The sequence below is a fragment of the Schistocerca serialis genome, chromosome 9 (genome assembly GCF_023864345.2).
Source record: "Schistocerca serialis cubense isolate TAMUIC-IGC-003099 chromosome 9, iqSchSeri2.2, whole genome shotgun sequence".
Taxonomy (NCBI): Eukaryota; Metazoa; Arthropoda; class Insecta; order Orthoptera; family Acrididae; genus Schistocerca; species Schistocerca serialis.
In genome coordinates, this window is record NC_064646.1 from 315,484,580 (window position 1) to 315,556,668 (window position 72,089).

Genomic DNA, 72,089 nt, shown 5'->3' on the forward strand with positions numbered 1-72,089 from the left:
TGCATCCCATCACGCTTGATGTCTTCCCAGACAGCGATCGAATCTCCCAGAAGAACAACTGCCCAAGCGAAAAGGCCATAATCGTACTACAGTAGTTTGAAGAGCATATTGTGAATTCAGTTTGATGTCTCGGTTACCAAATTCGTTCGATGTGAATCCGATGAAGACATACAGTCGGGCGCGAGCTCCGATCCCACAGAGCACTGTCCCGCGGTTTACGAAAAATACGTGACCCATACATAGACATCTGGTGCCACGTATCTCCTGAAGCCAACCAAAAACTTACCATAAATGTCTGAAATTACATGGGATTTTATTGAAACGAAAGACGTGTGCCGGCAGATGACGCTGGACAGCTGAGTGCTGCTTTTCAAACTGTCACCGTGAGGGTGAGAGGTACACCGATATAATACACAACCTCATCATCCATAGCCTGACTGATAAACACCTGCTGGGAGGTATGAGTTTTAAACATGATGGCGCTCCACCATATATTGCTACACGTGCGAAAGATCTCTTGCGCACATCATTAGGTGAAGATCCCTTGCAGAGTCGCCACCTCCACCACGCTTGGCCTCCCAAATCTCCAGACCTCAGTCCATCTGGTTATTGGTTGTGGGGTTACCTGAAGTCCACTACGATCGTCCGATCTCAGTAGGGATGCTAAGCACAACATCCGACGCCAATTTCTCAGTCTTCCTATGGATAGACTGCCCAGTGCTGTTAGAACACCGTCCCTTAACTACAGACATTATCGATGAATAACGGCCGACATATTGAGCACCTGTTATGAAGAACCTCGCCTTTGCTAAAGATCAATTGTAACGCTGATTATTGTTTTTACATCAAATGAAATGTCATCTATCGGCTATTTTGTACGCTTGTTTGCTTTCGCTACCATATCTAGGTGAGGTATCACAGATTGTAGCCAAAGCACTGAAAGCCTGCAAGTACAGCCATTCCTGTATCTGATTTGGTGAAGACTGCCCGTCTCGCTAGCGGGATGAAAGCAGAGCTCACCATCTGCAGCATCGTCGACAGGACTGACTGCGGACCTTTAGTACAGAGCCGAGTGGAGGGTCTGAATCAGAGGCTGAGACGGTTCTGCGACCGTGTGGGCTGCAGATTCCTCGACTTGCGCCATAGGGTGGTGGGGTTTCGGGTTCCGCTGGATAGGTCAGGAGTCCACTACACGCAACAAGCGGCTACACGGGTAGCAGCGGTTGTGTGGCGTGGGCTGGGCGGTTTTTAGGTTAGATGGCCTTGGGCAAGTACAGGAAGGGCAACAGCCTCAACGGGTGCGGGGCAAAGTCAGGACATGCGGGGACCAAGCAGCAATCGGTATTGTAATTGTCAACTGTCGAAGCTGCGTTGGTAAAGTACCAGACTTCAAGCGCTGACAGAAAGCACTGAAGCTGAAATCGTTATACGAGGGCAGTTCAATAAGTAATGCAACACATTTTTTTTTCTGAAACAGGGGTTGTTTTATTCAGCATTGAAATACACCAGGTTATTCCCCAATCTTTTAGCTGCACAACACTATTTTTCAACGTAATCTCCATTCAATGCTACGGCCTTACGCCACCTTGAAATGAGGGCCTGTATGCCTGCACGGTACCATTCCACTGGTCGATGTCGGAGCCAACGTCATACTGCATCAATAACTTCTTCATCATCTGCGTAGTGCCTCCCACGGATTGCGTCCTTCATTGGGCCAAACATACGGAAATCCGACGGTGCGAGATCGGGGCTGTAGGGTGCATGGGGAAGAACAGTCCTCTGATGTTTTGTGAGCTCCTCTCGGGTGCGAAGACTTGTGTGAGGTCTTGCGTTGTCATGTAGTAGGAGAAGTTCGTTCAAATTTTTTGCCTACGAACACGCTGAAGTCGTTTCTCAATTTCTGAAGAGTAGCACAATACACTTCAGAGTTGATCGTTTGACCATGGAGAAGGACATCGAACAGAATAACCCCTTCAGCGTCCCAGAAGACTGTAACCATGACTTTACCGGCTGAGGGTATGGCTTTAAAGTTTTTCTTGGTAGGGGAGTGGGTGTGGCGCCACTCCATTGATTGCCGTTTTGTTTCAGTTCGAAGTGATGAACCCATGTTTCATCGCCTGTAACAATCTTTGACAAGAAATTGTCACCCTCAGCCACATGACGAGCAAGCAATTCCGCACAGATGGTTCTCCTTTGCTCTTTATGGTTAGACAACGAGGGACCCAGCGGGAACAAACCTTTGAATATCCCAACTGGTGAACAATTGTGACAGCACTATCAACAGAGATGTCAAGTTGAGCACTGAGTTGTTTGATGGTGATCCGTCGATCATCTCGAACGAGTATGTTCGCACGCTCCGCCATTGCAGGAGTCACAGCTGTGCACGGGCGACCCGCACGCGGGAGATCAGACAGTCTTGCTTGACCTTGTGGCGATGATGGCACACGCTTTGCCCAACGACTCACCGTGCTTTTGTCCACTGCCAGATCACCGTAGACATTCTGCAAGTGCCTATGAATATCTGAGATGCCCTGGTTTTCCGCCAAAAGAAACTCGATCACTGCCCATTGTTTGCAACGCACATCAGTTACAGACGCCATTTTAACAGCTCCGTACAGCGCTGCCTCCTGTCGGAAGTCAATGAAACTATACGAGACGAAGCGGGAATGTTTGAAAATATTCCACAAGAAATTTACGGTTTTCTCAACCAAAATTGGCCGAGAAAAAAAATGTGTTGCATTACTTATTGAACTGCCCTCGTAGGTACAGAAAGCTGGCTTAAGCCAGAGATAAATTCTGCCGAAATTTTTACAAAGGTACAGACGGTGTTTAGAAAGGATAGATTGCATGCAACCAGTGGTGGAGTGTTCGTCGCTGTTAGCAGTAGTTTATCCTGTAGTGAAGTAGAAGTGGATATTTCCTGTGAATTATTATGGGTGGAGGTTACACTCAACAGCCGAGCTAGGTTAATAATTGGCTCCTTTTACCGACCTCCCGACTCAGCAGCATTAGTGGCAGAACAACTGAGAGAAAATTTGGAATACATTTCACATAAATTTTCTCAGCATGTTATAGTCTTAGGTGGAGATTTCAATTTACCAGATATAGACTGTGACACTCAGATGTTTAGGACGGGTGGTAGGGACAGAGCATCGAGTGACATTATACTGAGTGCACTATCCGAAAATTACCTCGAGCAATTAAACAGAGACCCGACTCGTGGAGATAACATCTTGGACCTATTGATAATAAACAGACCCAAACTTTTCGACTCTTTAAGTGCAGAACAGGGAATCAGTGATCATAAGGCCGTTCCAGCATCCCTGAATATGGAAGTTAATAGGAATATAAAAAAAGGGAGGAAGGTTTATCTGTTTAGCAAGAGCAATAGAAGGCAGATTTCAGACTACCTAACAGATCAAAACGAAAATTTCTGTTCCGACACTGACAATGTTGAGTGTTTATGGAAAAAGTTCAAGGCAATCGTAAAATGCGTTTTAGACAGGTACGTGCCGAGTAAAACTGTGAGGGACGGGAAAAACCCACCGTGGTAGGAAACTACTGCGAAAGCAAAGAGAGCTTCACTCCAAGTTTAAACGCAGCCAAAACCTCTCAGACAAACAGAAGCTAAACGATGTCAAAGTTAGCGGAAGGAGGGCTATGCGTGAAGCGTTCAGTGAATTCGAAAGTAAAATTCTATGTACCGACCTGACAGAAAATCCTAGGAAGTTCTGGTCTTACGTTAAATCAGTAAGTGGCTCGAAACAGCATATCCAGATACTCCGGGATGATGATGGGATTGAAACAGAGGATGACACGCGTAAAGCTGAAATACTAAACACCTTTTTCCAAAGCTGTTTCACAGAGGAAGACCGCACTGCAGTTCCTTCTCTAAATCCTCGCACAAACGAAAAAATGGCTGACATCGAAATAAGTGTCCAAGGAATAGAAAATCAACTGGAATCACTCAATAGAGGAAAGTCCACTGGACCTGATGGGATACCAATTCGATTCTACACAGAGTACGCGAAAGAACTTGCCCCGCTTCTAACAGCCGTGTACCGCAAGTCTCTAGAGGAACGGAGGGTTCCAAATGATTGGAAAAGAGCACAGGTAGTCCCAGTCTTCAAGAAGGGTCGTCGAGCAGATGCGCAAAACTATAGACCTATATCTCTGACGTCGATCTGTTGTAGAATTTTAGAACATGTTTTTTGCTCGAGTATCATGTCGTTTTTGGAAACCCAGAATCTACTATGTAGGAATCAACATGGATTCCGGAAACAGCGATCGTGTGAGACCCAACTCGCTTTATTTGTTCATGAGACCCAGAAAATATTAGATACAGGCTCCCAGGTAGATGCTATTTTTCTTGACTTCCGGAAGGCGTTCGATACAGTTCCGCACTGTCGCCTGATAAACAAAGTAAGAGTCTACGGAATATCACACCAGCTCTGTGGCTGGATTGAAGAGTTTTTAGCAAACAGAACACAGCATGTTGTTATCAATGGAGAGACGTCTACAGACGTTAAAGTAACCTCTGGCGTGCCAGAGGGGAGTGTTATGGGACCATTGCTTTTCACAATATATATATATGACCTAGTAGATAGTGTCGGAAGTTCCATGCTGCTTTTCGGGGATGATGCTGTAGTATACAGAGAAGTTGCAGCATTAGAAAATTGTAGCGAAATGCAGGAAGATCTGCAGCGGAGAGGCACTTGGTGTAGGGAGTGGCAACTGTCCCTTAACATAGACAAATGTAATGTATTGCGAATACATAAAAGAAGGATCTTTTATTGTATGATTATATGATAGCGGAACAAACACTGGTAGCAGTTACTTCTGTAAAATATCTGGGAATATGCGTGCGGAACGATTTGAAGTGGAATGATCATATAAAATTAATTGTTGGTAAGGCGGGTACCAGGTTGAGATTCATTGGGAGAGTCCTTAGAAAATGTAGTCCATCAACAAAGGAGGTGGCTTGCAAAACACTCGTTCGACCTATACTTGAGTATTGCTCATCAGTGTTGGATCCGTACCAGATCGATTTGACGGAGGAGATAGAGAAGATCCAAAGAAGAGTGGCGCGTTTCGTCACAGGGTTATTTGGTAACCGTGATAGCGTTACGGAGATGTTTAATAAACTCAAGTGGCAGAGTCTGCAAGAGAGGCGCTCTGCATCGCGGTGTAGCTTGCTCGCCAGGTTCCGAGAGGGTGCGTTTCCGGATGAGGCATCGAATATATTGCTTCCCCCTACTTATACCTCCCGAGGAGATCACGAATGTAAAATTAGAGAGATTAGAGAGCGCACGGAGGCTTTCAGAGAGCCGTTCTCCCCGAGAACCATACGCGACTGGAACAGGAAAGGGAGGTAATGACAGTGGCACATAAAGTGCCCTCCGCCACACACCGTTGGGTGGCTTGCGGAGTATAAATGTAGATATAGATGTCCTCCTATGTTAAAAACACGACAGCCCAGTGTATTTTCAATAACACCCAGTTATTAGCCCATAGTGGGGTATACAAAATCACCTGTTCTGTGACAAATTTTACATCTGTATGTCTGGAAGAGACATAGCATCTAGGCTGGCTGAACATGAGCGCAATTGGAGATTGCAAAATTCTGACTCCGCATTTGCTGAGCATGTACTGAGTGAGGGTCACAACTACCAGCCAGTGTCTCATGTACTTCAATTAGCAAACAAAGGCCATAAACTCAACCTGCTGGAAGCCCTGGAAATTAACAAACATCTAGCTCACATTCCAGATCTAAGCCTAAATGACCAGACACAGCACAACACTTCCCCTCTCCTAAACGTCATACAGGGTGTTACAAAAACGTACGGCCAAACTTTCAGGAAACATTCCTCACACACAAATAAAGGAAAGATGTTGTGGTGTCACCGCCAGACACCACACTTGCTAGGTGGTAGCTTAAATCGGCCGCGGTCCATTTAGTACATGTCGGACCCGCGTGTCGCCACTGTGTGATCGCAGACCTAGCGCCACCACAAGGCAGGTCTCGATATATGATAGAGCACTCGCCCCAGTTGTACGACGACATTGCTAGCGACAATACGGACGAAGCCTTCCTCTCATTTGCCGAGAGACAGTTAGAATAGCCTTCTGCTAAGTCCATGGCTACGACCTAGCAAGGCGCCATTAGCCTTACCTAGTTTGAGAGTTATCGTATAAATGTCTCAAGAAGAACGCTGTATTCATTAAAGAATAAAAGTTAAGTGTAAAGCAGCTACGTACTTTTCTTGCTACCATTCAATAGTTATCCTGTTCCAGACTTGACGCCAGTCGGCGTGTGTGTACGCGTGCCTTTCTTTCAGCTCCCTTCCCAGTGTGGCGTGGCAAACTTGTTACGCCACAACAGATGTTATGTGGACATGTGTCCGCAAACGCTTGATTTCCATGTTAGAGCTCATTTTACTTTCGTCAGTATGTACTGTACTTCTTCGATTCACCGCCAGTTGGCCCAATTGAAGGAAGGTAATGTTGACTTCGGTGCTTGTGTTGACATGCGACTCATTGCTCTAGCATCAAGCGCATCAGTACGTAGCATCAACAGGTTAGTGTTCATCACGAACGTGGTTTTACAGTCAGTGGAATGTTTACAAATGCGGAGCTGGCAGTTGCCCATTTGATGTATGGATTAGCACGGGGCAATAGCCGTGGCGCGGTACTCTTGTATCGAGACAGATTTCCAGAACGAAGGTGTCCCGACAGGAAGAGGTTCGAAGCAATTGATCGGCGTCTTAGGGAGCACGGAACGTTCCAGCCTATGACTCGCGACTGGGGAAGACATAGAACGACGAGGACACCTGCAATGGACGAGGCAAATCTTAGTGCAGTTGACGATAACCTTAATGTCAGCGTCAGAGAAGTTGCTGCTGTACAAGGTAACGTTGACCACGTCACTGTATGGAGAGTGCTACGAGAGAGCCAGTTGTTTCCGTACCATGTACAGCATGTGCAGGCACTACCAGCAGCTGATTGGCCTCCATGGGTACACTTCTGCGAATGGTTCATCCAACAATGTGTCAATCCTCATTTCAGTGCAAATGTTCTCTTTACGGATGAGGCTTCATTCCAACGTGATCAAATTGTAAATTTTCACAGTCAACATGTGTGGGCTGACGAGAATCCGCACGCAATTGTGCAATCACGTCATCAACACAGATTTTCTGTGAACGTTTGGGCAGGCATTGTTGGTGATTTCTTGATTTGGCCCCATGTTCTTCCACCTACGCTCAATGGAGCACGTTATCATGATTTCATACGGGATACTCTACCTGTGCTGCTAGAACATGTGCCTTTACAAGTACGACACAACATGTGGTTCATGCACGATGGAGCTCCTGCATATTTCAGTCGAAGTGTTCGTACGCTTCTCAACAACAGATGCGGTGACCGATGGATTGGTAGAGGCGGACCAATTCCATGGCCTCGACGCTCTTCTGACCTCAGCCCTCTTGACTTTCACTTATGGGGGCATTTTAAAGCTCTTGTCTACGCAACCCCGGTACCGGACTCTTCGTGCTCGTATTGTGGACGGCTGTGATACGATACACCATTCTCCAGGGCTGCATCGGCGCATCAGGGATTCCATGCGACGGAGGGTGGATGTATGTATCCTCGCCAACGGAGGACATATTGGACATTCCCTGTAAAGTGGTTGAAGTCACGCTGGTACGTTCTGTTCCTGTGTGTTTCCACTCCATGATTAATGTGATTTGAAGAGAAGTAATAAAATGAGCTCTAACATGGAAAGTAAGCGTTTCCGGACACATGTCCACATAACATATTTTCTTTCTTTGTGTGTGAGGAATGTTTCCAGAATGTTTGGCCGTACCTTTTTGTAACACCCTGTATAATCACCTCTGTTGTTCTTTATTTCACACACTGTCTGTTCCTACATATTCCCATTTTCGTAAGTTCTTTTGTTTTATTGAAGTTGTCTATGTATTCCATATGGGCTGTAGTTTTAATATTTAACGCTTTCTGTTAACTGGTACTTGCATTACTGTCCATGTTTAACACCTCTTATAGATGTCTCATCGGATATTGTTTTTCTTGGCTCATTTATTTAATGCACATTGTTACATAGCCACAGTTTTGAATATAATGTTAATGTTAAAATGCAGCACCACCACAGTCTCAAAGATTGCATTTGCTGTATGTTCCCTCAAACTCTTCCATTTTCCTGGATTTATTTATTTCTGTTTATCTTACTGATATTGCTTAAGTTCCTTACGTATTCTGTAGTTGATAATTGTTTCTTCTTTTAATTGGTTTGTGTATCACAACCCATGTTTTATACCTCCTGATGTAGCGTTGCCAAGCAATAATTGTATTTTATTTTATTAGCTTCGTTTATTAATAGAAATGTAGGCATGTTGTACCTATTTTGTTTTAAAGATTTCATATCTACTCCATTTTTATTTATTTACTGTTCAATTTTTTACTTTTTCATTGCATTACCACCACACTGTCAAAGATGTTACTTACTGCATGTTCCTGCTTCAGTCTAGACGTGTTACTTCTCTTACAATGTTATTTGCCAACATTGTAACTTCTTTGGTGACAATACCCAGTAAATGTCTGAAGAAGGCCTTGTAAGCTGAAAACTGGTTAACACAATAAAAGTAATACTATGGAACAAAAGTAAACTGGTGCTTTTCATTTATTGTTTGGTTTCTATAAAACTCAATGTCATTTGCAGTACGTGTGTCAAGTTTTTACCCTTTACCTGCATTACTACGTGAAATAAATGTTACCGGACTTTCGCATCACCCTCTTTACGTAACATTTATCGCAATAGAACCAAAGTTCGGTACATCACATTCTGATTTGCCATCCAAGTCTAGGCAAAACTGCCGTTGCTCTCCTACAAACCGAAACACTCTTCAATAGAGCTGGACTAATTTGATAAAATGCTTCTCTAATTCGTTGTATCAACTGGTCTGTACTGTTAATCTTCACATGGTAATCATTGGCCTTGATCAAATCTGAACATGATTCACACGTTTATTCGGTGTGTATCACAATTGTTTCCAAACTGTGAATTATGGAATATATAGCTCAGTACTCGGACAGATGCGAAGGGGCCACCGTTTCTCGAGATATGGACGGTCTCATCACCGATATCACCAACATTTGATGTTTGGTGTCATTGACCAAATTCTTGATCGTCAATCTTGTGATATCCACTTTCTAAATCTCCAGCAGCTGTTGGAATGTCATCCATAGCAAACGGTGACGAACAACAGCGGTTCGTTCTGCTTCTATGAGCGTTCTGCCAGATAACTGTGCACAACATTAGTAAGTAAACAAAGTCCAAGTTACAAAAAGTCCCTTTTCAGGACTGACACAATTTGTAAAAAGCTTTCTGTACGCGAACTAACAGCTATTGACGGCTTTGTCTCCGATACGTCTTATGAACCTACAATGGCTGTGTCGGGACCCCGGCGGATTCGCCCCCAGGCCCCCGTATTGGAAGGCTGGCGCACTACCACAGAGCGTGCGGCCCGCCTTGGATACATCGCGATCCCCAGCAGGCAAAACATTCGCGATCATTCGTTGTCCAAAGCATCCGGCAACAGGGCACTCCCGCGGCCAATCGGATGCGTGGTGCCAAGTTTCCCTAGTTTAAAAATTGTGAGTTGTCGACCTACACAATATTAATAATTTTGGTTCCTACTGGCATCAGCTATCCAGAATTCAAATTTCGTGACAATTTCTCTCTCTCTGGGCTTGTGTGTGTGTGTCTGGGGGGGGGGGGGGGTGGGAGGGGTATATAGAAAAATCGGAATACCAGCTAAATACGCACATCGAGAAAGAAAGGACAGACTGACACATAGCAACTAAAGAATGCAGTAAACGTGGCACGAAGTAGTTGCAATAATAAAAATTGTAATTCAGAAAGAAAAATAAAAGTAGGACCTTATTTCTTTCTGCACTTAGGCAGTGGCTAGAAACACACAGCCGGAAAAAAAATGCAACCCCCTATGTTCAGTGGCACCGGAGTATTGAGGGATTTTAGTGTTAGCGCTCGAAAGGCCTGTCTGTGCACCCTTTGACTCGGAAGCCAGTAACTGTGCTGAGATTGAAGGTCAACAGTGACTGCAGCGTTCATTGTAGGGTTCAACCATACATCACCGACGAGTATGTACTCATACTGAAGAACTACTGCCATCTGAACGTGGTAACATTGCGGGCCTGCAAAATGTTGGCTGGATGCATCGACGTTGGCCACAGTGTACCGGTGGTGTGTCGCTGGTTTCAGCAGTAGTCTGTGGAACACTCCCACGACCGTAGACCAACCTGTGAAAGTCCACGTAGTACAAACGCACTTCAAGGTCTACATACTTTTCGAACAGCCCTGATTGAGTGAACATCAACAGGGCACATGTTGCACCTGCTGCATCAGCGAGAAACACTGGAAACTGTCTGCTTACAGCAGGACTGAAGTCACATATGCGGCTGGCTAGGCCGCCACCGATACCACGAGGCCATGAAGGAGTCCACTGGAGTGGTGAATGTAGGTTCTGTCTGTATAAGAGCGATGGACGTAAATGTATACAGTGCAGACGTGGTGAGCTGTCTATTCCGGAGTGCATTCGCCCACGATACACTGACCTCACATCTGGCCTGATAGTGTGCGGAGAAATTAGTCACATTTGGTGTTTCTACAGGGTAAAGTAAACAGACCCGCTATATTGCCGCCGGCCGGAGTGGCCGAGCGGTTCTACGCGCTACAGTCTGGAACCGCGCGACCGCTACGGTCGCAGGCAAGAATCCTGCCTCGGGCATGGATGTGTGTGATGTCCTTAGGTTGGTTAGGTTTAAGTAGTTCTAAGTTCTAGGGGACTGATGATCTCAGAAGTTAAGTCCTATAGTGCTCAGAGCCATTTGAACCATCGTTATATTGCACAGATTGTTATGCATGTGCTTCTACCATTTCGTCGAGAGGAATGTGTTGTCATTTTTCAGCAGAACGATGCACTTCCACATAGAGCTGCTGCAGCGCAACGTGCATTTCGTGGCGTACAACAAATGCCCAGGCCAGCAAGAGCAGCAGGTTTATTGCTAATTGAACGCGCGTCCAACGTGGTGAAGTGGTAATTTACTCGTCCACCACAGCCTGCAGGACCCATTGCCGAATTGAAACTAAGGGTGAATAATTCTTGGCAGAATCTATTGCAGGAATTCATTCGGCACCTATATGCTCGTTTACATGTAAAAATACAGCCTGTGTTGCCCCGCCAGAGGACTAGCGAAGGGGGGAGGGGAGGGCACACTGTGTATAGATGCGATTATTTGGGCACCTTTTACTGTGACGTGTTGTTTCATTTGGGCTGAATTTGATATCATTTTCTTCCGCAATGATGAGCTACCTGACGGATCACTTGTTAATAAATGACCTTGTCGTCGTGGGTGTTACATTTTCTTCGGCAGTGTAGATGGCAAGACCAAAACGACAAAGTGTCGATAATACCAAAACGTCTGACTTTCGAGGCACATAAATATTGTTAAGTATTAGGTAATTATTACCAAAAGAAGAATGCTCAATATGTATGTTGCTATAAACAATCCTGCTGGAAGAACATCCGCAACTGAGCATGTTACTAGAGGTTGAAAATAAGCTTCAGTTGTAAATTTATTTTATTATCACGACCGTAGTACTGACTTGTGTCACTTTCGCATTGACATAAGTTTCACAACACCTAGCTCCACCGGCGGTTTCTGCGACACCTGATGATGGGCTTATGAGAGCCCGAAACCGATCGTGATAATAAAAGAAATTTACAACTGAAGCGGATTTTCAACCTCTAGTATATTGCCATAATCTTAAAAGACACATGGAAACCAACAGGGTGACTAGCTGAAGATGTATACCAACGCGGAATAATTTGTTTCTAAGGCGTAGGATGTGCACAAAGTCTGGTCCCAGGGCTTTTGATTCCGCTGGTATCAGTGTCGCTTTATATTGGTGTGGCTGATCAGATTTTACCTGCAATAAATTATTTCATTTATGGAACCTCGTGACATTTCCGTTTCCTTAAGACACCTAAACATGACCAAAGTTCAAAAATTCAAATGGCTCTAAGCACTATGGGACTTAACAACAGAGGTCATCAGTCCCCTAGAACTTAGAACTACTTAAACCTAACTAACCTAAGGACATCACACACATCCATGCCCGAGGCAGAATTCGAACCTGTGACCGTAGCAGCCGCGTGGTTCCGGACTGAGGCGCCTAGAACCGCTCGGCTACAGGGGCCGACCTGACCAAAGTTATTTCTTCTTGTTCGCTCAACAGTTTATTGCTTTAGAATTGCTATCGTTTGTAAAGACCATCATACTGTTCAGCCAAAACATTATGACCACCTGATTTATAGCTTTTTTTTCGTCTTTGGAACGAAATACGTAACTGATTCTGCGTATCAGAGAACCGAGAGTTTGTTGTTAAGTATATGGAGGTATGTTGTGTTGGATGTCAGGCCATGTAATTCGCGAAAGTAACGGGCCCCTGATTTAAGTTCGCGGTGATGGCACCGGATAGCGACACAAATGGGTTCCATAGGATTTACAATAAGGCCAAATTGGTCGCCGAGACATCACCGTCGTGGAAGACATCAAGCATGAATGGAAGCAGGTGCTTCGCTACTTTCAGCGTGTCTTCAGTAACTACCACAGGTCCCATGCAAGCGTGGAAAAGTGTCTCCCATAGCATAATACTGCTCCCACCGGCCTGCGTCCTTAGCGCGCTCCATGTTTCGAGCCGCTGTTTACCTCGATGACGGCGTTTGTGAACACGACCGTCGAACTAGTGTAGCAAAAATCTGATTCATCCGATCTGCCGACACGTTTGCTTTGATCGATGGTCGTATCCAGATGGTCCCGTGTCCACTGCAATCGTAGCTGACGATGTCATTGGATCAACATGTGAACACGTACAGGTGGTCTGCAGCGGAGCTCCATGTTCAACAATGTACGATGAACGGTGTGCCCCGAAAAACTTGTGCGTGCACTAGCAATGTGCTGTTTCGGCAGAGATGCCACACATCACCATCTATCCTACTTTACAGAGCAGACAAGCCTCCGAGCCCCATGTCTTATGAAGAGTTGTGGACGTTCATTCATTTAACGTCTAGCGGTAGTTTCACTGTCCTGCTACCTAGTTCCGTACATGCTCACGACAGTAGCACGTGTACATTCTATCAGCTTCACCGTTTTCGACATACTCGTTAGCTGGCTCTGCGTCATAATAATCTGCTCTTTGTTTAAGTCGCTTATCTTGACAGAGATCCCCACTTGCAGCCCATATCTTCGCTAGGGTGATCCCCGGACCGTTTCTGCTCGGCTTACATACCTCTGTTACAGCATCACGTGTCCGAACGCCACAAGGCGGCAACGAACGTCGCTGTGGGCAGTTGTCATATTGTTTTGGCTTACCAGTGTGCACAAACCAACATAATAAACATTATTTGCGTCACCAGATGACGCAGTTAACAGTAGAATATTAGGGGCACTTTGTGCGCTGTTATCGCATTGGATAACAAACGTTACACAAAATGTTGAATTACATTATGATGGACCCTAGAAGAAAGCATGTAGTGCTGTATTACTTTCGTTGCAAGGGTTTCTTAACGTAATGTCTCCTTACTTATTTCCATAGACTTTTGTATGAAGTATTTACTTTCCCTACTGTCATAGTATGTGGAGGGTGTCGCATTGCGTTATCTCTCCAACAATGCCCGCCAGTACCTTTGCTGCATTACATGAATTTTGAAAAATTCGGAGAATAGGTGAATCTGGAGGAACAGCCACCAAGTGAAGTTTCTAAGAGTTAAGAATACGAGGGATACGACGTTCTGGAAATTAGAGCTGAAGCTTTGCTGAGAACAGTCTTCGCTTCGGGGCAACCGCCGTCCCGTGTACGCCGGGAGGTGTGCATAAGAGATGATAACAGCGGAGCGCAAACTTTGTTCCCCCTAACCTCTCGGCCCCGATGTTGCTCAACTTGTTAGAGAGCTGCTAAGAGCATAAGCAAGCCAACGATACCGTTTAAAAGGAATATGCCTCAGAGATGAAGTCGTCCATCTAACGAGAACAAGATGCTGCACATTATCTGAGTGTAGTTTTTATCAACATCTAAGTTAGGAAAATGCAAGAATTGGCCTACATGTAGCCCTTGATAACGGCCATTGATTTGGATGCTGGGGAAGAAATATGTATCTAAAGAGCACCTCGGAAATGGAAGCTTTGAGTAATCTTTTTCTGTTTGCGCATAGCTCATACAAAAGCGTTTCAAGACCAAATAATCACTATCCGTGCAAGTTTCTATTAAATAAAACTAAACTAAAAGTCATCCCAACAGGTCATGAAGGTCCAACGGTACCGACCGACCACTGTGTCATCCTCAGACCACACTCGTCACTGGATGCGGACGTGGAGGGGCAAGTGGTCAGCACACCGCTCTGCCGGCCGTTGTCAATTTCGTGACCGGAGCCGCTATGTCCCGATCAAGTAGCTCCTCAATAGGTCTCCCGAGAGCGCCCCACTTATGAATAGCGGTCGGCAGACCGGATGTCACCAAGCCAAGTGCTATCCCAGCCTGACAGCGTTTAACTTCGGTGAAATTTCGGCAACTCGTGTTAACATTGCGTCAAGGCCTTTGGCTTATCGCTATCAAATATGAAATCTAAATTGATACAGCTGAGTAGCTGAAGCAAATATGATGCAGTCCTTCATCTATTGCACCTCTTCTTGTATCTTGTAGTCGACATAATGCCTTAAGCGGTGTCACCGAAAGAAGGTGGGAAGTGAGAGCTCATCTTCTGATAGATAACTATGTCATTTGGAGACTAAAAGAAGGGCGCACTTGAAAACGGTAATGCAAGAAAGTCGACGTGATATTTCTAAAGGAAGTATCAGTGTCGTCATAACTGCCGTCTGCTTCACGTCTGCTGTGCAGCGAGCTACCTTAATTTAAGTATTAACTGTATTTTTCTTACCTGTCACTTATTCTTCCGTGTGTTTTTGCTTTTAGGAAGCTTTAATTGTCGAGTGCTGGTAATAGTGTTCCATAGATTTCGTGTTTGTTTTGAATACAGTCTGAGAGAGTCCCTTTAGTCAGCCATAGTGCCAGTAGTGCTAGTTTTGTTTTCAATACAGTCCAGAGACAGGTAGTGCTATTTTCATTGTTTTCTACAAGAAGTGGCTAGCAACCACAGTTTAGTCAGCTATCAGCCGCCTTTAGTGAATTAGCAGTCTAGTTAAAAGTTGATTAACTCTCTACAGTAAATTGATTTCTTAGGATGGATGTGTGACTGCTGTGTACGGACGCAGGAGGAGCTGGCCACTGTTCGCGAACAGCTGAGCGTTTTGATGGCCGCGGTCAGCCGTCTTCAGGCTGCTGCCTCGGAGTGTAGCGGCAGTGGGGAGTCTGGTGCGTCGCATGGTACACCCCAGGTGTTACATGCGTCACCCACTGTCCCTGCTGTCGAGACATCTTCGCGGGTACCGGGCGCGGTTGGGCCAACCTCTCCCCAAGAGGAGTGGTGGGTTCAGCGGTGTTCGCGGCGCAAGAGGCGGAGGGTAAATGTAGAGGCTGGCCGTGTGGCATCGCCCGCTCTGCCTGTGAGTGGACATGTGGCCGCTCCTTCAGCAAGGTCCGAGCAGGCACACGGGGGGGAGGGGTTCATTAGTTATTGGGAGCTCCAACGTTAGGCGGGTGATGGAGCCCCTTAGGGAAATAGCGGAAAGGTCGGGGAAGAACGCCAGTGTCCACCCTGTCTGCTTGCCGGGGGGCCTCATCCGAGATGTGGAGGAGGCCCTGCTGGTGGCGATAGAGAGCACTGGGTGCACCCGACTGCAAATTGTTGCTCATGTCGGTACCAATGACTCCTGCCGTCTGGGTTCAGAGAACATCCTCAGTTCGTACAGGCGGTTGGCGGAATTGGTGAAGGCAGAAAGCCTCGCTCGCGGGATGAAATCAGAACTAACTACTTGTAGTATCGTTCCTAGAACCGATCGCGGTCCTCTGGTTTGGAGCCGAGTGGAACGCTTAAACCAGAGGCTCAGACGATTCTGCGGAGATCTGGGGTGCAAATTTCTCGATTTCCGCTATCGGGTGGAGAAATGTAGGGTCCCCCTGAATAGGTCAGGCGTGCACTACACGCCGGAAGCGGCTACAAGGGTAGCGAAGTACGTGTGGAGTGCTCATGGGGGTTTTTTAGGTTAGAGAATTCCCTCCCTAGGCCCGACAAGACGCCTCCTGAGACGCGGAAAGGAAGGAGTAGGCAAAATGCAACAGGGAATAACAATATTAATCGGTTAATAGTAAACTGCAGGAGCTTCTACAGAAAGGTCCCAGAACTGCTCTCATTAATAAACGGTCACAACGCCCATATAGTACTAGGGACAGAAAGTTGGCTGAAACCAGACGTAAACAGTAATGAAATCCTAAACTCAGATTGGAATGTATACCGCAGAGACAGGCTGGACAGTGAAGGGCGAGGCGTGTTTATAGCGATAAGAAGTGCAATAGTACCGAAGGAAATTGACGGAGATCCGAAATGTGAAATAATTTGGGTGAAGGTCACGGTTAAAGCAGGCTCAGACATGGTAATTGGATGTCTCTATAGGCCCCCGGGCTCAGCAGCTATTGCGGCTGAGCACCTGAAGGATAATTTGGAAAATATTTCGAGTAGATTTCACCACCATGTTATAGTTCTGGGTGGAGATTTTAATTTGCAGGATATAGACTGGGAGACTCAAACGTTCATAACGGTTGGCAGGGACAAAGAATCCAGTGAAATATTTTTAAGTGCTTTGTCTGAAAACTACCTTGAGCAGTTAAACAGAGAACCGACTCGTGGCGATAACATATTAGACCTTCTGGTGACAAACAGACCCGAACTATTTGAAACAGTTAATGCAGAACAGGGAATCAGCGATCATAAAGCGGTTACTGCATCGATGATTTCAGCCGTAAATAGAAATATTAAAAAGGGTAGGTAGATTTTTCTGTTTAGCAAAAGTGACAAAAAGCAGATTACAGAATACCTGACGGCTCAACACAAAAGTTTTGTCTCAAGTGCAAATAGTGTTTAGGATCAGTGGACAAAGTTCAAAACCATCGTACAATATGCGTTAGATAAGTATGTGCCAAGCAAGATCGTAAGAGATGGAAAAGAGCCACCGTGGTACAACAACCGAGTTAGAAAATTGCTGCAGAAGCTAAGGGAACTTCACAGCAAACATAAACATAGCCAAAGCCTTGCAGACAAATAAAAATTACGCGAACCGAAATATAGTGTGAGGAGGGCTATGCGAGAGGCGTTCAATGAATTCGAAAGTAAAGTTCTATGTACTGACTTGGCAGAACATCCTAAGAAATTTTGGTCTTATGTCAAAGCGATAGGTGGATCAAAACAAAATGTCCAGATACTCTGTGACCAAAATGGTACTGAAACAGAGGATGACAGACTAAAGGCCGAAATACTGAATGTCTTTTTCCAAAGCTGTTTCACAGAGCAAGACTGCACTGTAGTTCCTTCTCTAGATTGTCGCACAGATGACAAAATGGTAGATATCGAAATAGACGACAGAGGGATAGAGAAACAATAAAAATCGCTCAAAAGAGGAAAGGCCGCTGGACCTGATGGGATACCAGTTCTATTTTACACAGAGTACGCGAAGGAACTTGCCCCCTTTTTGCAGCGGTGTACCGTAGGTCTCTAGAAGAGCGTAGCGTTTCAAACGATTGGAAAAGGGCACAGGTCATCCCCGTTTTCAAGAAGGGACGTCGAACAGATGTGCAGAACTATAGACCTATATCTCTAACGTCGATCAGTTGCAGAATTTTGGAACACGTATTATGTTCGAGTATAATGACTTTTCTGGAGACTAGAAATCTAATCTGTAGGAATCAGCATGGGTTTCGAAAAAGACGGTCGTGTGAAACCCAGCTCGCGCTATTCGTCCACGAGACTCAGAGGGCCATAGACACGGGTTCCCAGGTAGATGCCGTGTTTCTCGACTTCCGCAAGGCGTTGGATACAGTTCCCCACAGTCGTTTAATGAACAAAGTAAGAGCATATGGACCACCAGACCAATTGCGTGATTGGATTGAAGAGTTCCTAGATAACAGAACGCAGCATGTCATTCTCAATGGAGAGAAGTCTTCCGAAGTAAGAGTGATTTCAGGTGTGCCGCAGGGGAGTGTCATAGGACCTTTGCTATTCACAATATACATAAATGACCTTGTGGATGACATCGGAAGTTCACTGAGGCTTTTTGCAGATGATGCTGTGGTGTATCGAGAGGTTGTAACAATGGAAAATTGTACTGAAATGCAGGAGGATCTGCAGCGATTTGATGCATGGTGCAGTGAATGGCAATTCAATCTCAATGTAGACAAGTGTAAAGTGCTGCGAATATATAGAAAGATAGATCCCTCATAATTTAGCTACAAAATAGCAGGTCAGCAACTGGAAGCAGTTAATTCCATAAATTATCTGGGTGTAGGCATTAGGAGTGATTTAAAATGGAATGATGATATAAAGTTGATCGTCGATAAAGCAGATGCCAGACTGAGATTCATTGGAAGAATCCTAAGGAAATGCAATCCGAAAACAAAGGAAGTAGGTTACTGTACGCTTGTTCGCCCACTGCTTGAATACTGCTCAGCAGTGTGGGATCCGTACCAGATAGGGTTGATAGAAGAGATAGAGAAGACCCAACGGAGAGCAGCGCGCTTCGTTACAGGATCATTTAGTAATCGCGAAAGCGTTACGGAGATGATAGATAAACTCCAGTGGAAGACTCTGCAGGAGAGACGCTCAGTAGCTCGGTACGGGCTTTTGTTAAAGTTTCGAGAACCCACCTTCACCGAAGAGTCAAGCAGTATTTTGCTCCCTCCTACGTATATCTCGCGAAGAGACCATGAGGATAAAGTCAGAGAGATTAGAGCCCACACAGAAGCTTACCGACAATCATTCTTTGCACTAACAATACGAGACTGGAATAGAAGGGAGAACCGATAGAGGTACTCAGGGTACCTTCTGCCACACACCGTCAGGTGGCTTGCGGAGTATGGATGTAGGTGTAGATGTAGAAGGAAGCATACCGGTATATGCCTAAAATGTCGGAAAACAGAAACGTCGATAGGATTGACTGTACACCAAATTGATGTTTCGTGTAAATGGACTAAACATAATTAGGAAAAAGTATATAAAAATAATACAGTCGCTAATTACATTCACCGTGAAAGAACATTGTGCAGGTTGCGGTCCGATTCGGTAGTTTTACTGTGGAAGGAAATTTCATGAAAGTTTATGTTATGCGCTATGGCGAACGATGTGTTTAGAGAAACCCAGAGATGTATCCACGTTCTTCACATTAGATACCTTCATTAACAGAAGATGAAAAGCAAGTAGATGGCCACTGTACATCGAAAACTTGTAATACCGCTTGGTGCCGGCCCCACGGATAGTATTCACCTTCGGCGATATCCTAACGTAAATAAATGTATAGATATAGCTTTACTACTGACTGGTGAACATAAAAGTAGTAATCTATGTGCCTATTCTGGCCATTCAGTCCTATTGCACCGAATCTGTGGGCGCTGTTGGCGTGTGTGCATTGTCAATGAATCAGTAACGAGAGTCAGAGGAGGTCGGTAGTTATTAGGAGTAGCGTCAACTTCACTATTTGCGTGCACACGCAAATTAGCATTTCAGTCCAACCGCAACATGTGGATGGGATCAATACCTCTACATTCGGTTTATAAGGTAAGTTAACGTCACAGGTTTCTCACTCGGATGTAATATTAATACGTTGTTTGTTTGTATGAAGATAGTGCTATACACGGTCCACTCGCATTAATGTGAATGCCGCCCATGTTCGACGTCGATGTGCAATAATCAATCATAGGCGGCAGGCGGCAGCACTAGCAGTGGTTCAAATGGTTCAAATGGCTCTGAGCACTATGGGACTCAACTGCTGAGGTCATTAGTCCCCTAGAACTTAGAACTAGTTAAACCTAACTAACCTAAGGACATCACAAACATCCATGCCCGAGGCAGGATTCGAACCTGCGACCGTAGCGGTCTTGCGGTTCCAGACTGCAGCGCCTTTAACAGCACGGCCACTTCGGCCGGCACTAGCAGTGGAGGGTAAATAAAGCGCGTAGGGTGGACGAGGTGAACAGTGCAATTGTCGAAATTCGGAAACGGAGAGATTTATTTGACGTCCAAATCGGGCATGGTCATTGGGATTCAGGCCATGGCTGGAAGCATTTCCGAAACGGCTAAATTTGTGAAATATTCGTGTTCTTACATGACAGGGGTGAACGACTACTGTGGACTTGTGTAAGAGCGAACCGACGTGCAACTGTCGAGCAATTGACTGTCCAGAAGAACGACGGGGTACTGACAGTGTATCCTCTACGACCGTTGAGCGAACGCTTCTGCGTGTCGGCGGCTGGTTCATGTACCTATGCGACTGTGTTTATCGGCGACGGAGGCTGGGATTCGCGTTCCAATTACGCAAATGGGCGTCCACTGAGCGGCGACATGCGGCCTTTTCAACGCAATCACACTCTATGCTCCATCGGACAGATGGAAAACACCCAGCAACAATCGTTGGGCCGGCCGAAGTGGCCGTGCGGTTAAAGGCGCTGCAGTCTGGAACCGCAAGACCGCTACGGTCGCAGGTTCGAATCCTGCCTCGGGCATGGATGTTTGTGATGTCCTTAGGTTAGTTAGGTTTAACTAGTTCTAAGTTCTAGGGGACTAATGACCTCAGCAGTTGAGTCCCATAGTGCTTAGAGCCATTTGAACCATTTGAACAATCGTTGGAACGACCAATATTTTTATGCATTTCCTGGGTGATTTCGTCATTCTGGATGGCGCAGTTGGTCAACAGAATTACACACCAATCTTTGGGAACCATATCCACTCCTACACTCATTTCTTTCCTCGGCGCCATACCAGCAAGGGAATACAACGTGTCACACAGGTCGTAAGTTGCATGCGCGGTTCGAAGAGCACCAGGATGACTTTATCGGACTGCTCTGGCCACTAAACTTCACGGATTTAAACCCAACGGAAAATCAGTGAGACTCTCTCGATCCAGCTGTTCACGCCATGGACCCTCAACAGAGAAACCTAGTGCAGCTGACCATGTCACTGCAGTCGGCGTGGCTCCAATACCTGTTCGTATCTTCCATATCTTCATTGACTCTCTTTCTCCACGTCTCGCAGCAGTCAGAGCTCTATTAGGTCATCATATTAATGTGACCGTCCAACAAGGACATGTCGGAATTCGACAGCGAAAAGATCAACGCCTCTCGAGAATATGGTCTTGCCATTCCGTGACAATGCTGCTCGCGCTGGTTGACATCCCTCGAATTTTGTGGGAATGTAGATTCTGTTGGGATTAGGAGATACACGATAAAGGCCGTACAACCTAAAGCGATTAGCAAATAAATAAACAAGCACATTAGTAACCTGTTTGCGCAGGGTCACGCTGCCACATTATGTACAGGATGTCCATAATTATAGTCCCAGTTTCAAAACACTGAAGAAACGGAAACACTGCTCAGAGAGAAGCCAAATTTAAACAGTGTTTTATTAACCCAGTAGGAAATGTCACGGAAAAAATTAACGAAAATTTTACCAACGGATAGCGCTTTATAAGATTTAATGCAAATAAGGTCGGCTACAAATGACATACGAAACGTAGTACGATGGCTATGGCTTGAGTTGCACTTTAGACCATTCGTAATGTTTAATGCCCATGACTGCACAAGTTCGGCAGTCAACAGTTGCGTCACTGTTAGGTAAGTAAGCCCATCCACCACATCAGGGTCGTACTACATCGGATGGGAAATACCGGTTTTAAGTAGCACTGAGACCAAAACCGCATAAAAAGCAAACCACGTTGGTTTTTAATTGTCCTGTGGTCAAAAACTGCATACAAAGCAAAATGGCAACGGTTTTTAACTGTAGCGGGACTGACGCAAGACATGTTTAATATGCTGTCAACTGTTTACTGCCACAAGTTGAAATCGATAAACAGCAATTTCTGCAACACATTGAAGAGTCTTAGGAGCCACGTTCAGAATACGTTGTCCCTTCAGTTAAGCTACATTTGTATCGGAGCACTGAATACAACTTCTTTCACATAACCCCACAATCAGAAGACACAGGTGATCTGGACGAAAAGGCTGTAGAGAAAAGTTCGCTGATAATTCTGACACTTCCGAAATGCCGCTGAAGGTGCCGCTTCGTTGGCTGTGCAATGTGTGGACTATGGCCACCCTGTATGAAAATGATCCTATTTTGAAACATCCACGCTGTTGGAGAGTTTGAATGACGTTGATTCGTGTAAGACTATCATAGCATTTACCAGTGACACTACAGGTGCCAGGTTCCGCAAGACTCATCTCCTCGAAAAACTACTATCCTATGATAAACGATGCCGTCAATCTGTACCACACAGTTACCTTTAGAGAGTGTAGTTGTGACGGTTCTCCAGACCAACGGTGTGACGCAGTCTGTTGGTGCTTACAGCGCCATATATTGGTAAAATTTTCTCTAGATTTTTTTTATTCCAAGACGTATCCCTCTGCGTCGATAACATGCTGTTCAAATTTGACATCATTCTGTGCAATGGTTCTGTTTCTATCGTGTTCTGAAACTGGAACTTTAATTATCGATGTCCTGTACTTACAATCAGAGAACAGGTTTGTTTGCAGTGAAACGAGTATCCACTCGGACAATGCGCCCAGACTGGAGCACTACAGATTGGCAGTAGCGCGACCATTGCTTCGCTTGACTTGGCGGCAGAGAGAGGCAGGCAGACAATGGCGAGCTCGTCGACATCACTGGACTCAGGAGTGACACCACATCATCTTTCAAGACGAGTTCCCATTCTACGTACAGCACCGTGATTGACGTGTCTGTGTGTGAAGGCTTAACGTATAGCGAAAGTTGGCAGATTATATTCCTGAGCATCACATGTGACCAGAATCTGGTGGTTGTGTGCATAGCTCGATCACCTCTGGTTCGCATAGCTGGTAATTCGGTTGGCAAGTGTTGCATTTATGTCCTGTTAAGGATGGTGGCTGAGTCCTGCCTTCACAATATCTGTATTACTATCTTTCAACGAGATGACTGTTACAGTAAAGAGTATTAAGGGTTAGGAAATTAGAAATTTTCATTAAAACACATTAACATTGCCACGTCATGTCAGAGAGTGGTCGAAGCTGGAAGTATGTCGCAAGTGGGTCAGGCTCTGGACATGTGATGACACCATCTGTCGAGTTAGAATAAACATTCATCAGAAACTGTGGCAGATAACTAAAGGCAGCGAGACAAGCATATTTGTTAGCTTGTAAGACTTGGTGCAAGAAACCCGACCTCTTACACAAGAGCACAAAATGAGGAACTGATGTAACAGTTAACAGTCTGTCAAGTAAATATAGCAGAATAAGGAGGACATCATGAACTGAGCCTTTTGTCATAGCTTTCTTTAAGTACTCCAGCATTCCAACTTGATCATTCCAATCAAAGGTTTTCAAAATAACAGCGCTCAATTCTGTGATTACCGTACTCTAGTGAATCTAAGTCCTAGATGCTGCAGAATAATCTATGACTAGTCAATACTATAGTCAATCTATGTCCTAGACGCTCCATCATAGTCTATGAACTATCCAAACATGTACTCAAGACGAAGATCTTCACCTGATGAACTTCTTGCTGGTCACGACTATTATCGAGTGATGTGGACACTGACTGTATCCCAGCAACACCACACCACGCCACACTGAACTTCAACACAGAAGACAGCAACAGGAGGTGCCTAATCCTGTTCAACATTCAGACGCCTCTGGATGTTGGCATCCACCAAGCCGAAAGAGACAGTGCGACTATTGACACCAGGTACACAACTGACAGGTCATCAAGAATCATTATAGAATTCGAAGTGGGACTAAGGTCACTCCAGCAGGCCACTCCGCACTGTGCAATCGCTACGCCTGCTCGCTGGTAAACCGCCGCAGCACTAAGGTTGTTAACTCTTCGTCTTGGCATGCAGAGCTGAGCTGACTCGACAGATGTCAGCTACAACCCAACACACAGCTGAATGAAGCATCAGCTGAAGCTGCTACCGAAGAATGACGACTTTTAAACATTGTGAACAAATGATTGAATTCGGATAACATTTTACTACTGTCAGAGACACTTCACAGGTTCCAAACAGCTATCACGAAGTCACAATCGGCCGCTCTGTACATCAAAAGACCTCATGTTGTCTGTAGTGTCTTGACCTATTTGGATACAGATGTTGTTCGGCTGTTGTCTCCATACTTGTCACCCACCACTGCACAGTTACTGTGACTGAGGAATTCTGGCATAGAATTGAAGCAGCATGGAATGGCGCATCGATATTCAACCTCAGTTTGAATCCATGCCCAGATTGGTTAAGAGTATTGTTGCTGCCTGCTGTACTGTATACACATGATAAACAAAATTTCTTTATTTGCTATGGTTCCAGGTGTAGCAGTTTTAATGGCTGCAAGAAAGAGCACACACCTGTTCTACCAAAGTAATGCAGTCACAGTTTGATCGAGCAATGGAAGATGAAACAAGTAATCGCCAATTGGTTACATACTTACGGATTGGTTAAAACCAGTGGTACACTTAGAAATTTGAAAATCAATTCATGTGGTATCCAAAATACATGAAACAGAAGACCTATCGTTATGATTTCATTACTGTGGGAAACACGAATTCATAAATGTATGAAATATTGGGCGGTAGGTCCGGCATCGTGTAAATGAAAATTGACAACCGCAATCACTTACACAACAATGGAAGAAAAATGTAAATGGACGCTGAATACATTGAATAAAGTTCTATAATCTGTCACTGAAAAGTTAAAATAAAATGCTCGAAATCGTCAGAATAGTGACGATAAAATAAAATCGTGAGAATATTGAGGATAAAATATAGACAATGGCATTACCTCCACAATATCTAGAAAATAAAGTGAAGAAAGAAACATTCATTTGGAGAAGAGTGTCAAGAAAGATAACAGAGTATCGCTCTTTTTCAGAAGCGCTTATCAAATATTCTATGATTAGAGTGAAAGTAAATTTTCGAACAGCGGTACATATCCAGGGCAATTTCTGTGCAGTTGTCAACCGTTTATGTTTGGAACACGCAGCTATGCGGTAGAGCTGCGAAGATTATTACGTTTGTATGACACAACAATATAGAAAACATACAAAGCAATAAGCTTCAGTCTTGAACCTACGTTCTTTTGGTTTAAATGAAATTACGACTTTTATAATTTACAAGCTGGGGTAATCTAAATAAAGTGACCAAGTCCCCATGACTACCGGCTGAGTGTTTAAATGTTTTGACGTGTTTTATTAGTGGTTTGGATCCAGCGATTCTTTGTATGCCATGTAAAGACTTCTGGACCTCAACAGCGTGCTTACCCTGCGTTATGAAGAAGCCATACTGTCATTGTTTGTTAACTCTAAAGTTTACTATAAACAGTTTTCAATAAATTGTCAGTTTATCATTTTAGTTCACTGGCGGAATTTGTCTGCATCGAGATCCTAAGAAGTTCTATTTTATGCTATTATGCTAAGGTTGTCGTGGATAATGTCGTTATTTCACTGTTTGAAAAAATAGTAACCAATATAATTTCTCTTTGAAGCCATACCACTCGGCAACGTAATTTATGCATACTTATCAGCCTCTAAACTATTATTCACAAAGCTGTATCCATTCCTTTCCTCCGAGCGGTGGTGTCTTAGAAGTACTTCCGAATTAGTCAACAAGTATACTTCAAGACTCAGCAAAGAAATCTGAATCAAAACAGCCGCGTCATGCATATGGATCCCCAAGATGATTTATTCTCCCGAGTACAGATATTGCACATTTGCTATCAGAAAAGAGGTAAGTCATTACTTGTTTCTCCAGTGTTTTCTGGTATAGAATATTTTATGAACTTTTAAAGAACTCGGCTTACACCAATAAAACTGAGTAGAGATTCCTACTAATCGATTGAAACAGGGAGATAGCAGAAAAATGCACAGTCGTTTCCATTACGGGTGCGACGCTAACCCGACAGCCCTTCATCCCCTCCCTTGCCCCACTCATGTAGTACATCTGATATTAGAAGGCACTTATTGTACCTCCCCACACGCATATAGAAAAATACAAATAGTGTGTGAAACTGGACCATTGGAAAATACAGTACACCGACAGTTATTTACTCAGCTTCTTTTGTTGTCCTGTCTTGTTGGTTGTGCTTGGTGTAAGTTACACGATGTATTGCAAGAATAGATGAAGTTTCCTGTATACAGCTGCGAAACGGGAGAGCTAAATTTGAGCCACCAACTTGCATATTCTGTAATATTTATGTTTCAAGTTATTATGCTATTCTGAAATAGAGAAAGAAATTATAAACTGAAGTCAAAGGCAGAAAAAAATACAATTTTTTTATGAAGTCGCTATGTACCGGCAGTTAGTTTCATCCTACTCGTATTCTTCCTACCCATAACGCGTAATTCACTACAACAGAAGCACCACTTTGCTTCTAAAAATTATCACAATTACCAACAGCATGTGAGCATAAAATTTGACACACGAGCAGTGAGAAACCTAAACGTCTGCTACTTAACCCACTTTGGTCAAAATCTGTCGAGTGAGTCTAATGAATAGGTGTAAGAAGGCCATTACTTAACATACCCCTATACTAATTTCCCCTATGGTTGCAAAATGATGGTTGCAAAATACTAACACGAATTCTTTACAGAATAATCGAAAAACTGGTTAAAGTCGACTTCGAGGAAGATCAGTTTGGATTCCGGAGAAATATAGGAACAAGCGAGGAAATACTGACGCTACGACTTTTCGTAGAAGATAGGTTAAGGAAAGGAAAAAATTCAAATGGCTCTGAGCATTATGGGACTTAACATCTGAGGCCATCAGTCCCCTAGAACTTGGGACTACTTAAACCTAACTAATCTAAGGACATCACACACATCGATGCCCGAGGCAGGATTCGAACCTGCGACCGTAGCGGCCGCACGGTTCCGGAGTGAAGCGCCTAGTACCGCTCGGTCACTCCATCCGTCTAAGGAAAGGAAAACCTATGTTTATAACATTTTTAGACCTAAAGAAAGATTTTGACAATGTTGTATGGAATACTCTCTTTGAAATTCTGAGGGTAGCAGGAGAAAACTGCAGGGAGCGTAATGCTATTTACATCCTGTATAGAAACCAGACGGCAGTTATAAGAGTTGAGGGGCATGAAAGAAAAACAGTGGTTGAGAAGGAAGTGAGACAGGGTAGTAGCCTATCCCCGGTGTTATGTAATCTGTACATTGAGCAAGCAGTGAAGGAAACAAGAGAAGAATTTGGGGTAGGAATTAAAGTCAGGGGAAGAAATAGCCGGCCCTTGTAGCCGAGCGGTTCTAGGCGATTCAGTCTGGAACCGCGCAACTGCTACAGTCGCAGATTCGAATCCTGCCTCGGGCATGGATGTGTGTGATGTCCTTAGGTTAGTTAGGTTTACGTAGTTCCCCTTGTGATCATGCACGATGCAAGCCCATTGCAGTGCAGTGACTACACCACTATACACGGTGAGTGAGTGCTTTGTGCTGCCATTCAAACAATTTTTCTTGTGAGAGCCTGCGAAGTTGTTCCTATGAAGTGACGTAATTTATAGTGTTTACATAATTCATTTTTACAACTTCGTACTTTAATGACCTTGAAAGTGTGAAAGATAATAAGATATGGTTGAGAATAAGCGAAAAGATTAATCACAAGATTTTCTTTCTTGTTTTCCAGGTGCTGCATATGGGACGGAAGAGTTGGACACCACAGGTGAAAACTCGTTGTGGTCTCGCGGTTCTAGGCGCGCAGTCCGGAACCGCGCGACTGCTACTGTCGCAGGTTCGAATCCTGCCTCGGGCATGGATGTGTGTGATGTACTTAGGTTAGTTAGGTTTAAGTAGTTCTAAGTTCTAGGGGACTGATGACCACAGCTGTTAAGTCCCATAGTGCTCAGAGCCATTTGAACCATTTAGAGCCATTTGAAAACTCGTTGTGTAGCCTTGTTCATAAAGACGAAGTCGTATACTGAACTGAAATGAAACTTTTGGACCCAGTGGGAAGAGGTAGTGTTCTCGATAAACAGGGGAACGAGTCGCCAATATGTTTCGGACGCCAACGTGGATGAGGTACTGCAAGAGTTTGCAACATCCAGATAAAATAAGTGCGTACTGTGGCCACAGATTCGAAAATGTCGCAACCAACAGGGCAAAAAGTCTTGCGTAATAGTTTACATCTTTATGTCATCATGGTGCAGTTCCTTCAAGCGAAAGAAACCGACAGATGGAAATTAGTGCATGAAATTTGTAGTGGATAAGCTGGCCAAGACTGAGCTAAATAATGACATTTTGGAAAGGAGTTGTTTCTCTGATAAAAATAAAAAGAACCGCGATGCTACTGTTCTCGTGTTACGTGTAAAATTTAAAAAAAAAAAAAACGCAATCAGAAGTTTGGTGTTTGGTGCGGATTCATACACAGTTGCATCGTTGGTCCATTCTTCTTCAGCAAGTCATGTCACCGTGCTGTATCTTGAGCGCACGTGGAGGGAAACTGAATAGCGACCAGATGTTGTACGAGGCACCAGCCAAGCACATACAAACGTGTGTGAATGTGAAAACGAAACTTCATGAATTATCCTGTGAAATGTTGAAATCCAGTTGTCCTTACCTAACTTAGTTTTGAAGTTTTTAAAGTTTAAAACTTTACAGATAATTTACAGACACCCTACACTTCATTTAAGTTTGCCTACTTACCTCTGTGATCTAGCTTAACGAGAGTTCTCGAATGTAATTTTGGCTTGGTTGCTTCGTCTTGGCTGGTGTTGGTGAGGATGATGCGCCGATGAAGCCTGTGTTGTCCGAAAGCCACTGCTAAGCTGTTCGTAATGACGTTCCAGCAATAAAACATTCATTTTCTGCTTCGAGTAATTAAAGTCAAAATGCCGCCACCGGAAAAACTTGGTGTCACTGACATTAACTGTGTCGGCTATGCAAAACCCGCGGACACGCAGCTAACCCACTGATCTGTTATCGACAAGTGTTTATGATTGCGTCATAGTATGCGGTTGAATGATTATTAATTAACGTGCAGATCATGATTAATTGGGTAAAATTATGAGACAAGGAGCGAAACATGCGCATTGATCCGGTGAGACGCAAAGCTGAAACACACTGCAATAATTTCACTCTCCTTTCTTCAAAGGTAACACGTAGGTTGACAGCGCCTATCAACTGATCAGCTGATTTCAAACCTGACACTAACAGTCCAGTCATACCAATGCATGTGTTTGGAGAACAATACTTGAAGCAAATTCTTCTTGTAGAGGGTGGGAAAATAAAACTGGCCCATAATATATTGAACAAAACTTAAGGAAGAAACTGTCAGTGCCAAGTAACATATCTCGATTAAACTTGGGACCGTACAAATAAGAACTGAGCTGGTGCGTTGTTGGCGCCAGTTTCCATCGATTGTCTTTTCATCGTTGAGTCGACTTCGATGCTAATTTGTCTTCTTCACATCTTTGGCGGCGGGGGATTTTAACTGCAGTGCGCGCACTCTGCTGGTGGCTGGTGTGCGGGTATCCACGGTGCGAGGTGGAGTGACGTGGGACTGTGTATGCAGCACGGCTAGAGACCGAGTCGACATGACGAAGGAGCGTGACCAGCCGCTGTTGCGAGTTTAACCGTTACAATGCAAATGATGATGGGGAATTCCTCGAGATCTGAAGGACAAGTTCCACCGAGTTGGTTACAAGTTACACAGGCCGAATGAATTGGAGTCGTCGAGTTGCTTCGGTGGGTGGTGTTCAGATTAACTGAATATTCCAGTGTACTAAAAACCATTCGGAATTGTTCCGGTGGTTTATCACTGAATTTGGTGTCGTCACTTGATACCTTGACGGCAGTTAAGGAAGTGTAAGGACTCTCTCCAAACAGAGACGAAGCATGGCTAAACACGTAGCTAGAAGTGTAACTAAGTAGAGCGTAAGTCTGTGTTTGGCATTACAAGCTGCGCTGAAATATTTATCACATTCTACCTGTTATGTCATTACTTTAGTCTGGCGTTTAAATGTAGGCCGAGATTATTCTTACTACTCTAACTTTTATGTCACCATTTTAGTGATGGTTTTAAGGGAATGGCTGACCAAATTTTAAGAGCCGTGACTGCCCAAGTAAGTCACTGTGGTTAACTCTCTTGGTTTTATTTGTGGACTATATCACTGCAAGATATTAGTAACTAGTTGTACAGTTAGGATTGTGCATCTCATGCTTCAGAATACTGTGTGCCGTAGATGTGTTTTATGTTGCAGATAACTGGCAGTGGTTGACGCCAGCAAACTGGAATCGGACTACCACGGTGGCAAAATGATATTTAAGACCCTGCCCCCCCCCCCTCCCCACCGCCCACGTCTCTCGTTATGTTGTTACTGTTCTGTAATTACATCCTTTGGTGTGAGAGTTACGCTTTCTGAAACTCAATCATAGTACCTTTTTATTTGATTTGCTGGTCCGTTGATTTCTTATATTGTTTAAAATCTTTTGGTGTGCTCGCGTCCATCACTAATTCTTATGTAGAGTGGAAGCGGCCCTGTTAAGTTTTTCTTGGGAAGACCTTCTCGTTATCAGGTACTGAAATCGTACGAACCTGGTATATGCAAGTAGTACTGTTCTAATTAATCTGAAGTTGGCCGAGTAAACTTTAAAAATTTTGGGGCTTGTTGAACTCACAAGCTTGATGTGAGTTAGTCATATTAGTCATAATTTATGAATCAGGATTTTATGAACATTGCATTAGTTAATGAAAAGTTGGCCGCGTAGACCTCGATATTTTAGTGTTTGTTGACCTCAGAACTTTTAACTGGGATAGTCATATTTTACGAGCAGGCTTTTATGAATACCATGTTTGAATTATGAAAAGCTGGTCAAGGAAGCCTTAAAACGTTACTGTCTGTTGAACACTGGGTTGTTTATGTCAGCCATATTTATCTTAATAACGGTTTTATGAATAGTGTTTCATTTAATGGAAAGTTGTCCGAGTAAAACATAAAAATATTGGTGTTTGTGGAACTCAGAATTGTTACCTGAGCTAGTTGTTACTTATATTTTAGAAAGGATACTATTATGAATATTGTTTTTAAATTATGAAAAGTTGGCCAAAGAAACCTCAAAACATTACTGTCTGTTGAATTACGATCTTGGATGTGATGAAAAGCTAGATAAAAGAGATTCCATGTAAGTGATGAAGTAGGTGTGATTTATTTGTCAGTCTATTTAATTAATTATGGGTCCATGGACATGGTTTAAATTAATGTAAGTGGTTGAAAGAAAACGATATGTGGAAGATATCTTAAAAGATTTTTGTGTTCTATAAGACAAACTTTGTTGTAATTATGGTTAGTGTGAATGTATTATGAGCAATGTGTTTGTAATAAAGAAGTGTGTGGCTACTAAAACTGATTTAGATTGTGATTTCGGTGTGTCCTTAAGGACCATACCCCAAGAACCACTACAGTATAGTACACCACAGAACTGAAATAAATTCGCAGTTGGATGAACAGAAACGGCTTTTATTCAAAAGCAATAATTACTTCGAAGCCACCGCGAATTTTGATGGTCTCCTGGACATTTGCAAAGGTGGGACTTGGTTCTTAATAAGGAATGTGTCCACCATGAACAGCAAAAGCACACTCTGCAATATGTTCCCATACTGACCACATGGTTGGTAAGGAGTTCTTGTGGTAGGGCGTTAAGTTCCTCCACCAACGAGGCAGACAACTGCTGGACGGTCGCCGGTGCACGTGGACGTCGTACGATGCGTTTTCACATGTCACTTCATATGTGCTAGATGGAATTTAATCCAGGGGGACGGTCAAGCCAGGCCGTTCGCCCATATCCCCTCGTTTCAACAACTCCTCCATCTGCACAGTTAAATTCGATCACTCATTGTTATCCATATATGTCGGCAGTGCCGGATGCATCCCTTAAAAGACGCACAAGGAGAATTATTTGTGATAGTGTCAAGAGCATACGGACTGAACCAACGAGGTGTGGGGACCTGGGGTCCTCTCGGATGAGAGCAGATTCAGTCTTCATAGCGAGTCCTGGAAGTACCCTCATATAGCGACAGATGGGAAGGCGTAATGCACTCAGGAACAATGTCACACTTACTTGTTTTGGTTGTCCATGTGTTATGGTGTGGGGAAGCATAATATTGCATGAGCTTATTGACATCCATATCTATGCGGAACACTCACCGGTCAATATTATTGTGACACTGCACTCCCTCCCAATGCGCATCTTTTCAGAGGTGCATCAACCCTGAATTCTTTTTTAAGGATGACAGTACGCGACTGCAGGGGCAGCTCTAGGAACTAGATGATATTTGGCGAATGGATGGTATTTTTTAATGGAAATATGTATCTCTTTGACGTGATTAGAAAGTTTTTAACGCTTGTTAATGGTGGCATTGAAACTTTTCGCGTAAGTATCCGACAAATGGCAAAGCAAATGAAATCGGTTGTTGAGGTGTAAACACCGCCAAGTTGGGCTCCTATGCGAGACTATGACGTTATATGCAGCAAGAGAAGAGGCCTACGCCATTTAGCCCTATCTTATACGGTAAAGAACTTACTATGATTGTTGTAAATGGAACTATATGCTGATTTCCAGCGTATCAGAAGGAGCTTATGAAACCTACCTCAAAAGTGTGTGCGTTCTCACGTTTTGGTGAACAACGTTGATAGAAAGAAGTAAAAGCTGTAAGAGCGGGTCGTGAGTTGTGCTTGGATAATTCAGTCTGTTGCTCACGAAGGACAAAGGTTCCAGGTCCGTGTATTAGTGCGGCACACATTTGTAAAGTGCCCAGAAGTTTAAAGTCAGCCCATATTCCACTACAGCGTGAAAATTCAGTTGGTAATAAGCGAACAGACGAATGGCTTGATACGAGACCTTACGAGAGCCCCTGTTTCTGGAATTAACACGGTTCCGCTTTTCTTACCTTTGAATTTTGATGCACTTGCCGGATATTTTTCATCCTTATGGGAGCAAGGATACTATCTCTGAATGTACGACGCCAAAAAATTTGTTTAACTAGAAGGCAAGCTACCCCTGCGATCTTATTTTATTCCACAATTGAAGGACCACATGGCACATGAACTTCCTTAGGAATGGACTACCAACAGTAAGACTAACTGACCACGGCAAATTTACCTCCTCCCGATAATTTTGGGCTTCATAGGTTTTGCGGCTGTAATTATGTTTAAGTGCCTCTGTTACTTGATGGAAGTTCTCTACTTACTGAGAACCAAACCTGAAAGGAATACGTCTGATATTTGTTCAATCTGAGTGTCCTGAGATTTGAAAAGTTTGATGCGTTGCTACTTAACTGTCAGTGAAGACATCAGACCAACATGAATCCCACTTACTGCAGGTTGTGCCAGCGCTTGTAACGCCTAGGCGCAGCATCAACCGTAATTCTTGTCTCCAGGGCTAGCCCTACTCCACCCCTGCTCATACGTGTTGTAATTACCCTATTTAGAATATAATAAAGCTGTGACCATAGAAAGGGAATTTTAGCCATTGAAGTAATGTTGCCGAGGTTACGAAGAGCCTCAACAATACACATATATGGTAGGTAAATACTGACAAATCTGATACCTACTTGCAAGAGCACGCGGATGTCATTTATCTCAAACGTATGTTTTCCAAATCGTGCCTTTTCCAGCAGGACGTCACTCGTGTTTATATACTATGGAGAACGTAGAGCTCACAAAAAGATAGGGATTAAATATTATGCAGAATATCTCCCAAAAGATAACCTCTTAAGGAACTACATAACATGACTTAACAGTGATATTGTTGGAAGACCTTTGGACGTATTGACTTACAAAGTTTTCACAGATGAATCATGTCATCCTGAGAGAGGAGTGATCCCTTCTGTTTAATTTTTCGTGAAGCGTACATAAATTCCATTATTAATACGATACAGATGAATCTAAATAATTACAGCAAATTTTGGGTGGTGCAAAACGTGTATCCAACACTAAAAGGTACGTGCACTTGTTATACGCCAACCCATATGCGAGTTACGGAATGCCCTTTCCGCAAGTCCACATACAGATACATTTTAGCCTTCTTTGCGCAGACGTCTGAAAAGATAATGAGCGAGTTGGTTACGAATAGTTCCACTAACGAAACTGAGAAATGTTCTTTACAAAGAGACGTAGTGTTGAAACTGCGGAATTGCTAACCACATATAGAGTCCTAAAAAGATTCTAATTTTGTGAAAGTCATCATATGCAGCAGCACCAAGAGCGCCGTGAGCAATGTTCTTTACAAAGAGACGCAGTGTTGAAACTGCGGAATTGCTAACCACATATAGAGTCCTAAAAAGATTCTAATTTTGTGAAAGTCATCATATGCAGCAGCACCAAGAGCGCCGAGCAAATAACAGATGATTGTTATGGTCTTCTCTTTCCTTGTTCAGCTGTATGTCCTTGGAGGTCGAGTCACGCCAAAATTCAAGTTAATTTTTTGTTTGACAAAGTAGGCAAAAGAATGACGTGGATGAAAACAATAGACATAGAAATCCGAACGACACACATGTGAAGCCGCATCGCAAACAAACAGGAAGACGAATGGCAAAATACTGCACGGTACAATAAACTACGAAAATAAAAATAGTGGTTCAAATGGCTCTGAGCGCTATGGGACTTAATATCTGAGGTCATCAGTCCCCTAGAACTTAGAACTACTTATACCTAACTAATCTAAGGACATCACACACATCCATACCCGAGGCAGGATTCGAATCTGCGGCCGTAGCGGTCGCACGGTTTCAGACTGAAGCGCATAGAACCGCTCGGCCACACTGGCCGGCTACGAAAATCAAAGACACCACCAAGGTATGGCAGACGTAGCCACGAAACATAACAAGAGACTCTATCGATTTTTGCTGTCTGTGAATTTGTATCCAAAAATTGCCTCCAGAATTAATACTACACCATGGAGACATCCGGATGGCCGGTCGAACAGTGCTGTATCCATATTTGGGAGACATTCGTATGTGACAGTCACCCGATGATGGTTGCAGCGGGAACGTTCGTTTAGGCATAATCGTCGTCAAGTTGAGGGACGAACATGTCGGACCCTCACAAAGAAAGATCTGCTGGCACATCTCCGCCTGCTATTTGAGAACATTCTGTGTCAGCCTGCATTATGGGTAGGAGACTAGCAGCAGCGGACAAGGGAGTTACCGTCCGATGAGTGTGCGGAAAGAGGTTCAGGGCACTCTCTTGTCCTAGAGGTGGGAAATTGCTCCTAAAGGCGGAAGAATCAGCAATGATCAACGACATGAGGATGCAGAAGGCAATGGAAACCACTGCATTAAAGACACGTAACGTGTATCCACAGGACATGTGGCCTGTAATTGAAGAAGTGTCATGATGATCTCTCCATTGGCAAAAGATTCCGGAATAGTCGCCCATTCGGATCTCCGGGAGGGGACTGCCAAGGGGGAGGTTACCAAGAGAAAAAGATTGAATAATCAACGAAAGGATAACGTCCTACGAGTCGGGGCGTGGAATGTCAGAAGCTTGAACGTGGTAGGGAAACTAGAAAATCTGAAAAGGGAAATGCAAAGGCTCAATCTAGATATAGTAGGGGTCAATGAAGTGAAGTGGAAGGAAGAAAAGGATTTCTGGTCAGATGAGTATCGGGTAATATCAACAGCAGCAGAAAATGGTATAACAGGTGTAGGATTCGTTATGAAATGGAAGGTAGGGCAGAGGGTGTGTTACTATGAATAGTTCAGTGACCGGGTTGTTCTAATCAGAATCGACAGCCGACGTCGCAAGCTGAATATGAACAGATAGAGAAAGTGTATGAGGATATTGAAAGGGTAATGCAGTATGTAAAGGGGGAAGAAAATCTAATAGTCATGGGCGACTGGAATGCAGTTGTAGGGGAAGAAGTAGAAGAAAAGGTTACAGGAGAATATGGGCTTGGGACAAGGAATGAAAGAGGAGAAAGACTAATTGAGTTCTGTAACAAGTTTCAGCTGGTATTAGCAAATACCCTGTTCAAGAATCACAAGAGGAGGAGATATACTTGGAAAAGGCCGGGAGATACGGGAAGATTTCAATTAGATTACATCATGATCAGGCAGAGATTCCGAAATCAGATACTGGATTGTAAGGCGTACGCAGGAGCAGATATAGACTCAGATCACAATATAGTAGAGATGAAGAGTAGGCTGAAGTTCAAGACATTAGTCAGGAAGAATCAATACGCAAAGAAGTGGGATACGGAATTCTAAGGAATGACGAGATACGTTTGAAGTTCTCTAACGCTATAGATACAGCAATAAGGAATAGCGCAGTCGGCAGTACAGTTGGAGAGGAATGGACATCTCTGAAAAGGGCCATAATAGAAGTTGGGAAGGAAAACATAGGTACAAAAAAGGTAGCTGCGAAGAAACCATGGGTAACAGAAGAAATACTTCAGTTGATTGATGAAAGGAGGAAGTACAAACATGTTGCGGGAAAATCAGGAATACAGAAATACATGTCGCGGAGGAATGAAATAAATAGGAAGTGCAGGGAAGCTAAGACGAAATGGCTGCAGGAAAAATGTGAAGACATCGAAAAAGATATGATTGTCGGAAGGACGGACTCAGCATACAGGAAAGTCAAAACAACCTTTGATGACATTAAAAGCAACGGTGGTAACATTAAGAGTGCAACGGGAATTCCACTGTTAAATGCAGAGGAGAGAGCAGATAGGTGGAAAGAATACATTGAAAGCCTCTATGAGGGTGAAGATTTGTCTGATGTGATAGCCGATTTAGGAGAGATAGGGGATCCAGTATTAGAATCATAATTTAAAAGAGCAGGCAGAAGGGATAGATAGCATTCCATCAGAATTTCTAAAATCATTGGGGGAAGTGGCAACAAAACGACTATTCACGTTGGTGTGTAGAAAATATGAGTCTGGCGATATACCATCTGACTTTCGGAAAAGCATCATCCACACAATTCCGAAGACGGCAAGAGCTGACAAGTGCGAGAATTATCGCACAATCAGCTTAACAGCTCATGCATCGAAGCTGCTTACAAGAATAATATACAGAAGAATGGGAAAGAAAATTGAGAATGCGCTAGGTGACGATCAGTTTGGCTTTAGGAAAAGTAAAGGGACGAGAGAGGCAATTCTGGCGTTACGGCCAATAATGGAAGCAAGGCTAAAGAAAAATCAAGACACTTTCATAGGATTTGTTGACCTGGAAAAAGCGTTCGACAATATAAAATGGTGCAAGCTGTTCGAGATTCAGAAAAAAGTAGGGGTAAGCTATAGGGAGAGACGGGTCATACACAATATGTACAACAACCAAGAGGGAATAATAAGAGTGGACGATCAAGAACGAAGTGCTTGTATTAAGAAGGGTGTAAGACAAGGCTGTAGCCTTTCGCCCCTACTCTTCAATCTGTACATCGAGGAAGCAATGATGGAAATAAAAGAAAGGTTCAGGAGTGGAATTAAAATACAAGGTGAAAGGGTATCAATGATACGATTCGCTGATGACATTGCTATCCTGAGTGAAAGTGAAGAAGAATTAAATGATCTGCTGAACGGAATGAACAGTCTAATGAGTACACAGTATGGATTGAGAGTAAATCGGAGAAAGACGAAGGTAATGAGAAGTAGTAGAAATGAGAACAGCGAGAAACTTAACATCAGGATTGATGGTCACGAAGTCAATGAAGTTAAGGAATTCTGCTACCTAGGCAGTAAAATAACCAATGACGGACGGAGCAAGGAGGACATCAAAAGCAGACTCGCTATGGCAAAAAAAGCATTTCTGGCCAAGAGAAGTCTACTAATATCAAATGCCGGCCTTAATTTGAGAAAGAAATTTCTGAGGATGTACGTCTGGAGTACAGCATTGTATGGTAGTGAAACATGGACTGTGGGAAAACCGGAACAGGAGAGAATCGAAGCATTTGAGATTTGGTGCTATAGACGAATGTTGAAAATTAGGTGGACTGACAAGGTAAGGAATGAGGAGGTTCTACGCAGAATCGGGGAGGAAAGGAATATGTGGAAAACACTGATAAGGAGAAGGTACAGGATGATAGGACATCTGCTAAGACATGAGGGAATGACTTCCATGGTACTAGAGGGAGCTGTAGAGGGCAAAACCTGTAGAGGAAGACAGAGATTGGAATACGTCAAGCAAATAATTGAGGACGTGGGTTGCTACTCTGAGATGAAGAGGTTAGCACAGGAAAGGAATTCGTGGCGGGCCACATCAAACCAGTCAGCTGACTGATGACCAAAAAAAAAAAAGAGTGGGCAGCACTCAACGTCACATACCGCTGTGCGAGGAGCGGTACCGTGACTGGGAAGTCTGGACTGTTGATAAATAGCATTCCTGCGTTTTCAGCGATAAAGCACGCTCCTGCACTATCTAGAATCATCTTCTTCGGGATAACGGCGGCCACCTTGGGGAGAGGTTCCCATTTTCCCCGAGCTCTGACGAGTAACAACAGTTTTAGTACTGGCGTAATGGTGTGGGGAGCACTCGGCTAGGTCTTCAGGCCATGGCGGTTAGCGATTGAGGGATCTCTGACGGCGCAGCGTGCTCATGTGTTACCTCTGATGCCACATTATTTTTGGACTATTTTTCAGTATGACAATGCTCGCTACCCATGGCATGTGTCTCTATGAACTGTCTGTAGACGAGCCGGCCGTAGTGGTCGAGCGGTTCTAGGCGCTACAGTCCGGAACTGCGCGACTGCTGCAGTCGCAGGTTCGAATCCTACCTCGGGCATGGATGTGTGTGATGTCCTTAGGTTAGTTAGGTTTAAGTAGTTCTCAGTTCTAGGGGACTGATGACCTCAGCAGTTAAGTCCCACAGTGCTCAGAGCCATTTGAACCATTTTTTGTCTGTAGACGTTAAGAAAACCCCTTGGGCAGCAAGATCCAGAGAGCGGTCCCCGAAAGAACACGTGTGGACCTAGTTGGAACGTCAACCACTTCCCAGTGGCACTAACAACAGCTGTGGGCTAGCTTGCCTCAGGAGAGGATACAACGGTTTTAGGAGATCCTTCTAACAGAGTCACTGCACGCATCCGTGCCAACGGAGGTGCAATGTCATACTGACAATTTGGCTCATACTGCCAAGTTCTTAAAAATTTCACTATTTTTTCTAATCACTGAAGTAACGTCTCATATCCTCTCAACTCGTGAAGTTTTTTTGGCTTTCTATGTACACACAAGTGGACCCAATATTGTTTCCTGTGGCATACAATTAATAGTAATGGTGAAACGATACCATACTTAACTGATCTCGCAAGCATTAAGATAAACTAAATGACGCTATTAGCTTCGTATTCCAACTAAGTGTGGTAAGATCCTGCCTTACGCCTTAAGTCTTATTTGGATCATTGTAAACATGCAATCTGAATTTCACCCGTCATCGAACACCAGTAGTGAAAAGTTTCGGCCGATCTGAGTGGCCGTGCGGTTGTAGGCGCTACAGTCTGCAACCGAGCGACCGCTACGGTCGCAGGTTCGAATCCTGCCTCGGGCATGGATGTGTGTAATGTCCTTTGGTTAGTTAGGTTTAAGTAGTTCTAAGTTCTAGGCGACTGATGACCTCAGAAGTTAAGTCGCATAGTGCTCAGAGCCATTTGAACAATTTTTTTGAAAAGTTTTCATTTGCTTGCGATCCCGCTTGTGTTTCATGTCGGTGACAAACGGTAAAGGCGACAGAGACCTCTCAGTATACTTTGATGTAATCTGAAAGAGGAAAGTCGTCTCACCTTCCATCTTTTCCCGGTAGGTCCGAGCATTTGTTTCTCCCTCAACCTGCCTACAAAATGCATTCAAGTAGCAGCAGAGCTTGAGTTGAGTGAGCGTGGTGTGGAACGTTTCCAGTCAATGAGATACGCTGCCAGAGTATTGTATCGTGTACAGCTTTCGGAGGTTATGCCGTATGTTTCCCTGTAACACGTTGATGCATGACTTGTTGTTCCGACCGAATAAGGTGGCTCAGTGGTTAGCATACTGGACTCACATTTGGGAGGACGACGGTTCAAACTTGCGTCCAGCCATCCACATTACGTTTTGCCGTAATTTCCCTAAATCGCTCAAGGGAAATGCCGGGATGGTTCCCTCGAAAGAGTACGGCCACTTTCCTACTCAATTTTTCCAAAATCCGAGCATGTACTCCGTCTCTAATGACCTTGATGCCGACGCGACTTTAAACATTAATCTCCTCCTCCTCTTCCTTTTTGCTTCGGCAGGAGGACACACCCTTTTGTGATGACCTGGGGTACTTGTTTCCGGGCGTCATGTTTCAACGGAGTGCCTTTTATATTGTGACGAGAGAGCAACAATAGATTTCAATGGGAATTTTTCCTCTATTTTAGCGAACGACGCGACGATTGTGCTCTGCCGTTCAAAGTTTTGTGAATTGTCCAGACTTCACCTTACATGATTAGATTGCAGCTTTTGGTGTGTAAGAAAGTGGCCTTTAGCTTACGCGCGGAAAACGTATAAACCTAAAGTACATAGACGATATGGGACCGTGAGTCACTAGCTTGCACAATGCCAGTAACGGATTATTGCTGCTCACTACTAATGATATTAATTTAAACATCGAAAAATGTTGTACATATTACAGTTTAAAAGAACTATAAGTAAGCGTAGAAGTAATATTTGAGGCAAGCACGATTTGTATGTTGAGTTCACGAAGAGGTGGCATATATAAAGGAGCTCCAGAAGAGGAGACACGCGGCTTCCACTTACAAGGGGAGGCCGCCAATTGTGAAATTCAGATTCGATTCATACTGCGCATAATAAAAGCTCATGGCCAGAGGTGTAATGTGGCAAAGCACCAAGATGCACTTCTCAGCCGTTGTCGAGAAAATCGACGGTTAAAAGAAACCGTTGCCGTGAAATACTCTCTACAGCGTCGTGGCGCAGCGGTAAGCGCTCGGGTTCGTAATCCGAAGGTCGCCGGATCGAATCTCGCACCATGTAACCCTTTCTTTTGTATTTGTTTTTTGTAATTCATATATATATATATATATATATATATATATATATATAAAATTCCCGGCAATCAGTTGCAACAATTATGCATATAATAAGTTGTTGAAAGTCATTTGTCGTGCAAAAACTGGTGACTTCGAACATCATTATGTTTTCCGCAAACAAAGTTGTATTTCACAAATGTTATTAATTGTCTTCATAATGTTAACCACGTATAGTTAACGGAAGACGTAGAAACGGTATTCCGAAACGAATACGTGTAGCGTAAGTCAAACGTTCGAATTAGAATAGAGACCCCACGAACACAAATTTGGTGCGGCATGTATGAAATATAAACTCCGTTACTCGCTCGTTACACTTGAAGGACAGATGTTGAATGGGCCGAAACGAGCCGCCGCATAACAGCGTAGTTGCCTGCTAACTTCGAAAGAAGGTAGATGCGGTCCCTAGCGCAACTTATAACATCGTCGAAAATCAGTGCGGACGGGAGAGCTTTGGTACACCCTGTTAAAAAAACGGAAAAATGGAGGCGGTACAATTGTAGAGCGATCCGGCTTCACCAGTATGCATAAGCAATTCATTAATAGTATATATATATATATATATATATATATATATATATATATATATATATATATTTGAATTACATGGCGCGAGATTCGATCCGGCGACCTTCGGATTACGAACCTGAGCGCTTACCGCTGCGCCACGACGCTGTAGAAAATTATTAATCGTAGAGAGTATTTCACGGCAACGGTTTCTTTTAACTGTCGATTTTCTCGACAACGGCTGAGAAGTGCATCTTGGTGCTTTGCCACATTACACCTCTGGTCATGAGCTTTTCTTATGCGCAGTATGAATCGAATCTGAATTTCACAATTGGCGGCCTCCCCTTGTTAGATTTCATCCTGGATGGTCGCTCTGTTTGAGACAGTGCACCGAACAGACGACAGTATCGTTGCATGAGTTATCAAAGAGCGGATACCAATGAAACGTTGGGTTTTATCAGTCTATTAAAACGGCGATCCACTTTATAACACCCCCCTGCTTCCCGGGATTTGCGAAATTACAAGTTGACAATGACCGTGAATTATGAATTTTGACCCCCGTCGGGATAAGACATCCGAATCCGAAGTAAATAATGATTATTCCGCGGGAAACAGGAGACGTTATAACTTGATCGTTATTGAATGAGTAGTTTCATTCAATAACTATCGGTAATGAAATAATGGAAATAATTTGGAAATAAATTTTGCCAGTGGAAATTTTGCCGAAAGAAATGATTAAGTTGTAAAAGCAATTAAAAAATCGGTCGCCAGCTCAACTGATGAGCGACAGTACTGTTAAGTACGTGAATAATTGTGTCAAAAATAAAGTTGACCTGTTTGTAGCGCAGCAGGTGGAACGGGAACTTTTACGTAAGTGCTGTGTCAGGCTCAGTAGTCATATAAAACAATGTCATAACAATCTGACTACACTTATACTGTTCATAATTTGTCAGCTAAGTGCAATGCTGACAAAACAGATAATTATCTATCGAGATTTTGAATAATGGACCGTCATTCTGTCTTTAAAATTAGGTACTTTGCACAGTTTAATCTACTGATAATGAAATATATTGCCAATAATTGATTAACTATGTTTTGAATGATAATAATTCATTAATTGGGGGGATTGTCAGGTGGAATAAGCTTGATAGTTTCATGAAATATCCTTTAATTAACTTCAGCTGAATATGCATTGAACTAAAGCTTAATAATCAAATTTATTACTTCAGTCTATTATTAAGTTACTACGGTTTGCGGAAACTTATTAAGTGCAACAATTGACTACGATAACCAGTCTGAAATTTACTCTTCACCATCTATGCAAATAATTTGATAATTAGCATATTTTCTCTTGATAATGGCGTGACACACTCGGATCAATAAGGTAAGGATTCGAAGGGAACTTACTTGGTGTTATTGTCTAGTGGAATGTAACTGCAACACTTCAATCATAAAGTGCTTGTTATTAATTGTTCAACTTCAGAGAAAAGCACTGTCACTGGCAAGTCTTCTACAATTTTATCCTATGAAAATTACGTAGATCGTACTTCCCCCGTTGTCGGTGGATCGACGGAAGTCCACGGCAGCGACACAATGTGGCAGAGGGCTTTTACTGTTGCGACTTGAGCCCACAGTGCGCTTCACATTTAAGTCCTCGTTTCTTCAGCACTATGCCCATTAATCCATAATAACTTGCCCGGCCATGCTTCCAGATATGCCGACCATTACTTTCCCGTCGTACTTAGATCCACACACTAGCCGTTAGGTGTAACACAGCTAGGACTAGCAGCACTCGACTGTACTTCTTACTCCGAGCACGGCGTTACTGCTACTACTACTAGCCGCTGGCCCGCTCCCGCGCCCAGAGGCGCGACAAAACAGTCTCTCTAACTTCAACGTTAATTAAATGTGCCCTGACTTGCCAGTGTTAAATATTACATAATTTAAACATAGTATTTAGAATACATATTTACACTAGACAATACATCGTATACAAACAGTTTCATGTGTTAAGTAAGCGAAAAAATTGATAGCAAGGACTGCGTTGTAGCGTCACAACTTGTCGCTCTACAAGGTACTTCGAAAATGGACGCACACTGACAGAGTTAGCTGTCTGCTTCTCAAGACCAGTTGGCCTCCTGTCGTACGAGAGCGCGCTGAGAAGTGATACTTCGCCTGCCGCTGTGGCCGAGCGGTTCTAGGCGTTTCAGTATGGAACCGTGCGACCGCTACGGTCGCAGGTTCGAATGCTGCCTCGGGCGTGGATGTGTGTCATGTCCTTAGGTTAGTTAGGTTTCAGTAGTTCTAAATTCTAGGGGACTGATGACCTCGGATGTTAAGTCCCAGAGTGCTCAGAGCCATTTGAACCAAGTAATACTTCTGAATCTTTTATTCCCTTCTCAACATCGGTTGAAGTATCACACGTCATGCATATTACTCGGTCGACGTTCCCACTTCGCCGACGCAAGTTGTGACCCTCTGCTGCTAGATGGAGGGTTTCCAATTGTTGCCAGCAGCATGGCGGCGCTTAACCTATCTAGGCGCGTTAGGAACAGCGTGCTGTAATCGAGTTTCGTACCGTAGAAGAGCTCGTCCACATATGGTGCAATGTCTCCTTCAGCCTGATGACGCCAGACCGTACACGAGCACCGCGATCTCTGCAACAGTCCGACGCCTTGGCTTGACTGTCATCGATCCTCCTACACAGCCTTCCGCCTAGGTACCATCCAATTTTCATGTTTTCAGAACTTAAAGAACACCTCCAGTGACTTAGTTTTCATAGCGCTGAAGCTGTGCTAGCAGAGGTGAGGTTTGCTCTTCGTCAGCATAGTCAAACCTTCTACACTGACGAGATCAACAAATTGGTCTCTTGATGGGAGATGTATTTTAGTCGCTAGTGTGATTACGTTGAGAAATAAGTATATAGACATAACGAATAAATATCTATAATGTCAATAAAGTTTGTTTTATTTAAAAGGCGTTTAACAATTTTCAGACAAAAAATTCGGTAACATTACTTTTCCGCATGCCCTCGCAACACTGTATGCTATGAGTATGACCTTCCTCTCGTACCGCCATAATCAGTTTCCTGTAATACATTCGTCTTTCGTAAGGCTGTGACAGTTGTTTTTTTTATTGTAGATGTTCTTTTTCGTTCTGCGAAATGTGAGGATATTTGGCCAAAGAATGCTGTGGCTCAACTTGCTAGAACTAGCAAATTAGGCCACTGCACTTCGAGCTCCGAAATTCGCAAGCAGACCCTGCAGCATCCTCTGACAAATTTTACGTACTGTGCGTTTTACAGAAAACGTACAACCGTACATTATTCATTATATTCAGCTGATAGTTTCTGTGATGCATGCCCGACTGTAGAACGCTGAACTCATCTGGGAATTGAAATTACTTCTCTTCAACACTACTATACTACGTTAGCAGAATTACAGTTTGGTTTATAGGCCAATTGTCCACGTATCTGTTGGAGAGGATGTCTTTGTGTGTGTGTGCGCGCGAGCGTGTCTGTGCACGCGCGCGTATGTGTGAAAAAGAGAGAGAGAGAGAGAGAGACATGAATATAAGGGAAGAAGACTAGTTAGCAGGCGGACGGTGGAAGAAAGGAGGTATAAAGAAGGGTAATAGAGAAAGGAAGGGACGAGAAGAACAGAATGAGGGGGAAGTGCATGCGAAAAGAGAAGGATAATTTGCTTGTAACAGGACACATGGCTCTGGCGCAACAAACCCCTGGTTAATTGGTAATCGTTCTAATTATCAATGTAATTACATTTGCGTTCTGAAATAACAGTTCGAGTTGGATATCAACCACAGAGGACCAAATGAGCAATCACTTTTACGCGCTGAAATTGTACTGATGTAATGGAAAATTCACAAGCATGAAAATACGATCTTTTAAAAAAAGTGAGTTACCGTTTTGGAGGTTCTTTCTTTTTTTGTATTTTTGCGACGCAGTCATGTGAATATTTCAGGATGCCAGAACGTGTTTCAACCCACTAGTGCTCAGCTTCAGACTATGAATAGTTAAAAAGAGGAAACAAATAATCATGACATAATCTACATAACGACAGAACAATAAAATCATACCTAACAGTGAATCCTACAAGAAGTTCCCGTTTCCTTGGCCACAGAACTGAAGGCATCAGTAGATGGAAATCGAAGTTATTAGGTTGGGTAGAATCCCCTCTTTGTCTGTATTCGCGAAAGGAATATCTTCTTCGTTAGGTGTTTTATTTAAATTCATTGGGATGATGTAAGAAACGTTTTTTAAAAAGAGTCAAACTTTTCGAAAAACGCTTTTCAAACTTCAGCATTTATGGGGTGCAGAAATCGTTCATAGCCACGTAAAGATGTGGATACATTTGACAGAGAAGTTACTGGATAGGAGTAACAATTAAATGTATCATAGCAGTATACAGGGTGATTTTTATTGACGTTTAAAAACCTCCGAAGTGACGTAGCTCCCACTGAGACAAGTGATTTAATATAAGACGAATATCGGGAAATGCCCCAAAAGTGGATGACAAATGTTGAGCCAGATGACGTGTCTCGCCGCACGTGGAGCGGTTGAACATGTTGGTCTGTCGCACCGATCACTCCAACATCAGTCAAATATTCATGTCGGCGTGGCTGCGGGACTACCGTTTGAGCAAGGCGACTCGTGCTGCGCTCAGATCATTGCGAGAGGCATTATGTGAACGCTTGTTCACAGGCCCGTCTTAGAGGGAGTTAAACTGCAAAGTCTCCTAATATGGAGAATCACACTGAGCACTCACAGTTAACTCTTGCGAGCGATTTGAGGGCGACGACGTACACGCTGTTATAGCCAAATAGCCTGTACCATGCTCATTAACTTAGCTAGGTAATAAATAGAAGTCTCGGCTTTGCCACAGACGTAGCTAATGTATCAGAGAGATTTACAATAGATTCTCAGACTCACAGCTCTCGTCGACAGCCGCCATTGCCGCCACTGATGAAAGACAATCACATGCGATTGAGCTACGCCAGCAAGTGTTATTCAATTGAGACTCAGAACTGCAGTCGTCTCCATCTCTGCTACTTTTTTTGTGCATTCAACCACGACCTGTAGCTGAACATATTCACGATTGTCGGGCTTCATTGAATCAGGAATGCGAGATATCCGATATAACGAAAAGGACTGATCAGCCATTGTAGAGTGATTTAAACTATGGATTGTTGAATTATTTTAATTGTGTATTTCTTTTTGATTGTTCTTTACTGACCCCCTATTCAATTTAGGTATTTTCATTGCGAATTTTAGCGTAATTGATATCTCTGGTCTCAATTGTATTCAAATTGTTTGTATTTTTATCAATTCCCAGACATGGTCATCAACCATCTTACCATTAAACAACCTTATAATAGCTTCACAGTTGTGAACACCCAGTATCAATATTTTATCATTATGAACGTAATTTTGCTAGCATTCCTATGTCATGAAGTAATACTTGGATTAAAAACAAACCTTAATAATGAAAATCTCGGATTTTCATTTTTGCTAACATATAGTTATGTCTGAACACGTACACTAATTTCTGTTAGCAATAACGTTTCCTTTATAGGAAGTGAAGTGGAACTGATGTTGAGATCATTGTCTGATTACATCATTGTCCATACTGCTACACCCTTCTGAACATTGCATGCATGAGACGATATCTTCCTACCTTGCAGGCTCTAGGTTCAACACCAGATTCCTCAAACACTCACAGAGCCTCCTTCCACAACTGTGGTAGGAAGATAGATCAGTCTCACATGTGTTAGATAATGGCGACCCTATCAGGATAGTAAAATACCATGGTAGGGTTGTCAACCATATGTAATTACTAGAACCAAATAATTTCTTTTTGCGTTACAAGTTTTTGTGTTGTATCAACCAGTGGTAAATATTAGTAGCTACTGACAAGTCAACAGGGAGACAGAGACGTGAAATGCACCGAGAGACATATGCAGTATCCCCATAGTATAGCTATAAAGCCATTGTTATGTTTACGTTTTTCTTGCAAGTCGACATGTGACTGACACAGCGTTGATAAGATGGTTCTGTCCCAAGTAGTAAGGGATGGTCGTACAGTCTTGTTATTGTGTCAAGAAAACTAGGAACACTAAAGAAAGGGTGAAGTTAGTAAGTTCATGAAGCGAGTAAGGTCGTATGATCGCATGATTACGCAAAGTATTGCTCATCAATTAAAATTGCAAAGACGGGAATCAGAGAGATTAGCAATGGCAGATCGAGACCTCGACCGAATTGAGATTGACACTCAGCAAGATATCGTACTGAGGCCTGAGGACAGAACGACAGACGACACTGTGCCGCGAGAAATAGATTTGGGGGTGCAGCAGGACGTAAATACCGAGTAACAAGGCTCCGTACGCGACGACCAACACAAATCAGAGGTGCAGGAGTATGGGGAACGTCTTGAGTACGTAGAAACCATAGTACACGTAATAAGACTCGCTCACAACCGAGTATAGGCTATACAAGTCGAAATGTGCCACCGCATGGTTCACTGCAGTCAGTTGCGAACAGTCACGAGAATGTAAACACACAACAAAGCGCGTTGGAAGAAGAGGTAGTAGGACCCGTTAATTTTTCGGAAATTATACAACGATTAACTCGCACCATAACGATACAAAACAGAGCATACACGAAACAACTGCATCAACAGGTATGTGAGCAGTGTGTGGGAACAGTGAAACGCAACAACAGATACATGAGCTGGATGCAAAAATAATGAAACAACTGCGTGAAATCAAATAGCGGGTAGGTCAATCGACGAAGAAGCAAAGAATCCAGAAATGTGATCGAAACTTTAATAATAGGTTACACGCAATTAAGAACAGATATAGACAAGGTCCAAGTTGACGTGCAAGCAGAGCGTGACGTCACACAGACCGAAATCAAAACATTACGTGATGACAACAAAACATTATGTGATGATACTCAAGGTAAAATTGCAGAGACAACCAAACAGGTTAATGCAATTACACGCCAAGCAGCGGGCACAGCACGACAAATAGTTGAAGATAGTGTTTCGCAAAAACGCGTCACGAAAGCGGTTCTCAAGAGGTACGAAACTCGCATCGTGAGAGTAGAAGCGAAAATGAATAATCAATTCCAAAAACTCAAAGAAGAACTGTTGCGAATTATACAAGAGCGAAATGATCGACATCCTACAAGCTCTGAATCCATAGTAACTTCCGAGTCAATAACGCCACCAGAAAGGCAAGACGTTGCACAAGGAATAAAAAAGGATTTCACGCAAATACAACTCTAGTCACAGGCGGAGACGAAATTACGCGGTGGTCGACCACCTGCGATGCCACAGCCACGTTTCTAAACTTCCGAAGAGCTGACAGCACCAAAAAAACATCGGGTAACTCAGGCATACTTTCCGGAACAAATGGTTCAAATGGCTCTGAGCACTATGGGACTTAACATCTGAGGTCATCAGTCCCCTAGACTTAGAACTACTTAAACCTAACTAAACTAAGGACATCACACACATCGATGCCCGAGGCAGGATTCGAACCTGCGACCGTAACGGTCGCGCGGTTCCACACTGAAGCGCCTAGAACCGCTTGGCCACACAGGCCGGCTTTCCGGAACAATTCGGACCACATGATGAAGCGGCAAGATTATCCAGGCAAGACACCGAGCCAACACGTGACAGGGAAATGCAAGGGCGCGAAGGTTATAATTTAAAGCATTCCGGCAGTCGCGCAGAGCCGATGGAAGAAAGTCATTGCGTTCCATTACAACGATATCATGCAAGACTAGGCGAAATTTACAATGGACAATATACAGTGTATTTACCACAACCTGAAGGACTGACACGTGAAATGACCGGGAACAGACGTGGCGAGGGCTATCGAATTTCGTACGGTACCATAACGAGGTACGACAACGATCATTTCCTGACTGCAAGGAAGTTTCAGCATTTCGTGAAGGAAACTCACTGCGACCATGAACCTACATTGATCAATTCAGAGAAGGACTACCAGAACATTGGACATTAGCACACAAACTAGACTTTATATGTGCCCTTATTCTGGAATAGTAGCAAAAACGGTGTAAAACGTAGCAGCTACATGTCGATCATAAGAAAATTTCAGAGATAAGTTTCTCTCACGCTATTGGTCGAGTGAAGCGGAAAATAGGGTGAAGTATGAGCTACTACAAAATCCACACTTCGACAATTCAGGAGAGAAGAGCCCTGAAAAATATTTCGAAGCAATGGAAAAGAGAAATCAACGTTTCGATGTAACATACAGCGAGGGAGAATTGATTAAATTGTGTGCCATGAAGCTGCCACTAAAATACCAGCAGTCATTGGTAGGGCATGGAGACAATGACGTGGAAGCCTTCAAATGAATTTTAAGAGAACTAGAATTCATATTCTCGGAATAAGAAAAAAGCGAAATCCGAGTGAAAACATGAATGAAAGACCCCGAAATGCGCAGACCGCACGCAGGATTGTCAGCTATAACGAACCGCATGATAACTCCGCGCAGAGATGTGACTATAAATTCCAACAAAGAAACGGTTATGGATACAGGACAAAAAATGGCTACAGTTATGCACCCAGGAATGGCAATAACTATTACAGGGGGAATAATGGTAATCGCAATGGGTACTGGAGGACAAACAGGCCGACAAATTACCAAGTCGAACAAAGACAAGGAAGGACCGAAAGAAGACGTAGAGATAAGGCCACCAAATCCCAATAACGTTCGAACTGGCGATAGAACGCCCAAGTCAAGGAGAAAAGCGCACCTACCCAAGCAGGCAGCCGCTACGTAATGAGGGAAATATACACCTTATCACGAGAGGTGAAAGATGAAGGAACAGAACCGCAGGGACTGAAAGAAGTCGAGATATCGCAAACAACAGGTTGGACAGAAATTAGTTCGGAGGATTTCGCAAAAAACGGACTACCGGAACAAAATGAAGCAAGCATAACGAAAGTCGAGATAAGATGTAAAGCAATTAGCATTGCAGTGTTATTTAATATTGAAAGCAGAGGGAGCCGATTCCAAGGGGGTAACGTACCGCTGAGAGAAATAAACAAAGGCAGGAAAACGACATCATGCTGGGGAGAAATTAATCGGGAGGATACCAAAGGAGAGAACTAACTACCAGAGGCAGGCTCAATGAGAGAAGATAATAGGGACGAAGTAATTATAATTGAAGAGATATTTGAGGCCGAGACCATGGAAAACGAATGCAATGCGCAGTCGACGGAAGCTGAAAATAAATTACAATTGGACACAGGTTCCAATGTGTATTATGGTGGAAGTTACGAGGTATAATATGGGCATTTAGATGCGACTATTTGGGAGTTTCTGCGAAGACATAAGATGCAGGTGTATTCGAGTTGAGGGAAGACGATGTTAAATGTGATGAAGAAGTTGTAGAAGAGAGAGAGATAGTGGTAGAAGCACATCCGACAGAATGTTTGAAATCCTCAAACGACTCAAAAATGGTTCAAATGGCTCTGAGCACTATGGGACTTAACATCTGTGGTCATCAGTCCCCTAGAACTTAGAACTACTTAAACCTAACTAACCTAAGGACATCACACACATCCATGCCCGAGGCAGGATTCGAACCTGCGACCGTAGCAGTCGCGCGGTTCCGGACTGCGCTCCTAGAACCGCTAGACCACCGCGGCCGGCCAAAGGACTCACATATGATTCAATAGAGGGTACTTTAATGTATGGAGATGAGGAAGAACACAGCAAACCGGCCTAAATACGACCAGTTGTGAAGGCCATGGTAGCGAAAATCCCAATTAATGTAGTCATAGAAAGCTACCCGCGACTTCGGTGAACTTATTAACCAATATAATGCTAATGAAGAATTACCGATCTTGAAAACGAAGAAGATTAAAGTGAAGGGTCCCATCTAAAATTATACTGCTGATGTTAATAAACAAACAACGTTAACTCTCTCGCGCCAAGGTCAAACATCGAGGCCAGTTTAGTTATCAAACAGAAATTAACGGTGAACACAATAATAGGTTTGGATCTTCTGAATGAAAGACGAGCTATGACCAACAGGGGAAAGGTAGCGTTACTTTTGAGAGCACTATACCTCTCTTTGAGCCAGGGCGTACAATGTCAAACATGAGTGGCAGAGCAAGAGTCTTACAGACCTAAGGAACGATTTTCCACCACTCAAACAAAGTGGTATAGACAGAACGCACCAAGCATAGAATGAGATAAGTGAAAGTTCAGGACTTCATCATGTAAGCCATATTAAAAGGTATGATCAATAATCACTTATAAGCATCAGTAAATAATATCAAAGAAGCCGTCAAGTATGTTTCAGACAGGTCGCGACCAGGAGTCTGAGAAAAAGAAGAGACAGAGAAACGAGAAGTGCTTTAAAATTTCATATGTAGCAACTAACATTGATATGTAGAGTTTGCCAACGTGATGATCTAATAGCATGATATATTAACATGCCACACCACAACACCCCACATAACGAACATAAGGAGTCTCATTAGCTTAAGACATCAGGAACAAATTGGAACCTGATAGAGAAACTAGAATAGTAACACAGAGAAAGGACGCCAAACAATATAAAGATTTCTTAAGAGCTGTAAATTAGGCATAAGATAGATTTAAGGCAGATTATAAGAGAAGATTCTTGTACTCGACCTCCTACAACAAACAATCTTCAACTATCCACGAGAATGTGGCAGACAACTGAAAATGTATATGCGACGTGAATGGACGAGATCAATGATTTTCCACGATGTGGCATAAGGATGGCGATTTGTGACCAAGGTAACCCTTGTACCTAACTCCGGTAGATGGATGGAGGGTGGATGAGCAGCAGAAGATCGCCGTTTAAAAAAAAAAAAAAATTAAGTATAGAGTCGCACTGTCGCCGCCAGACTGCGATATTATATTGATCTACAGAGCTAAAGGAAAATCAGTCAATCAATGATGCTGATCCACACATCCTAATCAACGATTGAAACACTAACGAATGTAAAACTTCAAAGCAATTAGTAGTCAATAATTTTCTATATCCTGCCCAGAGAAGAGACGAAGTTCATGTCTGAAGAAAGGAAGTTTCTTGGAAGAACAGAAGATGGGTGAAAATATTTCAAGATAAACCTTTCCAAATACCCATACTACTCTAAAGTAGTTGCCTTCGAAGTGCTACAAAAATATAAATACCCTCAGCAGTGTCTGGAGAAGAAAAATACACGTTTCTAAAGTCAATACTCCACGAGAGACTACGGTAAAAGGTCTACATTATTATGAGGGCCACACCAAACTACAGCAACATCCAGTTGCAAAATTCGATGGAGACCCTTGCTGCACACCCAAAGATTTGCCGACAAGCATCTCGCACAAGTCCTTCAGCTTTGTGCAAAGACAGTCGTCGTCAACCTCACGCAAGAACATTTGTAGACATCGTGAGAAAATAGTGGTCGAAATTAAGTTTAGATGAGTGTCAGACAGTGAAAAATCAGCAAAAGACACAACAGTTAACACAGGACTTCGACGTATTCATATCGATTTGATATAGTGTACATCTCTCTAGATAACCTGTGTTAGGTGTCTGAATAATAAATGTGTAACAGTCTTTTCATAATTTTTCTTTCATGAGAAAAGCAGAAGAAACCTTTTTCTAAAGAAATGTTTTATGTTAATTAGAATAAGTGTAATATTTTTAAATTTTTATTCATGCAACATTTCTTAAAAACCACATTGTCTGTTAGACGAATATTTTCTAGAAGAGTATGTGTGTATGAATATGCAGTGTCTGGAGAAGAAAAATACATGTTTCTAAAGCCAATACTCCACGAGATTCCACGGTAAAAGGTATACATTATTATGAGGGCCACACCAAACTACAGCAACATCCAGTTGCAAAATTCGATGAAGACCCTTGCTGACTCTAATATTTTTTAATTTGCATAAATCAATAACAGAAACTTTTAAAACTTTTTAAATAATTAGGATTTCCTATAGAATTATATTGATGCTTACATTAGTTGTTAGAATCAAAATTTTGATAAAATATACTGCAGAATGTAAATACAGCATTTTTGGATTAAGTGTAAAGTATTTAACTTTTTTAAGCTGATTTAAACAGTATGTGATTGAGAAAATAGTATTAAAAGTTGATTTGAGAGGCTCCTCATCTTCGAAATAAAACGTAAAATACACAGCCATTTAAATAAATAAGAAAAAGAAATTGATATCAGTATAAAAATTTATAGTATTTACTTAATGGAGATTATTAAATCAGTAACAAAGTTAACCATATTAAAGATTAAAGTACACAAACCAATAGAATTAAGCAGACTAAGGACTAGATCAAGTGGCTGACCAATATTCAATGCTTGGGCAAAAGTATAATTTTTGACTGACTCAGACAACACCTCGTCCACTGTCTAACTTCAATACAAAAATTACCACATATGTAAGGTGTCAAACAAATAACACACCTTACATTGAATTCCTAAAAGAATTCCGGTTAACTCAACATGTCACACGACCTAGTTACGTGGAAATGTATGGGCGCAGCGGACCGCTGAACAGAAAACCGTTCTAGGCACAAGTAGCAGCATGTGAACGGCACTTTTTTCGAACACATATTAATTAATAGCTCCGTTGTTTAATAATTTACAATCTTCTTAATTTTTATATAATTGCAGTTAAGATTCCTTTAGTTACTGAAAAAGTTTTAGCTTGACTGCATTTAAGGTTTCCCAGGAAGAATTTTGAGCGTGGAAGTGATAGTAGAACATGACCTCTAACTGCCTACTTAAGCTTCCTTGTAAAGATTGTTATTTACAATAAAGTCTTAAAACTCTGTAAAGCTATCTCATCAGTGTAATCGCGTCCTATAATTAGAACTTTCTACCAAAAATAAATTGATAATCTGGTTTGAATAAGGTCATTTTCGTTCCTAATTTGGTTTTTAGTAAGTAACTTGAAAACTAACAGAGATAGCTTATAGGGGTCACAGATATATGGTTTTTAGATTAAAATCAGGCTACATCTTTCTGAATCTAATTTTTAACGCCTTTAAGTTTTCGTAAAAAAGGTGATTTTTGACCAAAATATTACTGTGAACAAGTTGGCACTTATGACTGTTAACTGTGACATAAATTTGCACATTCTGAACAGATTTCAGTTTTCTAGCTTCATTATTTAGCCAATCATGAGATTTAACAATTAACATACTGAAGCATAGACTGACGACGTTTGGAAAAGATATTTTAGTTTTTATTTTCACTCTTAGATTATGGTGCAATCCATTGTATGCTATGCTCGCCTCTGTATCTCTCACAATGATGTGGCGTTTGTTTCGCCAGCTTTCATGGACCCCTGCGGTTAAAATATACCCTGCACGGCAAAATGGCACTATTCAAAACTAGCGCCTAAGGAACTGTGGGGCGCCATGGGCCATAGATGACAGCAGTGAATGACAGGAACAGTGATGTGTACGGACGAATAGATGTGCAATTGTTGAGCAACGGACCGCACATATGAACCAAAGGGGGAACCAACACCATCTCCTCTCCAACCGTTCAATGATCACTGCTGCATGTGGACCTCCGCAGCTGGCACCTGGTTCATGCATCCATACTGTCAGCTGTCCATCGGAGACGAAAGCTGGAGTTTGTACCCCAGCATCTCAGCTGAACGTCCACTGAGTGACGTCAGCAGACCATTTCAGATGAATCATGATTTATGCTCCAGCTCGGACGGATGCCTGTAGGGGTGTATGGCGCGAACCGTCTGAAAGCAAACACCCTGAGACAATCATCAGAGCGTTTTTGTGGTATTCCCTGGGTTATCTCCTCATTCCAGGAGGCACAGTGGATGACCTTACTCTCCTGGCCTCCAAACTCCCTGGTTGAAACCCAATCAAGATTCTGTGTGAGCACTTCGATCGGGCTGTTCTCATCTTGGATCGTGAACCGAAAAACGTAGCATATCTGGGTACTGTTCTGCAGCTGACAGACCCTCATGCCTGTTGGCATCTTCCAGAACCTCACTGACTCATTTCCTCCACATCTAGCAGGAGGTAGTTATTCAATTTTTCGACAGGTGGGCACATTATTCAGATTTGCAGTGTTTAATAGTCCAACATCCTGCATACAGTTTCGGAATTATGTTATTTCCATTCATAATATTGTTAACAAAAATGTAGCTCGGTATTACATGCTGATGTTTATGTGACTGTCATTTGGAGTACAGCGAATATTCTGCTCCAGTGTGTCGTCTGCAATTAATTAGGATACCTCAGTACTGTCTTATGTACATTTACCAAAATGTCAGGCCTGAAATATGATAGATCGTTACTCTTACTTTGCTAATGGTATATTATAGAATCATAATTGTCTTACATTCTGCTGTCAAGTACTGACTGGTTATTTTTTCTTTGGCTACCTTTTTTAGCTTCATGTAGTAGTTTTCATAACATGTTGTGAAGGTCTGTTATATGTGCTTATTTCGTCAGTTGGTGAGCAGGGAGGGCGGCCACTGTGTGTGTGATTTGTATGTACTTACCTTTTTGCTTTCACTTTTTCATGCCACCATGCAAACTGTAATTTCTAGCATAAACTTTGTCGCTGTGTATTAAGCACTCTCCTATTCCAGCATATGGTTTTTGTATGTTCTGAGTGGCAACTCGGTGTTGACAGCAGGCCTTGCGGTATATTCCACTCTCTTACAAACATACACACGTACATACATACACACACACACACACACACACACACACACACACATGTACACACACACTAGAGAGAAGAGAGAGAGAGAGAGAGAGAGAGAGAGTGTGAGTATGTGTGTTCGGAAATTCCCGTTACAAACTTCTAGCACTTGTGGAGGGGGATGAGTACATCATATTTTGAACAGTAATCCATGTCCATGGATGTTCCATTTCCGATCTATAACTGTTGAGGAACTGACTTAGGCGTGACGCAGTACAATTATAAGGTAACAATTCGAAAGGAAACATAACGAAACATTCATTTGTAATTTAAGCATATTTTTTGTATTAACACTTAAACATTATGTGTATGTACAGAACAGTACTGGTGCATTACAATAGCGGCTTGATGTGCTGACCATCAACGTTGTTACAGAGACTGTACACGTCTGCCCTATTGCATACCAGGACAAGCAACTCTTAGACTTTTCTAATCCATCAGCAGACGTGGACGCATCACACATCTGAATCGAAACCGTCGTATAATGGAAACGGTTCGTTTCTGGAGTTACTATTCAAAATATTATGCACTCACTCCCTTCTACAGGTCCTAGAAGTTTGTAACGAGAATTTACGAACACAATGAATGTACAGACGGAAAAAATCGCAACATCAAAAGGCAGTTGTGCGACATAAACAAACGTTGGTACGCGTGTTTCTGAACCTGAAAGATGATGTATGTTCAAATTTCACGCCAGTAGCGTAAGAGTGGAGCTAGTAGCGTCACTTTGAAGATGCAAATCCGGTTTGCTTTAAATACACGCTGCAACGGTTGTGAGGGTTAGTTACCTTTGAAATCGGACGTGATGAACTGATGTTAGTCAAGAATGCCTTTAAGGCGACAAAGAAGCCATTATCAACACCGCACTGAGTTTGAACGAGAATGGCGTAATAGGACTACGAGAACCTGGACGTTCCTTCTTGCGATATTGCAGAAAGACGTGGCACAAAGTACCCACTGTACATGCTTTTGGTATTGGTGGTCACGAGGATGTACCGTCGCAAGAAGAGCGGCTGTGGACGGCCACGTGGCGCTACCGAGAGGGAACACAACTGTGTTCGACTTCTAGCTCTGGTGCAACGTACTGCATCTGCAGCAGCAATTTGAGCAGCAACTGACACCGGAGTGAACAAACTGTTACAAATCGGTTAAATGAAGGACAACTTGAAGCCAGACGCCTTAAAACGTGCATTCCACTGACCCCACACAAACAGCACTTCAGTGGTGTCAAGCGAGAACTGATTGGAGGTCGGGGCTGAGATCTGTTGTGTTTGCTGATGAACGCTGATTCTACATCGTTGCCCTCGGCCAACTGAGCTCCTACAAACAACCTGTATGCGTGATAGAGACACTGGAGGACGTTCTCCTGGAGTTACGGCCTGGAGTGCTATTTCGTAAGACATCAGGTTCACTCTCGTGATAGCCCTCGCACCCTGACTGCAGATCTGTACGCCAGTCGGTGAATCGACCAGACGTACTCTTGGAGTTACGGCCTGGAGTGCTATTTCGTAAGACATCAGGTTCACTCGTGATAGCCCTCGCACCCTGACTGCAGATCTGTACGCCAATCGGTGAATCGACCAGTTGTGCTGTCATTCATGAAGAGGACACCAGGAAGTGTTTTCCAACAGGATAATGCTCACCGACAGACCGCTAGCTGTAACCCAGCACTCTCTATAGACTGTCGACATTTTGCCTTGGCCTGCTCGATCACCAGATTTGTATTCTATTGAGCACATATGGCACATCAGACGACAACCCCAGTATCTTCCACGAACGCCATTAACGGCCCCTGTATTGTCCGACAAAGTGCATCAGGGATGGATCTCCAACGCACAAAATGACATCCGGAACCTATACAACTCAATGCATGCTCACATTCAACATTCTGGCAATTAAACAGATTATTAATGGACTAGTGTTTTACATTTGGAATGGTTTATCTCGAGCTTATATTAACTTGTGATGTGGCAATATTAATTGCTTAAATATTCTAACTAGACAAATTTTTTCTCAAAAATTCAATACTATCACTAACTACTTTTTGGCGTTGCTTCAATGGATATACACATTCGCACGCATATTTACACAGCAGAAAATGAAATGATTAAAACAACAGAATCCCAAGATACCAACTTCAATCAGCTTACCAAAATTTCATAAGCAGGAAATCAGATTGTTGCAACTTTTGAAAGTGCACAAAGTATATCACACACACACACACACACACACACACACTTACTTACAGAAACACGGTATTATCACGCAGTAGCAGTTTACACATCCCATAGTATACTCATAGGAAAGATCAATTACATCAATATACCCACAACAGTCACACTCATGTGATTAGATACCACATCTATGAACATTAATATCCCCACCAGTAGTCAAGGAAGACTGCGTGATGATTCCACTATCACACCATAAAATATTTTCCATAGGCGCATGACAGTAAGATGTGAGACAATAGGGCATGAATCGAGACAGATACGTATTTCTCTCTCGCTGACAGCCGAAGAACATGAGGCAGTCTAACAGGCAATACTCTCCGTATGTCCATTTTTTAAGATGTAGTTGCGAGACTCAGCTGTTCGATACAGAATGTCAAATTAAGCACTTGCCAACCGTCAAATGTCCAACGTTATTTTAATTGAAACCCAGTTTCAGCGTTTTACTACGACACTTTCAGGCCCCTGACAGTCGTGTGGGAAGAATCTACTTGGGTTATGATCAAAATAGGGGCCAGCAATACTGGTATTAGTAGATACTTCCTACATTGATCCTAATACCAGTTTTGCTGGCCGCTGCTTTGATCAGAACCGATGTAGATTCTTCCTACACGTCGGTCAGGGGCCTGGAGATGGCGCAGTGAAACGTTGAGACTGGTTGCCAGATACAATAAGGATGGAAATTTGACGGCTGAAAGGTGTTTAATTTGACATCCTCTAACAGGCAATAGTGACAGCAGAAGCCGCAACAATTTTGTACAACCAATGACGTTACAGCATGTATCAGTCACCGCTAAAACCTTGAACGTTTCTTGTTTACCAACTAAAACTGATAGGAATTTGCTTTAAATTTTTTTTTGTGTATAGTCGTTTTAAATAAATTAGTTGATGTTAGAAAAAATTACAACTCGTTGCTGTAGTGTTCGGGTAAGCAAGCAAATAAACTATGTTCGTAACTCCTCAGAAAGAGTACCATTCGTTACGTTTACCTATCTAGATACATATTCTTCTTTCTTATTACTTTGTAAGTCATAGAGAAGGGCACTTTATTTGATATGTCTTAGATAGATAGCCCCACTGATGTTGTTTTATGCAACTCGTAATGTTGTATCTGGACTTCAAGACGTTTGTAATATTCACATTCTGTGACTCGCTACTCGCAGACTGTTAGACCTACAGCCAAAATGAACAGAGCGTTTTTGTAGGAAATGTAGTTAAATTTTGTATTGGGAAACGATCTCGTGAGACGTCGTATTTTTCGAGTTATTCAGGAAAAATGTGTAAAGGTGACCTGCAAATCCATCTACACCCCCACACTCATCCCTCATCACTCAGGTTTCTATTGTGTTGTTCGAGGCTCCTCCTCCTGCCTCCGACCACACGAAATACTCACGATATTCGACCTTTTTTAGTCTCTATTGACTGCGGTATTACGCCCACCATAGTGTGCTATTTTGTTAACGCTGATAATTTGATCCAATCTTAACTCTTACATTCACCGTCGTTTCTTAGTCAGAAGGCCAAACGAACCTAAAGATTTAGTTTTTCGTCTTATGCTGTTAAAACCTACAAAATTGATAGCTAAAACTTCGCCAACATCAGTTTTATAATTTTTATGTGTTCGACTAAGGCAGTGGTGTAATTAGGCAAGTCAGTGAAGGCCAAAAAAGGTCGAATGTTGGAAATAATTTGTGCAAATATTTGCACAGTGATGGGATGGAGTGTCATGAATGACGTACTAGAAATATTGAGCAGTGAGGGCTGAGTTTTGGGGTGGAATTCCGCTTGAAAGTTACTTTTGTACGTTTATCTTGAAAAACTCGAAAACTGAGGCCTCTATGGAAACGGTATCCCAGTACAAAATTTAACCACATTAAATTTCCTACAGGAGCTCCTATTCATTTTTTCTCTAGAACTAATACACTGAAGAGCCAAAGCAACTGGCACACCTGCTTAATATAGTGTGCCCATTCCCCACCCCCTCCCCCCGAGCACGCAACGCTGTGATACTGACGCCGAAATAAACTGAAGAGCCAAAGAAACTGGTAGACTTGCCTAATATCGTGTAGGGCCCAGCGAGCTCGCTAAAGTGCCACAACACGGCGTGGCATGTACTCGACTAATGTCTGAGTAGTGCCGGAGGGAACTGACACCATGATTCCTGCAGGGCTGGCCATAAATCCGTGAGAGTACGAGGAGATGGAGATCTCTTCTGAACAACACGCTGCAAAGCATCCCAGACATGCTTATGTCTGGGGAGTTTGGTGGCCAGCAGAACGGTTTAACAGCACAGTGTTCCTGGAGCCACTCTGTAGCAATTATGGGCGTGTGGGGTGAAGCATTCTCCTAGTGGAATTGCCAAAGTCAATCGCAACGCACAATGGACATGAATGGATGCAGGTGATCAGTCAGGATGCATATGTACGTGTCTCTTATCAGAGTTGTATCTACACGTATCGGGGATCCCATATCATTCCAACTCCACATGCTTCACACCATTACATACCTCCATGAGCTTGAAGAGTCCACTGCTGACATGAAGGGTCAGTGGATTCATGAGGTTGTTTCCATACCCGTACACGTCCATCCGCTTGTTACAATTTGAAACGAGACACGTCCGACCAGGTAACATGTTTCCATAGTCATCAACAATCCATTGTCGGTGTTGACGAGCCCAGGCGAGGCGTAAAACTTTGTGTCGTGCTGCCATCAACGGTACACGTTTGGCCTTCAGCTCTGAAAGCCCATATCGATGATATTTCGTGGAATGGTTCGCACGTTGACACATGTCGATGGCCGAGCACTGAAATCTGCAGCAATCTGCGGAGGAGTTGCCCTTCTGTAATGTTGAACGATTCTCTTCAGTCGTCGTTGGTCCCTTTCTTGCAGCATCTTTGTTCGGCATCAGCGATGTCGGAGATTTGATGTTTTACGGGATTCCTGCTGATTACGGTACACTCATGAAATAGTCGTACGGGAAAATCCCCACTTCATCGCTACGTTGTAGATGCTGTGTCCAATCGCTCGTGCGCCGACTATAACATAACGTTAAAACTCACTTAAATCTTGATAACCTGCTATTTTAGCAGACGTAATCGATCTATCAGTCGGTCGCCGAGCGGTTCTAGGCGCTTCAGTCCGAAACCGCGCGACTGCTATGGTCGCAGTTTCGAATCCTGCCTCGGGCATGAATGTGTGTGATGTCCTTAGGTTAGTTAGGTTTAAGTAGTTCTAAGTTTTAGGGGACATGATGGTTCAAATGGTTCAAATGGCTTTGAGCAATATGGGACTTACCTTCTGAGGTCATCAGTCCCCTAGAACTTAGAACTACTTAAACCTAACTAACCTAAGGACATCACACACATCCATGCTCGAGGCAGGATTCGAACATGTGACCGTAATGGTCGCGCGGTTTTAGATTGTAGCACCTAGAACCGCTCTGCCACTCCGGCCGGTGGAACTAATGACCTCAGATGTTAAGTCCCATAGTGCTCAGAGCCATTTGAACCATTTGATCTATCAGTTGTACCAAACATTTGTTGTCTTCTATAAGCGTTGCTGACCACAGCGCCGTATTCTGCCTGTTTGCTTACATCTACATATACAACTACATGAATGCTCTGCAAATCACATTTAAGTGCCTGGCAGAGGGTTTATCGAACCACCTTCACATTTCTCTATTATTCCAATCTCATATAGCGCGCGGAAAGAACGCACACGTATATCTTTCCGTGCGAGCTTTGATTTCCCTTATTTTATCGTGGTGATCGTTTCTCCCTTTGTAGGTCGGTGTCAACAAAATATTTTCGTTCTCGGAAGAGAAAGTAGGTCCTTGGAATTTCGTGAGAGGATACCGTTGCAACGAAAAACGACTTTCTGATGATGTCCAGCCGAAACCCTGTGTCGTTTCTGTAACACACTCTCCCATATTTCGCGATAATACAAAACGAGAGATAAAACTGCAGGTTGCATAAAGCGACATTACTAGAAGCAACTGAATCTCCCTGTTTGTTGATGTTCTAATGGGAGGTCACCCTATCATTTCCAACACATGAGAACATTATTTTTGTAGGGCTGGTTCACAAATTTAGTGCGTACTGAAGGAGCACTGACTTTATCGAGCGTGAAGCGATAAGTGAGGATTGCCGTTTCGAGCGAGGTGCCAGCGACTTGGACAATAGGCCGTGCCACTGTAGCCGGCGCCAGCTATCGGAATGCTCCTGCGCGCCAACTTCTGCTCCATTTGCGCCTGTGGGGTCCGGTTCGCCAGAGCTGACGCGCTGCATTATTTCTTCCCGTATCGACCGGAATGGGACAATAATTCGCAATTTGCAGCCCACACACAAAATGGAAACTGAATTTTAAATGGCTTGTCAGCCTTTCGGTCTCCCGGTAGTTATTGACAAATCGGTGACGCATAGCGGTATCGATATACCGCGTCGCGATTGCAAAGGGCTTGACACGCACCCCATCGCTCATTAACTTGGTCCAGAGCGAGGACTACAAAGCCGACGTAAGCGCTCTGTTGCCGAGAGGGACCTGGATATAGCGGCTGTAATTGCATAGCGTACGGCGTGTAATCTTTAAAGAACTTTGAGTTTAGGGCAATGAAACCAGCAAATTAACTGCTTTTAACATGCCGCTCGCATACAATTAGCGGGAGCAGCTCACTTTGATATTAGTTTGAACTCTGAGCTCCGCCAGCGACAGAGTATCAGAGGTCACCGTATGGTCAGTTACTGTCGCTTTGCGTTATTAACAGGCGGGAACGTTCTTAAAACGATTTGTGCGAAAACAATACATGCTGTAGTTCACAGCAACGTAACTTCTGAAAATTATGAATGCAAATTATAGGTGTAGTCACATACATGTGGAAGCTTCGCACGTCTTGACTACTATGTGATAGTAATATAGTTTGGAATAACAGAAGAAGTTACCAACGTGCGTTAATCCGGTCTACATCTACATCTATACTGATACTCCGCAAGCTGGTTTTCACTACTTGTCATTCCCCCCCCCCCCCCCCCCTTCCACTCGCAAACAAAGCGAGGGAAAAACGACTGTCTATATGACTCTGTATGAGCCCTACTTTCTCGTATCTTACCTTCGTTATCCTTATCCTTACTCGGTAGTAGAATTTGTAGACAGTTACCAAAAAACGCCGGTTCTCTAAATTTTCTCAGTAGTGTTTCTCGAATGGAACATCGGCCTTCCTCCAGGGGCTCCCATTTGAGTTCCCGAAGCATCTCCGTAAGGCTTACGTGTTTTTCGAACCTACCGGTAACAAATCTAGTAGCCCGTCTCTGAATTGCTTCGATGTCTTACTTCAATCTGACCTGGTACGGATCCCAAATACACGAGCAGTACTCAAGAATATGTCGCACCAGCGTCCTATATGTCATCTCCTTTACAGGTGAACCACTCTTTCCTAAAATTCTCCCAATAAATCGAAGTCGGCCATTTGCCTTCCCTGCCACAGTTTTCACATGCTCGTCCCACCTCATATCGCTTTGCAACGTTACGCCCAGCCCAGATACTTAAACGAATTGACCGTGTGAAGCAGGGCGCTAGTCTTTTTTTTGGTCTACTGACTGGTTTGATGCGGCCCGCCACGAATTCCTTTCCTGTGCTAACCTCTTCATCTCAGAGTAGCACTTGCAACCTATGTCCTCAATTATTTGCTTGACGTATTCCAATCTCTCTGTCTTCCTCTACAGTTTTTGCCCTCTACAGCTCCCTCTAGTACCATGGAAGTCATCCCCTCATGTCTTAGCACATGTCCTACCATCCTGTCCCTTCTCCTTATCAGTGTTTTCCACATATTCCTTTCCTCTCCGATTCTGCGTAGAACCTCCTCATTCCTTACCTTATCAGTCCACCTAATTTTCAACATTCGTCTATAACACCACATCTCAAATGCTTCGATTCTCTTCTGTTCCGGTTTTCCCACAGTCCATGTTTCACTACCATACAATGCTGTACTCCAGACGTACATCCTCAGAAATTTCTTCCTCAAATTAAGGCCGGTATTTGATATTAGTAGACTTCTCTTGGCCCGAAATGCCTTTTTTGCCGTAGCGAGTCTGCTTTTGATGTCCTCCTTGCTCCGTCCGTCATTGGTTATTTTACTGCCTAGGTAGCAGAATTCCTTAACTTCATTGACTTCGTGACCATCAATCCTGATGCTAGTAATACTGCATCCGAATGTTACAGGTTTGTTCTTCCTACTCATCAGCACTAACTTACATTTTTCTACATTTAGGACTAGCTGCCATTCATCACATCAACCGAAAATTTTGTCTAATTCGTCTTGTATCTTCCTACAGTCATTCAACTTGGACGACTGTCCACTCTGTCCACCAAATAATTTATGTATGTAGAGAACAGCAGCGATCCTATCACACTTCCCTGGGGCACTCCTTACGATAACCCTGTCCCTGATGAACGCTCGCTGTCGAGGACAACATACTGGGTTCTATTATTTAACAAGTCTTGGGGCCACTCACATATCTGTGAACTTATTCCATATATTCGTACCTTCGTTTACAACCTGCCGTGGGTCAGCGTGTCAAATGATTTCCGGGAATCTAGAACTATAGTGTCTACCTGTTGCCCCTCGTCCGTAGTTCTCAGTATATCATTTGAGAAAAGCGATAGCTGAGTTTCACACGAGCATGAAACCAGACACTGTGAAATATATGACCGTGGCATTTAGCTGTATGCACTTCATTATGGGCACTTGCAAATAATGCGATAGGCATAACCTACTGAAGAATGGCATCGAGTGCCCGAAACCGGTAAAGAAATTAAATGTCCTTTATGCCACTGGTTGCTTATTTGTTATTCCATTATTTCCGTGATTCTATTTTTGAGGTCATACACAATCATCAACTTTGGAGGGTGAATCAAATGTAAACCTTAAATTTGTAATGTTGTTGTTGTGGTCTTCAGTCCTAAGACTGGTTTGATGCAGCTCTCCATGCTACTCTATCCTGTGCAAGCTTCTTCATCTCCCAGTACCTACTGCAATCTACATCCTTATGAATCTGCTTAGTGTATTCATCTCTTGGTCTCCCTCTACGATTTTTACCCTCCATGCTGCCCTCCAATACTAAATTTGTGATCCCTTGATGCCTCAGAACATGTCCTACCAACCGATCCCGTCTTCTGGTCAAGTTGAGCCACAAACTTCTCTTCTCCCCAATCCTGTTCAATACTTCCTCATTAGTTATGTGATCTACCCATCTAATCTTCAGCATTCTTCTGTAGCACCACATTTCGAATGCTTCTATTCTCTTCTTGTCCAAACTATTTATCGTCCATGTTTCGCTTCCATACATGGCTACACTCCATACAAATACTTTCAGAAATGACTTCCTGACACTTAAATCTATACTCGATGTTAACAAATGTCTCTTTTTCAGAAAAGCTTTCCTTGCCATTGCCAGTCTACATTTTATATCCTCTCTACTTCGACCATCATCAGTTATTTTGCTCCCCAAATAGCAAAACTCCTTTACTACTTCAAGTGTTTCATTTCCTAATCTAATTCCCTCAGCATCACCCGACTTAATTCGACTACATTCCATTATCCTCGTTTTGCTTTTGTTGATGTTCATCTTGTATCCTCCTTTCAAGACACTGTCCATTCCATTCAAATGCTCTTCCAAGTCCTTTGCTGTCTCTGACAGAATTACAATGTCATCGGCGAACCTCAAAATTTTTATTTCTTCTCCATGGATTTTAATACCTACTCCGAATTTTTCTTTTGTTTCCTTTACTGCTTGCTCAATATACAGATTGAACAACATCGGGGAGAGGCTACAACCCTGTCTTACTCCCTTCCCAACCACTGCTTCCCTTTCATGTCCCACGACTCTTATAACTGCCATCTGGTTTCTGTACAAATTGTAAATAGCCTTTCGCTCCCTGTATTGTAATAACAAATAGAAATTTCGCTTCGTTAGCCTGCAAGTTGGTAAGCGTGTTATAAACCGTGCAGAATGCCCTGTAAGTGGCAGCATAGTGCAGATGCACACATACCGTCGCAGTATCAGTATAAAGATGGCCTTCCCATTTGAGACTTGCGCCAGGGAAGAACAGCGTTCTGTTATTCGGTTTTTGCGTAGCGAAGGTGTGAAACCTACTGAAATTCATCGACGAATGAAGGTTCGGTACGGTGATGCATGTTTGTCACAGTAGCAAGTCTACGAATGGAGTAGGAAGTACGCAAATGGTGTGACTTCAGTGGAAGATGCTCCTCGTTCAGGTCAGGCACAACGAGTTGTGTCTCCACAAAACATTGCAGCAGTTGAAACCATAGTGAAGGAAAACCGCCGAGTGACACTGAATGACATTGCAGCATGCTTACAGATTAGTCATGGGTCAGCTCACCACAATGTGCATGATGTGCTCCAGTTTCACAAAGTGTCTGCAAAATGGCTGCCACGGCAGCTGACTACTGAAATGAGAGAACGACATGTTGATTTTTGTGAAGCATTTCTTCGGCGCTTTGAACGAGAATGTGATGGCTTCCTTAGAGAATAGTTAGTGGGGACGAAACCTGGGTTCACTTCCACCAACCGGAAACGAAGAGATCGAGCAAGGAATGGCCCCACTACTCATCACCAAAACCAAAGAAGTTTCGAACGGAACCATCAGCAGGGAGCCGGCCGCGGTGGTCTCGCGGTTCTAGGCGCGCAGTCCGGAACCGTGGGACTGCTACGGGCGCAGGTTCGAATCCTGCCTCGGGCATGGATGTGTGTGATGTCCTTAGGTTAGTTAGGTTTAAGTAGTTCTAAGTTCTAGGGGACTGATGACCACAGCAGTTGAGTCCCATAGTGCTCAAAGCCATTTGAGCCATCAGCAGGGAAGGTTATGCTGACTCTCTTTTGAGACGAAAAAGGCGTCATTTTGGAGCATTACATGCCAAGAGGGACCACTGTCACCGGTGCATCATACACAGATCTCCTAAAAAATCATCTGCGGCCTGCAATCAAATCAAAGCGACGTGGATTGCTGTCAGCAGGTGTCCTTTTGCAACATGACAGTGCAAGGCCCCACACTGCCCGTACAACAGTTGCAACAATCACAGATCTGCATTTTGAGTGACTTCCTCATCGACCATACTCACCAGACCTTGCCCCAAGTGATTTCCATATGTCTGGACCACTCAAAGTCGCAATGTGAGGAAAGAAGCTCCGTTCTGAAGAAGAGGTACGCATGAGTGGTTGTGCGGACTACCAAAAGAATTTTTTTGTAAAGGAATTTATGCACTTTGTATGCGCTGGAGAACTTGCATTGAGCGTGGGGGAGATTATGTTGAAAAGTGATACAGCTTTGTACCACTTCTGCACAATTAATAATATTTAAAAAAATATTTAAGGTTTTTATTTGACTCACCCTCGTACATTACTGTTATGAGTAGCTCCTCAACAGGAGAAACAGCAAGTCGAAAATTTGTGTTCTGTTTTGTCAGAACAGTTGCTCCAACGAGCATAAACTGTGAGTACTAATTCTGTATAGTTGATGGCATTCATGTTTCTGTTCAGAGACCTCACGAGAAACCGTAGCCAAACTATGTACTTGTGCGGGTCCACACAATACTTCCTTGTTTCCTTCAGCTTTTTTAGCTTTAATGTGTGATAAGTCTAGTTACGTACTCTTCAGAAGAGCTCATGACTGCAGCTAAAACTGAAACAGAAACGTTATTCATGCTGTCACGTTGCTTTTCGTATCGCGAGTCGCGTCACAGATGGTCTCGCATATTTTATCTTCCCAACTGGAACACGAGTAGGCATAGCGTCCCACAGCTATTACTGCAATGTTTTTTCTTCGGCCATCAGTCTTCTGACTGGTTTAATGCGGCCCGCCACGAATTCCTCTCCTGTGCTAACCTCTTCATCTCAGAGTAGCATCCGGCCGCGGTGGCCGAGCGGTTCTAGGCACTTCAGTCCCGAACCGCACAACTGCTACGGTCGCAGGTTCGAATCCTGCCTCGGGCATGGATGTGTGTGATGTCCTTAGGTTAGTTAGGTTTAACTAGTTGTAAATTCTAGGAAACTGATGACCTCAGATGTTAAGTCCCATAGTGCTCAGAGCCATTTCAACCATTTTTTTCTGAGTAGCACTTGCGACTAACGTCCTTTTCTTGATGTATTCCAATCTCTATCTTACTCTACAGTTTTTGCCCTGTACAGCTCCCTCTAGTACCTTGGAAGTCATTCCCTCATGTCTTAACAGATGTCCTACCATCCTGTCCCTTCTCCTTATCAGTGTTTTCCACATATTCCCTTCCGCTGCGATTCAGCGTAGAACGTCCTCATTCCTGACCTACTAAGTCCATCTAATATTCAGCTTTCGTCTGCATCACCACATCTCAGATGCTTAGGTTCTCTTCTGTTCCGGTTTTCCCACAGTCCATGTTTCACTATCATACGATGCTGTACTCAAGATGCACAGAAATGTCTTCCTCAAATTAAGGCCGATATTTGATATTAGTAGTGTAGTGTTGGCAGAAGAGCCAACACCGTGTTACTAGAGGAGGCCGAAATGCACGTGTTTTAGCTCACGCAGGCTGGCGTGAGGAGGGAAGGACTATACTGACTTGAGGTCTGGAACATGACAAGGAATTAGAATTCAGAAAGCGGACGTAATTAGTTTGATACTTAACTTTAATCCATTAATGACGGTACATGAGTCACAATATTATCTGTTCAGAAGACATAGTAACTGAATATGGCGCCTTGCTAGGTCGTAGCAAATGACGTAGCTGAAGGCTATGCTAAACTGTCGTCTCTGCAAATGAGAGCGTCTGTAGTCAGTGAACCATCGCTGTCAAAGTCGGCTGTACAATAGGGGCGAGTGCTAGGGAGTCTCTCTAGCCTAGACCTGCCGTGTGGCGGCGCTCGGTCTGCAATCACTGATAGTGGTGACACGCGGGTCCGACGTATACTAACGGACCGCGGCCGATTTAAAGGCTACCACCTAGCAAGTGTGGTGTCTGGCGGTGACACCACAAGTAGAGTTCTCCTGGGCAGGAATGCCTTTTTGGCCATAGCTAGTCTCCTTTTGATGTTCTCCTCGCTCCATCCGTCATTGAGTATTTCCCTGTCTAGCAGTATTCCTTACCTTCATCTACTTCGTAACTATCAATCCTGATGTTAAGTTCATCTCAGTTCTCATTTCTACTACTTCCCATTACTTTAATCTTTCTTCGATTTACTCTCAATCTACACTCTGTACTCATTAGACTATTCACTCCGTTCAACAAATCATGTAATACATCTTCACTTTCACTGAGGATAGCAATTTCATCAGCGAATCATATCATTGATATCCTTTTTCACACTGAATTTTAATTCCACTCCTGAAACTTTCTTTCAGTTTCGTCATTGCTACTCCGATGTACAGATTGACAGTAGGGGCGAAAGGCTACATCCTCTTCTTACACCCTTTCTAATACGAGCACTTCGTTCTTGGTCGTCCATTCTTATTATTTCCTCTAGGTTTTTGTACATATTGTACATGGCCCGCCTCTCCCTACAGCTAACCCCTACTTTATTCAGAATTTCGAAGATCTTGCGCAATTTTATACTGTCCAACGCCTTTTCCAGGTCGTCAAACCATATGAACGTGCCTTGATTTTTCTTTAGTCTTGCTTCCATTATTAACCTCAACGTCAGAACTGCTTCTCGCGTGCCTCTACTTTTCCTAAAGCCAAACTGACTGTCATCTAGCGCATTATCAATTTTCTTTTCGATTCTTCTGTGTATTATTCTTGTAAGCAACTTGGATGCATGAATGGTTCAGCTGATTGTGCGATAATTCTCCCACTTGTCAGCTCTTGCCATCTTCGTAATTGTGTGGATGATGCTTTTCCGAAAGTCAGATGGTATGTCGCCAGACTCATATATTCTTCACAACAATGTGAATAGTCGTTTTGTTGACACTTCCCCCAATAATATTAGAAATTCTGATGGAATGTTATCTATCCCTCCTGCCTTATTTGACCCTAAGTCCTCCAAAGATCTTTTAAATTTGATTCTAATAATGGATCCCCTATCTCTTCCAAATCGACTCCTGTTTCTTCTTCTATCACATCAGACAAATCTTCACCCTCATAGAGGCTTTCAATGTGTTCTTTCCACCTATCTGCTCTCTCCTCTGCATTTAACAGTGAAATTACCGTTCCACTCTTAATGTTACCACCCATTCTTTTAATGTTGTCGAAGATTGTTTTGACTTTACTGTACGCTGAGCCTGTCGTTCCGACAATCATATCTTTTCCAATGTCTTCACATTTTTCCTGCTGCCGTTTCGTCTTAGCTTACCTTCACTTCTTATTTATATAATTCCTCAGTGACTTGTATTTCTGTATTCCTGAGTTTCCCGCAACAATTTTGTACTTCCTCCGTTCGTCAATCAACTGAAGTATTTCTTCTGTTACCCATGGTTTCTTCGCAGTTACCTTCTTTGTACCTACGTGTTCCTTCCCAACTACTGTGATGGACCTTCTTAGAGATGTCCATTCCGTGATGACTGGATGTTGTGTGCTGTCCTTAGGTTAGTTAGGTTTAAATAGTTCTAAGTTCTAGGGGACTGATGATCATAGATGGTAAGTCCCATAGTGATCAGAGCCATTTAGATGTCTTCAACTGTACTGTCTACTGAGCTATTCCTTATTGTGTACCTATAGCATTAGAGAACTTCAAGCGTATCTCGTCATTCCTTAGTACTTCCGCATCCCACTTGTTTCCGTATGGATTCTTCCTGACTAATGTCTTAAACTTCAGCCTACTCTTCATCACTACTATATTCTCATCTATGTTTGTATCTGCTTCTTGGCACACCTTACAATCCAGTATCTGATTTCGGAATCTCTGTCTGGTCATGATGTTATCTGACTGAAATCTTGCTGCATCACTCGGCCTTTTCCAAGTATACCTCCTCCTCTTGTGATTCTTGAACATTCGCTATTACTAGCCGAAACTTGTTATAGAACTCAATTAGTCTTTCTCCTCTTTCATTCCTTGTCCCAAGCCCGTATTCTACTGTAACCTTTTCTCCTATTCCTTCCCCTATAACAGTATTCCAGCCCCCCATGAATATTAGATTTTCGTCCCTCTTTGCATACTGTATTACACTTTCAATATCCTCATACACTTTCTCTATCTCTTCATCTCCAGCTTGTGGACCCGAACTATCGTTGTCAGTGTTGGTTTGCAGTCGATTCTGAAATGAACAACTCTGTTGAGCTGGTGCGCTGCTGGTGCCAGTCGCCATCGATTTTAGTCACCACCGTTGTTGGTCGATT